Raw genomic sequence first — 72,089 nt, 5'->3', positions numbered from 1 at the left:
TCTTTCTGTAGAAAATGCAACTGGACATTTGGAGCGCTAAGAGCGTAGTAGTGGAAAAAGGAATATATTCAAATATAAACTACACAGAAGCATTCTGTGAAACTTCTTTCTGATCTGAGCATTCAGCTAACAGAGTTAAACCATACTTTTGATTGAGCAGTTTTGAAACACTCTGTCTGTAGAAAATGCAACTGGACATTCGTAGCGCTAAGTGGGTAATAGTGGAAAAAAGAATATGTTCAAATATAAACTACACAGAAGCATTGTATGAAACTTCTTTCTGTTCTGTGCATTCAACTAACAGAGTTGAACCTTACTTTTGATTGAGCCATTCTGAAACACTCTTTCTGTAGAAACTGCAATTGGACATTCTGAGCGCTAGGAGGCCTATATTGGGAAAAAGAATGTCTACAAATAAAAACTACAGAGAAGAATTGTGTGAAACTTCTTTCTGTTCTGTTTGTTCAACTAAAAGTGTTGAACCTTAGTTTTGATTGAGCCGTTCTGAAACACTCTTTCTGTAGAAAATGCAAGTGGAGATTCGGAGCACTAAGAGGGTAATAGTGGAAAAAGGAATGTCTCCAAATATAAACTACACAGAATTATTCTGTGAAACTTCTTTCTGATCTGTGCATTCAGCTAACAGAGTTAAAACATACTTTTGATTGAGCAGATCTGAACACTCTTTCTGTAGAAAATGCAACTGGACATTTGGAGCGCTAAGAGATTAGTAGTGGAAAAAGGAATATATTCAAATATAAACTACACAGAAGCATTCTGTGAAACTTCTTTCTGATGTGAGCATTCAGCTAACAGATTTAAACCATACTTTTGATTGATCAGTTTTGAAACACTCTGTCTGTAGAAAATGCAACTGGACATTCGTAGCGCTAAGTGTGTAATTTTGGAAAAAAGAATACGTTCAAATATAAACTACACAGAAGCATTGTATGAAACTTCTTTCTGTTCTGTGCATTCAACTAACAGAGTTGAACTTACTTTTGATTGAGCCTTTCTGAAACACTCTTTCTGTAGAAACTGCAATTGGACATTCTGAGCGCTAAGAGGCCTATATTGGGAAAAATAATATATTCAAATAAAAACTACACAGAAGCATTGTGTGAAACTTATTTCTGATATATTCATTAAGCTAACAGAGTTAAACCATACTTTTGATTGCAAAGTTCTGAACACTCTTTCTGTAGAAAATGCAAGTGGACATTCGGAGCGCTAAGAGGGTAATAGTGGAAAAAGGAATATATTCAAATATAAACTACACAGTAGCATTCTGTGAAAATTCTTTCTGTTCTGTGCATTCAACTAACAGAGTTGAACCTTACTTTTGATTGAGCCGTTCTGAAACTCTCTTTCTGTAGAAACTGCAATTGGACATGCTAAGCGCTAAGAGGCCTACATTGGGAAAAAGAATATCTTCAAATAAAAACTACACAGATGCATTCTGTGAAACTTATTTCTGATCTGTAAATTCAGTTAACAGAGATAAAACATATTTTTGATTGAGCAGTTATGAAACCCTCTTTTTGTAGAAAATGCAAGTGGAGATTCGGAGCGCTAAGAGGGTAATAGTGGAAAAAGGAATGTCTTAAAATATAAACTACACAGAATCATTCGGTGAAACTTCTTTCTGATCTGTGCATTCAGCTAACAGAGTTAAACCATACTTTTGATTGAGCAGATCAGAACACTCTTTCTGTAGAAAATGCAACTGGACATTTGGAGCGCTAAGAGCGTAGTAGTGGAAAAAGGAATATATTCAAATATTAACAACACAGAAGCATTCTGTGAAACTTCTTTCTGATCTGAGCATTCAGCTAACAGAGTTAAACCATAATTTTGATTGAGCAGTTTTGAAACACTCTGTCTGTAGAAAATGCAACTGGACATTCGTAGCGCTAAGTGGGTATGGTGGAAAAAAGAATATGTTCAAATATAAACTACACAGAAGCATTGTATGAAACTTCTTTCTGTTCTGTGCATTCAACTAACAGAGTTGAAACTTACTTTTGATTGAGCCGTTCTGAAACACTCTTTCTGTAGAAACTGCAATTGGACATTCTGAGCGCTAGGAGGCCTATATTGGGAAAAAGAATGTCTACAAATAAAAACTACACAGAAGAATTGTGTGAAACTACTTTCTGTTCTGTTTGTTCAACTAAAAGAGTTGAACCTTAGTTTTGATTGAGCCGTTCTGAAACACTCTTTCTGTAGAAAATGCAAGTGGAGATTCGGAGCGCTAACACGGTAATAGTGGAAAAAGGAATGTCTCCAAATATAAACTACACAGAATCATTCTGTGAAACTTCTTTCTGATCTGTGCATTCAGCTAACAGAGTTAAACCATACTTTTGATTGAGCAGATCTGAACACTCTTTCTGTAGAAAATGCAACTGGACATTTGGAGCGCTAAGAGAGTAGTAGTGGAAAAAGGAATATATTCAAATATTAACTACACAGAAGCATTCTGTGAAACTTCTTTCTGATCTGAGCATTCAGCTAACAGAGTTAAACCATACTTTTGATTGAGCAGTTTTGAAACACTCTGTCTGTAGAAAATGCAACTGGACATTCGTAGCGCTAAGTGGGTAATAGTGGAAAAAAGAATATGTTCAAATATAAACTACACAGAAGCATTGTATGAAACTTCTTTCTGTTCTGTGCATTCAACTATCAGAGTTGAACCTTACTTTTGATTGAGCCGTTCTGAAACACTCTTTCTGTAGAAACTGCAATTGGACATTTTGAGAGCTAGGAGGCCTATATTGGGAAAAAGAATGTCTACAAATAAAAACTGCACAGCAGAATTGTGTGAAACTTCTTTCTGTTCTGTTTGTTCAACTAAAAGATTTGAACCTTAGTTTTGATTGAGCCGTTCTGAAACACTCTTTCTGTAGAAAATGCAAGTGGAGATTCGGAGCGCTAAGAGGGTAATAGTGGAAAAAGGAATGTCTCCAAATATAAACTACACAGAATCATTCTGTGAAACTTCTTTCTGATCTGTGCATTCAGCTAACAGAGTTAAAACATACTTTTGATTGAGCAGATCTGAACACTCTTTCTGTAGAAAATGCAACTGGACATTTGGAGCGCTAAGAGATTAGTAGTGGAAAAAGGAATATATTCAAATATAAACTACACAGAAGCATTCTGTGAAACTTCTTTCTGATGTGAGCATTCAGCTAACAGATTTAAACCATACTTTTGATTGATCAGTTTTGAAACACTCTGTCTGTAGAAAATGCAACTGGACATTCGTAGCGCTAAGTGTGTAATTTTGGAAAAAAGAATACGTTCAAATATAAACTACACAGAAGCATTGTATGAAACTTCTTTCTGTTCTGTGCATTCAACTAACAGAGTTGAACTTACTTTTGATTGAGCCTTTCTGAAACACTCTTTCTGTAGAAACTGCAATTGGACATTCTGAGCGCTAAGAGGCCTATATTGGGAAAAATAATATATTCAAATAAAAACTACACAGAAGCATTGTGTGAAACTTATTTCTGATATATTCATTAAGCTAACAGAGTTAAACCATACTTTTGATTGCAAAGTTCTGAACACTCTTTCTGTAGAAAATGCAAGTGGACATTCGGAGCGCTAAGAGGGTAATAGTGGAAAAAGGAATATATTCAAATATAAACTACACAGTAGCATTCTGTGAAAATTCTTTCTGTTCTGTGCATTCAACTAACAGAGTTGAACCTTACTTTTGATTGAGCCGTTCTGAAACTCTCTTTCTGTAGAAACTGCAATTGGACATGCTAAGCGCTAAGAGGCCTACATTGGGAAAAAGAATATCTTCAAATAAAAACTACACAGATGCATTCTGTGAAACTTATTTCTGATCTGTAAATTCAGTTAACAGAGATAAAACATATTTTTGATTGAGCAGTTATGAAACCCTCTTTTTGTAGAAAATGCAAGTGGAGATTCGGAGCGCTAAGAGGGTAATAGTGGAAAAAGGAATGTCTTAAAATATAAACTACACAGAATCATTCGGTGAAACTTCTTTCTGATCTGTGCATTCAGCTAACAGAGTTAAACCATACTTTTGATTGAGCAGATCAGAACACTCTTTCTGTAGAAAATGCAACTGGACATTTGGAGCGCTAAGAGCGTAGTAGTGGAAAAAGGAATATATTCAAATATTAACAACACAGAAGCATTCTGTGAAACTTCTTTCTGATCTGAGCATTCAGCTAACAGAGTTAAACCATAATTTTGATTGAGCAGTTTTGAAACACTCTGTCTGTAGAAAATGCAACTGGACATTCGTAGCGCTAAGTGGGTATGGTGGAAAAAAGAATATGTTCAAATATAAACTACACAGAAGCATTGTATGAAACTTCTTTCTGTTCTGTGCATTCAACTAACAGAGTTGAAACTTACTTTTGATTGAGCCGTTCTGAAACACTCTTTCTGTAGAAACTGCAATTGGACATTCTGAGCGCTAGGAGGCCTATATTGGGAAAAAGAATGTCTACAAATAAAAACTACACAGAAGAATTGTGTGAAACTACTTTCTGTTCTGTTTGTTCAACTAAAAGAGTTGAACCTTAGTTTTGATTGAGCCGTTCTGAAACACTCTTTCTGTAGAAAATGCAAGTGGAGATTCGGAGCGCTAACACGGTAATAGTGGAAAAAGGAATGTCTCCAAATATAAACTACACAGAATCATTCTGTGAAACTTCTTTCTGATCTGTGCATTCAGCTAACAGAGTTAAACCATACTTTTGATTGAGCAGATCTGAACACTCTTTCTGTAGAAAATGCAACTGGACATTTGGAGCGCTAAGAGAGTAGTAGTGGAAAAAGGAATATATTCAAATATTAACTACACAGAAGCATTCTGTGAAACTTCTTTCTGATCTGAGCATTCAGCTAACAGAGTTAAACCATACTTTTGATTGAGCAGTTTTGAAACACTCTGTCTGTAGAAAATGCAACTGGACATTCGTAGCGCTAAGTGGGTAATAGTGGAAAAAAGAATATGTTCAAATATAAACTACACAGAAGCATTGTATGAAACTTCTTTCTGTTCTGTGCATTCAACTATCAGAGTTGAACCTTACTTTTGATTGAGCCGTTCTGAAACACTCTTTCTGTAGAAACTGCAATTGGACATTTTGAGAGCTAGGAGGCCTATATTGGGAAAAAGAATGTCTACAAATAAAAACTGCACAGCAGAATTGTGTGAAACTTCTTTCTGTTCTGTTTGTTCAACTAAAAGATTTGAACCTTAGTTTTGATTGAGCCGTTCTGAAACACTCTTTCTGTAGAAAATGCAAGTGGAGATTCGGAGCGCTAAGAGGGTAATAGTGGAAAAAGGAATGTCTCCAAATATAAACTACACAGAATCATTCTGTGAAACTTCTTTCTGATCTGTGCATTCAGCTAACAGAGTTAAAACATACTTTTGATTGAGCAGATCTGAACACTCTTTCTGTAGAAAATGCAACTGGACATTTGGAGCGCTAAGAGAGTAGTAGTGGAAAAAGGAATATATTCAAATATAAACTACACAGAAGCATTCTGTGAAACTTCATTCTGATCTGAGCATTCAGCTAACAGAGTTAAACCATACTTTTGATTGAGCAGTTTTGAAACACTCTGTCTGTAGAAAATGCAACTGGACATTCGTAGCGCTAAGTGGGTAATAGTGGAAAAAAGAATATGTTCAAATATAAACTACACAGAAGCATTGTATGAAACTTCTTTCTGTTCTGTGCATTCAACTAACAGAGTTGAACCTTACTTTTGATTGAGCCTTTATGAAACACTCTTTCTGTAGAAACTGCAATTGGACATTCTGAGCGCTAAGAGGCCTATATTGGGAAAAATAATATCTTCAAATAAAAACTACACAGAAGCATTGTGTGAAACTTATTTCTGATATGTTCATTAAGCTAACAGAGTTAAACCATACTTTTGATTGCGCAGTTCTGAACACTCTTTCTGTAGAAAATGCAAGTGGACATTCGGAGCGCTAAGAGGGTAATAGTGGAAAAAGGAATATATTCAAATATAAACTACACAGTAGCATTCTGTGAAAATTCTTTCTGTTCTGGGCATTCAACTAACAGAGTTGAACCTTACTTTTGATTCAGCCGTTCTGAAACACTCTTTCTGTAGAAACTGCAATTGGACATTCTAAGCGCTAATAGGCCTACATTGGGAAAAAGAATATCTTCAAATAAAAACTACACAGATGCATTCTGTGAAACTTATTTCTGATCTGTAAATTCAGTTAACAGAGATAAAACATATTTTTGATTGAGCAGTTATGAAACACTCTTTTTGTAGAAAATGCAAGTGGAGATTCGGAGCGCTAAGTGGGTAATAGTGGAAAAAGGTATGTCTTCAAATATAAACTACACGGAATAATTCGGTGAAACTACTTTCTGATCTGTGCATTCAGCTAACAGAGTTAAACCATACTTTTGATTGAGCAGATCTGAACACTCTTTCTGTAGAAAATGCAACTGGACATTTGGAGCGCTAAGAGCGTAGTAGTGGAAAAAGGAATATATTCAAATATAAACTACACAGAAGCATTCTGTGAAACTTCTTTCTGATCTGAGCATTCAGCTAACAGAGTTAAACCATACTTTTGATTGAGCAGTTTTGAAACACTCTGTCTGTAGAAAATGCAACTGGACATTCGTAGCGCTAAGTGGGTATGGTGGAAAAAAGAATATGTTCAAATATAAACTACACAGAAGCATTGTATGAAAATTCTTTCTGTTCTGTGCATTCAACTAACAGAGTTGAACCTTACTTTTGATTGAGCCGTTCTGAAACACTCTTTCTGTAGAAACTGCAATTGGACATTCTGAGCGCTAGGAGGCCTATATTGGGAAAAAGAATGTCTACAAATAAAAACTACACAGAAGAATTGTGTGAAACTTCTTTCTGTTCTGTTTGTTCAACTAAAAGAGTTGAACCTTAGTTTTGATTGAGCCGTTCTGAAACACTCTTTCTGTAGAAAATGCAAGTGGAGATTCGGAGCGCTAAGACGGTAATAGTGGAAAAAGGAATGTCTCCAAATATAAACTACACAGAATCATTCTGTGAAACTTCTTTCTGATCTGTGCATTCAGCTAACAGAGTTAAAACATACTTTTGATTGAGCAGATCTGAACACTCTTTCTGTAGAAAATGCAACTGGACACTTGGAGCGCTAAGAGAGTAGTAGTGGAAAAAGGAATATATTCAAACATAAACTACACAGAAGCATTCTGTGAAACATCTTTCTGATCTGAGCATTCAGCTAACAGAGTTAAACCATACTTTTGATTGAGCAGTTTTGAAACACTCTGTCTGTAGAAAATGCAACTGGACATTCGTAGCGCTAAGTGGGTAATAGTGGAAAAAAGAATATGTTCAAATATAAACTACACAGAAGCATTGTATGAAACTTCTTTCTGTTCTGTGCATTCAACTAACAGAGTTGAACCTTACTTTTGATTGAGCCTTTATGAAACACTCTTTCTGTAGAAACTGCAATTGGACATTCTGAGCGCTAAGAGGCCTATATTGGGAAAAATAATATCTTCAAATAAAAACTACACAGAAGCATTTTGTGAAACTTATTTCTGATATGTTCATTAAGCTAACAGAGTTAAACCATACTTTTGATTGCGCAGTTCTGAACACTCTTTCTGTAGAAAATGCAAGTGGACATTCGGAGCGCTAAGAGGGTAATAGTGGAAAAAGGAATATATTCAAATATAAACTACACAGTAGCATTCTGTGAAAATTCTTTCTGTTCTGTGCATTCAACTAACAGAGTTGAACCTTACTTTTGATTGAGCCGTTCTGAAACACTCTTTCTGTAGAAACTGCAATTGGACATGCTAAGCGCTAAGAGGTCTACATTGGGAAAAAGAATATCTTCAAATAAAAACTACACAGATGCATTCTGTGAAACTTATTTCTGATCTGTAAATTCAGTTAACAGAGATAAAACATATTTTTGATTGAGCAGTTATGAAACACTCTTTTTGTAGAAAATGCAAGTGGAGATTCGGAGCGCTAAGTGGGTAATAGTGGAAAAAGGTATGTCTTCAAATATAAACTACACGGAATAATTCGGTGAAACTACTTTCTGATCTGTGCATTCAGCTAACAGAGTTAAACCATACTTTTGATTGAGCAGATCTGAACACTCTTTCTGTAGAAAATGCAACTGGACATTTGGAGCGCTAAGAGCGTAGTAGTGGAAAAAGGAATATATTCAAATATAAACTACACAGAAGCATTCTGTGAAACTTCTTTCTGATCTGAGCATTCAGCTAACAGAGTTAAACCATACTTTTGACTGAGCAGTTTTGAAACACTCTGTCTGTAGGAAATGCAACTGGACATTCGTAGCGCTAAGTGGGTAATAGTGGAAAAAAGAATATGTTCAAATATAAACTACACAGAAGCATTGTATGAAACTTCTTTCTGTTCTGTGCATTCAACTAACAGAGTTGAACCTTACTTTTGATTGAGCCATTCTGAAACACTTTTTCTGTAGAAACTGCAATTGGACATTCTGAGCGCTAGGAGGCCTATATTGGGAAAAAGAATGTCTACAAATAAAATCTACAGAGAAGAATTGTGTGAAACTTCTTTCTGTTCTGTTTGTTCAACTAAAAGTTTGAACCTTAGTTTTGATTGAGCCGTTCTGACACACTCTTTCTGTAGAATATGCAAGTGGAGATTCGGAGCGCTAAGATGGTAATAGTGGAAAAAGGAATGTCTCCAAATATAAACTACACAGAATTATTCTGTGAAACTTCTTTCTGATCTGTGCATTCAGCTAACAGATTTAAACCATACTTTTGATTGAGCAGATCTGAACACTCTTTCTGTAGAAAATGCAACTGGACATATGGAGCGCTAAGAGAGTAGTAGTGGAAAAAGGAATATATTCAAATATAAACTACACAGAAGCATTCTGTGAAACTTCTTTCTGATGTGAGCATTCAGCTAACAGATTTAAACCATACTTTTGATTGAGCAGTTTTGAAACACTCTGTCTGTAGAAAATGCAACTGGACATTCGTAGCGCTAAGTGTGTAATTTTGGAAAAAAGAATACGTTCAAATATAAACTACACAGAAGCATTGTATGAAACTTCTTTCTGTTCTGTGCATTCAACTAACAGAGTTGAACTTACTTTTGATTGAGCCTTTCTGAAACACTCTTTCTGTAGAAACTGCAATTGGACATTCTGAGCGCTAAGAGGCCTATATTGGGAAAAATAATATCTTCAAATAAAAACTACACAGAAGCATTGTGTGAAACTTATTTCTGATATGTTCATTAAGCTAACAGAGTTAAACCATACTTTTGATTGCAAAGTTCTGAACACTCTTTCTGTAGGAAATGCAAGTGGACATTCGGAGCGCTAAGAGGGTAATAGTGGAAAAAGGAATATATTCAAATAGAAACTACACAGTAGCATTCTGTGAAAAAACTTTCTGTTCTGTGCATTCAACTAACAGAGTTGAACCTTACTTTTGATTGAGCCTTTCTGAAACACTCTTTCTGTAGAAACTGCAATTGGACATGCTAAGCGCTAAGAGGCCTACATTGGGAAAAAGAATATCTTCAAATAAAAACTACACAGATGCATTCTGTGAAACTTATTTCTGATCTGTAAATTCAGTTAACAGTGATAAAACATATTTTTGATTGAGCAGTTATGAAACCCTCTTTTTGTAGAAAATGCAAGTGGAGATTCGGAGCGCTAAGAGGGTAATAGTGGAAAAAGTAATGTCTTAAAATATAAACTACACAGAATCATTCGGTGAAACTTCTTTCTGATCTGTGCATTCAGCTAACAGAGTTAAACCATACTTTTGATTGAGCAGATCAGAACACTCTTTCTGTAGAAAATGCAACTGGACATTTGGAGCGCTAAGAGCGTAGTAGTGGAAAAAGGAATATATTCAAATATAAACAACACAGAAGCATTCTGTGAAACTTCTTTCTGATCTGAGCATTCAGCTAACAGAGTTAAACCATACTTTTGATTGAGCAGTTTTGAAACACTCGGTCTGTAGAAAATGCAACTAGACATTCGTAGCGCAAAGTGGGTATGGTGGAAAAAAGAATATGTTCAAATATAAACTACACAGAAGCATTGTATGAAACTTCTTTCTGTTCTGTGCATTCAACTAACAGAGTTGAACTTTACTTTTGATTGAGCCGTTCTGAGACACTCTTTCTGTAGAAACTGCAATTGGACATTCTGAGCGCTAGGAGGCCTATATTGGGAAAATGAATGTCTACAAATAAAAACTACACAGAAGAATTGTGTGAAACTTCTTTCTGTTCTGTTTGTTCAACTAAAAGATTTGAACCTTAGTTTTGATTGAGCCGTTCTGAAACACTCTTTCTGTAGAAAATGCAAGTGGAGATTCGGAGCGCTAAGACGGTAATAGTGGAAAAAGGAATGTCTCCAAATATAAACTACACAGAATCATTCTGTGAAACTTCTTTCTGATCTGTGCATTCAGCTCACAGAGTTAAACCATACTTTTGATTGAGCAGATCTGAACAATCTTTCTGTAGAAAATGCAACTGGACATTTGGAGCGCTAAGAGAGTAGTAGTGGAAAAAGGAATATATTCAGATATAAACTACATAGAAGCATTCTGTGAAACTTCTTTCTGATCTGAGCATTCAGCTAACAGAGTTAAACCATACTTTTTATTGAGCAGTTTTGAAACACTCTGTCTGTAGAAAATGCAACTGGACATTCGTAGCGCTAAGTGGGTAATAGTGGAAAAAAGAATATGTTCAAATATAAACTACACAGAAGCATTGTATGAAACATCTTTCTGTTCTGTGCATTCAACTAACAGAGTTGAACCTTACTTTTGATTGAGCCGTTCTGAAACACTCTTTCTGTAGAAACTGCAATTGGACATTTTGAGAGCTAGGAGGCCTATATTGGGAAAAAGAATGTCTACAAATAAAAACTACACAGCAGAATTGTGTGAAACTTCTTTCTGTTCTGTTTGTTCAACTAAAAGAGTTGAACCTTAGTTTTGATTGAGCCGTTCTGAAACACTCTTTCTGTAGAAAATGCAAGTGGAGATTCGGAGCGCTAAGAGGGTAATAGTGGAAAAAGGAATGTCTCCAAATATAAACTACACAGAATCATTCTGTGAAACTTCTTTCTGATCTGTGCATTCAGCTAACAGAGTTAAACCATACTTTTGATTGAGCAGATCTGAACACTCTTTCTGTAGAAAATGCAACTGGACATTTGGAGCGCTAAGAGAGTAGTAGTGGAAAAAGGAATATATTCAAATATAAACTACACAGAAGCATTCTGTGAAACTTCATTCTGATCTGAGCATTCAGCTAACAGAGTTAAACCATACTTTTGATTGAGCAGTTTTGAAACACTCTGTCTGTAGAAAATGCAACTGGACATTCGTAGCGCTAAGTGGGTAATAGTGGAAAAAAGAATATGTTCAAATATAAACTACACAGAAGCATTGTATGAAACTTCTTTCTGTTCTGTGCATTCAACTAACAGAGTTGAACCTTACTTTTGATTGAGCCTTTATGAAACACTCTTTCTGTAGAAACTGCAATTTGACATTCTGAGCGCTAAGAGGCCTATATTGGGAAAAATAATATCTTCAAATAAAAACTACACAGAAGCATTGTGTGAAACTTATTTCTGATATGTTCATTAAGCTAACAGAGTTAAACCATACTTTTGATTGCGCAGTTCTGAACACTCTTTCTGTAGAAAATGCAAGTGGACATTCGGAGCGCTAAGAGGGTAATAGTGGAAAAAGAAATATACTGAAATATAAACTACACAGTAGCATTCTGTGAAAATTCTTTCTGTTCTGTGCATTCAACTAACAGAGTTGAACCTAACTTTTGACTCAGCCGTTCTGAAACATTCTTTCTGTAGAAACTGCAATTGGACATGCTAAGCGCTAAGAGGCCTACATTGGGAAAAATAATATCTTCAAATAAAAACTACACAGATGCATTCTGTGAAACTTATTTCTGATCTGTAAATTCAGTTAACAGAGATAAAACATATTTTTGATTGAGCAGTTATGAAACACTCTTTTTGTAGAAAATGCAAGTGGAGATTCCGAGCGCTAAGAGGGTAATAGTGGAAAAAGGTATGTTTTCAAATATAAACTACACGGAATCATTCGGTGAAACTACTTTCTTATCTGTGCATTCAGCTAACAGAGTTAAACCATACTTTTGATTGAGCAGATCTGAACACTCTTTCTGTAGAAAATGCAACTGGACATTTGGAGCGCTAAGAGCGTAGTAGTGGAAAAAGGAATATATTCAAATATAAACTACACAGAAGCATTCTGTGAAACTTCTTTCTGATCTGAGCATTCAGCTAACAGAGTTAAACCATACTTTTGATTGAGCAGTTTTGAAACACTCTGTCTGTAGAAAATGCAACTGGACATTCGTAGCGCTAAGTGGGTAATAGTGGAAAAAAGAATATGTTCAAATATAAACTACACAGAAGCATTGTATGAAACTTCTTTCTGTTCTGTGCATTCAACTAACAGAGTTGAACCTTACTTTTGATTGAGCCATTCTGAAACACTCTTTCTGTAGAAACTGCAATTGGACATTCTGAGCGCTAGGAGGCCTATATTGGGAAAAAGAATGTCTACAAATAAAAACTACAGAGAAGAATTGTGTGAAACTTCTTTCTGTTCTGTTTGTTCAACTAAAAGTGTTGAACCTTAGTTTTGATTGAGCCGTTCTGAAACACTCTTTCTGTAGAAAATGCAAGTGGAGATTCGGAGCACTAAGAGGGTAATAGTGGAAAAAGGAATGTCTCCAAATATAAACTACACAGAATTATTCTGTGAAACTTCTTTCTGATCTGTGCATTCAGCTAACAGAGTTAAAACATACTTTTGATTGAGCAGATCTGAACACTCTTTCTGTAGAAAATGCAACTGGACATTTGGAGCGCTAAGAGATTAGTAGTGGAAAAAGGAATATATTCAAATATAAACTACACAGAAGCATTCTGTGAAACTTCTTTCTGATGTGAGCATTCAGCTAACAGATTTAAACCATACTTTTGATTGATCAGTTTTGAAACACTCTGTCTGTAGAAAATGCAACTGGACATTCGTAGCGCTAAGTGTGTAATTTTGGAAAAAAGAATACGTTCAAATATAAACTACACAGAAGCATTGTATGAAACTTCTTTCTGTTCTGTGCATTCAACTAACAGAGTTGAACTTACTTTTGATTGAGCCTTTCTGAAACACTCTTTCTGTAGAAACTGCAATTGGACATTCTGAGCGCTAAGAGGCCTATATTGGGAAAAATAATATATTCAAATAAAAACTACACAGAAGCATTGTGTGAAACTTATTTCTGATATATTCATTAAGCTAACAGAGTTAAACCATACTTTTGATTGCAAAGTTCTGAACACTCTTTCTGTAGAAAATGCAAGTGGACATTCGGAGCGCTAAGAGGGTAATAGTGGAAAAAGGAATATATTCAAATATAAACTACACAGTAGCATTCTGTGAAAATTCTTTCTGTTCTGTGCATTCAACTAACAGAGTTGAACCTTACTTTTGATTGAGCCGTTCTGAAACTCTCTTTCTGTAGAAACTGCAATTGGACATGCTAAGCGCTAAGAGGCCTACATTGGGAAAAAGAATATCTTCAAATAAAAACTACACAGATGCATTCTGTGAAACTTATTTCTGATCTGTAAATTCAGTTAACAGAGATAAAACATATTTTTGATTGAGCAGTTATGAAACCCTCTTTTTGTAGAAAATGCAAGTGGAGATTCGGAGCGCTAAGAGGGTAATAGTGGAAAAAGGAATGTCTTAAAATATAAACTACACAGAATCATTCGGTGAAACTTCTTTCTGATCTGTGCATTCAGCTAACAGAGTTAAACCATACTTTTGATTGAGCAGATCAGAACACTCTTTCTGTAGAAAATGCAACTGGACATTTGGAGCGCTAAGAGCGTAGTAGTGGAAAAAGGAATATATTCAAATATTAACAACACAGAAGCATTCTGTGAAACTTCTTTCTGATCTGAGCATTCAGCTAACAGAGTTAAACCATAATTTTGATTGAGCAGTTTTGAAACACTCTGTCTGTAGAAAATGCAACTGGACATTCGTAGCGCTAAGTGGGTATGGTGGAAAAAAGAATATGTTCAAATATAAACTACACAGAAGCATTGTATGAAACTTCTTTCTGTTCTGTGCATTCAACTAACAGAGTTGAAACTTACTTTTGATTGAGCCGTTCTGAAACACTCTTTCTGTAGAAACTGCAATTGGACATTCTGAGCGCTAGGAGGCCTATATTGGGAAAAAGAATGTCTACAAATAAAAACTACACAGAAGAATTGTGTGAAACTACTTTCTGTTCTGTTTGTTCAACTAAAAGAGTTGAACCTTAGTTTTGATTGAGCCGTTCTGAAACACTCTTTCTGTAGAAAATGCAAGTGGAGATTCGGAGCGCTAAGACGGTAATAGTGGAAAAAGGAATGTCTCCAAATATAAACTACACAGAATCATTCTGTGAAACTTCTTTCTGATCTGTGCATTCAGCTAACAGAGTTAAACCATACTTTTGATTGAGCAGATCTGAACACTCTTTCTGTAGAAAATGCAACTGGACATTTGGAGCGCTAAGAGAGTAGTAGTGGAAAAAGGAATATATTCAAATATTAACTACACAGAAGCATTCTGTGAAACTTCTTTCTGATCTGAGCATTCAGCTAACAGAGTTAAACCATACTTTTGATTGAGCAGTTTTGAAACACTCTGTCTGTAGAAAATGCAACTGGACATTCGTAGCGCTAAGTGGGTAATAGTGGAAAAAAGAATATGTTCAAATATAAACTACACAGAAGCATTGTATGAAACTTCTTTCTGTTCTGTGCATTCAACTATCAGAGTTGAACCTTACTTTTGATTGAGCCGTTCTGAAACACTCTTTCTGTAGAAACTGAAATTGGACATTTTGAGAGCTAGGAGGCCTATATTGGGAAAAAGAATGTCTACAAATAAAAACTGCACAGCAGAATTGTGTGAAACTTCTTTCTGTTCTGTTTGTTCAACTAAAAGATTTGAACCTTAGTTTTGATTGAGCCGTTCTGAAACACTCTTTCTGTAGAAAATGCAAGTGGAGATTCGGAGCGCTAAGAGGGTAATAGTGGAAAAAGGAATGTCTCCAAATATAAACTACACAGAATCATTCTGTGAAACTTCTTTCTGATCTGTGCATTCAGCTAACAGAGTTAAAACATACTTTTGATTGAGCAGATCTGAACACTCTTTCTGTAGAAAATGCAACTGGACATTTGGAGCGCTAAGAGAGTAGTAGTGGAAAAAGGAATATATTCAAATATAAACTACACAGAAGCATTCTGTGAAACTTCATTCTGATCTGAGCATTCAGCTAACAGAGTTAAACCATACTTTTGATTGAGCAGTTTTGAAACACTCTGTCTGTAGAAAATGCAACTGGACATTCGTAGCGCTAAGTGGGTAATAGTGGAAAAAAGAATATGTTCAAATATAAACTACACAGAAGCATTGTATGAAACTTCTTTCTGTTCTGTGCATTCAACTAACAGAGTTGAACCTTACTTTTGATTGAGCCTTTATGAAACACTCTTTCTGTAGAAACTGCAATTGGACATTCTGAGCGCTAAGAGGCCTATATTGGGAAAAATAATATCTTCAAATAAAAACTACACAGAAGCATTGTGTGAAACTTATTTCTGATATGTTCATTAAGCTAACAGAGTTAAACCATACTTTTGATTGCGCAGTTCTGAACACTCTTTCTGTAGAAAATGCAAGTGGACATTCGGAGCGCTAAGAGGGTAATAGTGGAAAAAGGAATATATTCAAATATAAACTACACAGTAGCATTCTGTGAAAATTCTTTCTGTTCTGGGCATTCAACTAACAGAGTTGAACCTTACTTTTGATTCAGCCGTTCTGAAACACTCTTTCTGTAGAAACTGCAATTGGACATGCTAAGCGCTAAGAGGCCTACATTGGGAAAAAGAATATCTTCAAATAAAAACTACACAGATGCATTCTGTGAAACTTATTTCTGATCTGTAAATTCAGTTAACAGAGATAAAACATATTTTTGATTGAGCAGTTATGAAACACTCTTTTTGTAGAAAATGCAAGTGGAGATTCGGAGCGCTAAGTGGGTAATAGTGGAAAAAGGTATGTCTTCAAATATAAACTACACGGAATAATTCGGTGAAACTACTTTCTGATCTGTGCATTCAGCTAACAGAGTTAAACCATACTTTTGATTGAGCAGATCTGAACACTCTTTCTGTAGAAAATGCAACTGGACATTTGGAGCGCTAAGAGCGTAGTAGTGGAAAAAGGAATATATTCAAATATAAACTACACAGAAGCATTCTGTGAAACTTCTTTCTGATCTGAGCATTCAGCTAACAGAGTTAAACCATACTTTTGATTGAGCAGTTTTGAAACACTCTGTCTGTAGAAAATGCAACTGGACATTCGTAGCGCTAAGTGGGTATGGTTGAAAAAAGAATATGTTCAAATATAAACTACACAGAAGCATTGTATGAAACTTCTTTCTGTTCTGTGCATTCAACTAACAGAGTTGAACCTTACTTTTGATTGAGCCGTTCTGAAACACTCTTTCTGTAGAAACTGCAATTGGACATTCTGAGCGCTAGGAGGCCTATATTGGGAAAAAGAATGTCTACAAATAAAAACTACACAGAAGAATTGTGTGAAACTTCTTTCTGTTCTGTTTGTTCAACTAAAAGAGTTGAACCTTAGTTTTGATTGAGCCGTTCTGAAACACTCTTTCTGTAGAAAATGCAAGTGGAGATTCGGAGCGCTAAGACGGTAAAAGTGGAAAAAGGAATGTCTCCAAATATAAACTACACAGAATCATTCTGTGAAACTTCTTTCTGATCTGTGCATTCAGCTAACAGAGTTAAACCATACTTTTGATTGAGCAGATCTGAACACTCTTTCTGTAGAAAATGCAACTGGACATTTTGAGCGCTAAGAGAGTAGTAGTGGAAAAAGGAAAATATTCAAATATAAACTACACAGAAGCATTCTGTGAAACATCTTTCTGATCTGAGCATTCAGCTAACAGAGTTAAACCATACTTTTGATTGAGCAGTTTTGAAACACTCTGTCTGTAGAAAATGCAACTGTACATTCGTAGCGCTAAGTGGGTAATAGTGGAAAAAAGAATATGTTCAAATATAAACTACACAGAAGCATTGAATGAAACTTCTTTCTGTTCTGTGCATTCAACTATCAGAGTTGAACCTTACTTTTGATTGAGCCGTTCGGAAACACTCTTTCTGTAGAAACTGCAATTGGACATTTAGAGAGCTAGGAGGCCTATATTGGGAAAACGAATGTCTACAAATAAAAACTACACAGCAGAATTGTGTGAAACTTCTTTCTGTTCTGTTTGTTCAACTAAAAGAGTTGCACCTTAGTTTTGATTGAGCCGTTCTGAAACACTCTTTCTGTAGAAAATGCAAGTGGAGATTCGGAGCGCTAAGAGGGTAATAGTGGAAAAAGGAATGTCTCCAAATATAAACTACACAGAATCATTCTGTGAAACTTCTTTCTGATCTGTGCATTCAGCTAACAGAGTTAAACCATACTTTTGATTGAGCAGATCTGAACACTCTTTCTGTAGAAAATGCAACTGGACATTTGGAGCGCTAAGAGAGTAGTAGTGGAAAAAGGAATATATTCAAATATAAACTACACAGAAGCATTCAGTGAAACTTCATTCTGATCTGAGCATTCAGCTAACAGAGTTAAACCATACTTTTGATTGAGCAGTTTTGAAACACTCTGTCTGTAGAAAATGCAACTGGACATTCGTAGCGCTAAGTGGGTAATAGTGGAAAAAAGAATATGTTCAAATATAAACTACACAGAAGCATTGTATGAAACTTCTTTCTGTTCTGTGCATTCAACTAACAGAGTTGAACCTTACTTTTGATTGAGCCTTTATGAAACACTCTTTCTGTAGAAACTGCAATTGGACATTCTGAGCGCTAAGAGGCCTATATTGGGAAAAATAATATCTTCAAATAAAAACTACACAGAAGCATTTTGTGAAACTTATTTCTGATATGTTCATTAAGCTAACAGAGTTAAACCATACTTTTGATTGCGCAGTTCTGAACACTCTTTCTGTAGAAAATGCCAGTGGACATTCGGAGCGCTAAGAGGGTAATAGTGGAAAAAGGAATATATTCAAATATAAACTACACAGTAGCATTCTGTGAAAATTCTTTCTGTTCTGTGCATTCAACTAACAGAGTTGAACCTTACTTTTGATTCAGCCGTTCTGAAACACTCTTTCTGTAGAAACTGCAATTGGACATGCTAAGCGCTAAGAGGCCTACATTGGGAAAAAGAATATCTTCAAATAAAAACTACACAGATGCATTCTGTGAAACTTATTTCTGATCTGTAAATTCAGTTAACAGAGATAAAACATATTTTTGATTGAGCAGTTATGAAACACTCTTTTTGTAGAAAATGCAAGTGGAGATTCGGAGCGCTAAGTGGGTAATAGTGGAAAAAGGTATGTCTTCAAATATAAACTACACAGAATAATTCGGTGAAACTAATTTCTGATCTGTGCATTCAGCTAACAGAGTTAAACCATACTTTTGATTGAGCAGATCTGAACACTCTTTCTGTAGAAAATGCAACTGGACATTTGGAGCGCTAAGAGAGTAGTAGTGGAAAAAGGAATATATTCAAATATTAACTACACAGAAGCATTCTGTGAAACTTCTTTCTGATCTGAGCATTCAGCTAACAGAGTTAAACCATACTTTTGATTGAGCAGTTTTGAAACACTCTGTCTGTAGAAAATGCAACTGGACATTCGTAGCGCTAAGTGGGTAATAGTGGAAAAAAGAATATGTTCAAATATAAACTACACAGAAGCATTGTATGAAACTTCTTTCTGTTCTGTGCATTCAACTATCAGAGTTGAACCTTACTTTTGATTGAGCCGTTCTGAAACACTCTTTCTGTAGAAACTGCAATTGGACATTTTGAGAGCTAGGAGGCCTATATTGGGAAAAAGAATGTCTACAAATAAAAACTACACAGCAGAATTGTGTGAAACTTCTTTCTGTTCTGTTTGTTCAACTAAAAGAGTTGAACCTTAGTTTTGATTGAGCCGTTCTGAAACACTCTTTCTGTAGAAAATGCAAGTGGAGATTCGGAGCGCTAAGATGGTAATAGTGGAAAAAGGAATGTCTCCAAATATAAACTACACAGAATCATTCTGTGAAACTTCTTTCTGATCTGTGCATTCAGCTAACAGAGTTAAACCATACTTTTGATTGAGCAGATCTGAACACTCTTTCTGTAGAAAATGCAACTGGACATTTGGAGCGCTAAGAGAGTAGTAGTGGAAAAAGGAATATATTCAAATATAAACTACACAGAAGCATTCTGTGAAACTTCATTCTGATCTGAGCATTCAGCTAACAGAGTTATACCATACTTTTGATTGAGCAGTTTTGAAACACTCTGTCTGTAGAAAATGCAACTGGACATTCGTAGCGCTAAGTGGGTAATAGTGGAAAAAAGAATATGTTCAAATATAAACTACACAGAAGCATTGTATGAAACTTCTTTCTGTTCTGTGCATTCAACTAACAGAGTTGAACCTTACTTTTGATTGAGCCTTTATGAAACACTCTTTCTGTAGAAACTGCAATTGGACATTCTGAGCGCTAAGAGGCCTATATTGGGAAAAATAATATCTTCAAATAAAAACTACACAGAAGCATTTTGTGAAACTTATTTCTGATATGTTCATTAAGCTAACAGAGTTAAACCATACTTTTGATTGCGCAGTTCTGAACACTCTTTCTGTAGAAAATGCAAGTGGACATTCGGAGCGCTAAGAGGGTAATAGTGGAAAAAGGAATATATTCAAATATAAACTACACAGTAGCATTCTGTGAAAATTCTTTCTGTTCTGTGCATTCAACTAACAGAGTTGAACCTTACTTTTGATTGAGCCGTTCTGAAACACTCTTTCTGTAGAAACTGCAATTGGACATGCTAAGCGCTAAGAGGTCTACATTGGGAAAAAGAATATCTTCAAATAAAAACTACACAGATGCATTCTGTGAAACTTATTTCTGATCTGTAAATTCAGTTAACAGAGATAAAACATATTTTTGATTGAGCAGTTATGAAACACTCTTTTTGTAGAAAATGCAAGTGGAGATTCGGAGCGCTAAGTGGGTAATAGTGGAAAAAGGTATGTCTTCAAATATAAACTACACGGAATAATTCGGTGAAACTACTTTCTGATCTGTGCATTCAGCTAACAGAGTTAAACCATACTTTTGATTGAGCAGATCTGAACACTCTTTCTGTAGAAAATGCAACTGGACATTTGGAGCGCTAAGAGCGTAGTAGTGGAAAAAGGAATATATTCAAATATAAACTACACAGAAGCATTCTGTGAAACTTCTTTCTGATCTGAGCATTCAGCTAACAGAGTTAAACCATACTTTTGACTGAGCAGTTTTGAAACACTCTGTCTGTAGGAAATGCAACTGGACATTCGTAGCGCTAAGTGGGTAATAGTGGAAAAAAGAATATGTTGAAATATAAACTACACAGAAGCATTGTATGAAACATCTTTCTGTTCTGTGCATTCAACTAACAGAGTTGAACCTTACTTTTGATTGAGCCGTTCTGAAACACTCTTTCTGTAGAAACTGCAATTGGACATTTTGAGAGCTAGGAGGCCTATATTGGGAAAAAGAATGTCTACAAATAAAAACTACACAGCAGAATTGTGTGAAACTTCTTTCTGTTCTGTTTGTTCAACTAAAAGAGTTGAACCTTAGTTTTGATTGAGCCGTTCTGAAACACTCTTTCTGTAGAAACTGCTATTGGACATTCTGAGCGCTAAGAGGCCTATATTGGGAAAAATAATATCTTCAAATAAAAACTACACAGAAGAATTGTGTGAAACTTATTTCTGATATGTTCATTAAGCTAACAGAGTTAAACCATACTATTGATTGCAAAGTTCTGAACACTCTTTCTGTAGAAATTGCAAGTGGACATTCGGAGCGCTAAGAGGGTAATAGTGGAAAAAGGAATATATTCAAATATAAACTACACAGTAGCATTCTGTGAAAATTCTTACTGTTCTGTGCATTCAACTAACAGAGTTGAACCTTACTTTTGATTCAGCCGTTCTGAAACACTCTTTCTGTAGAAACTGCAATTGGACATGCTAAGCGCTAAGAGGCCTACATTGGGAAAAAAATATCTTCAAATAAAAACTACACAGATGCATTCTGTGAAACTTATTTCTGATCTGTAAATTCAGTTAACAGAGATAAAACATATTTTTGATTGAGCAGTTATGAAACACTCTTTTTGTAGAAAATGCAAGTGGAGATTCGGAGCGCTAAGAGGGTAATAGTGGAAAAAGGAATGTCTTCAAATATAAACTACACAGAATCATTCGGTGAAACTTCTTTCTGATCTGTGCATTCAGCTAACAGAGTTAAACCATACTTTTGATTGAGCAGATCTGAACACTCTTTCTGTAGAAAATGCAGCTGGACATTTGGAGCGCTAAGAGCGTAGTAGTGGAAAAAGAAATATATTCAAATATAAACTACACAGAAGCATTCTGTGAAACTTCTTTCTGATCTGAGCATTCAGCTAACAGAGTTAAACCATACTTTTGATTGAGCAGTTTTGAAACACTCTGTCTGTAGAAAATGCAACTGGACATTCGTAGCGCTAAGTGGGTAATAGTGGAAAAAAGAATATGTTCAAATATAAACTACACAGAAGCATTGTATGAAACTTCTTTCTGCTCTGTGCATTCAACTAACAGAGTTGAACCTTACTTTTGATTGAGCCGTTCTGAAACACCCTTTCTGTAGAAACTGCAATTGGACATTCTGAGCGCTAGGAGGCCTATATTGGGAAAAAGAATGTCTACAAATAAAAACTACAGAGAAGAATTGTGTGAAACTTCTTTCTGTTCTGTTTGTTGAACTAAGAGAGTTGAACCTTAGTTTTGATTGAGCCGTTCTGAGAAACTCTTTCTGTAGAAAATGCAAGTGTAGATGCGGAGCGATAAGAGGGTAATAGTGGAAAAAGGAATGTCTCCAAATATAAACTACACAGAATCATTCTGTGAAACTTCTTTCTGATCTGTGCATTCAGCTAACAGAGTTAAACCATACTTTTGATTGAGCAGATCTGAACACTCTTTCTGTAGAAAATGCAACTGGACATTTGGAGCGCTAAGAGAGTAGTAGTGGAAAAAGGAATATATTCAAATATAAACTACACAGAAGCATTCTGTGAAACTTCTTTCTGATCTGAGCATTCAGCTAACAGAGTTAAACCATACTTTTGATTGAGCAGTTTTGAAACACTCTGTCTGTAGAAAATGCAGCTGGACATTCGTAGCGCTAAGTGGGTAATAGTGGAAAAAAGAATATGTTCAAATATAAACTACACAGAAGCATTGTATGAAACTTCTTTCTGTTCTGTGCATTCAACTAACAGAGTTGAACCTTACTTTTGATTGAGCCGTTCTGAAACACTCTTTCTGTAGAACCTGCAATTGGACATTTTAGAGCTAGGAGGCCTATATTGGGAAAAAGAATGTCTACAAATAAAAACTACACAGCAGAATTGTGTGAAACTTCTTTCTGTTCTGTTTGTTCAACTAAAAGAGTTGAACCTTAGTTTTGATTGAGCCGTTCTGAAACACTTTTTCTGTAGAAAATGCAAGTGGATATTCGGAGCGCTAAGAGGGTAATAGTGGAAAAAGGAATGTCTCCAAATATAAACTACACAGAATCACTCTGTGAAACTTCTTTCTGATCTGTGCATTCAGCTAACAGATTTAAACCATACTTTTGATTGAGCAGATCTGAACACTCTTTCTGTAGAAAATGCAACTGGACATTTGGAGCGCTAAGAGAGTAGTAGTGGAAAAAGGAATATATTCAAATATAAACTACACAGAAGCATTCTGTGAAACTTCATTCTGATCTGAGCATTCAGCTAACAGAGTTAAACCATACTTTTGATTGAGCAGTTTTGAAACACTCTGTCTGTAGAAAATGCAACTGGACATTCGTAGCGCTAAGTGGGTAATAGTGGAAAAAAGAATATGTTCAAATATAAACTACACAGAAGCATTGTATGAAACTTCTTTCTGTTCTGTGCATTCAACTAACAGAGTTGAACCTTACATTTGATTGAGCCTTTATGAAACACTCTTTCTGTAGAAACAGCAATTGGACATTCTGAGCGCTAAGAGGCCTATATTGGGAAAAATAATATCTTCAAATAAAAACTACACAGAAGCATTGTGTGAAACTTATTTCTGATATGTTCATTAAGCTAACAGAGTTAAACCATACTTTTGATTGCGCAGTTCTGAACACTCTTTCTGTAGAAAATGCAAGTGGACATTCGGAGCGCTAATAGGGTAATAGTGGAAAAAGGAATATATTCAAATATAAACTACACAGTAGCATTCTGTGAAAATTCTTTCTGTTCTGTGCATTCAACTAACAGAGTTGAACCTTACTTTTGATTCAGCCGTTCTGAAACACTCTTTCTGTAGAAACTGCAATTGGACATGCTAAGCGCTAAGAGGCCTACATTGGGAAAAAGAATATCTTCAAATAAAAACTACACAGATGCATTCTGTGAAACTTATTTCTGATCTGTAAATTCAGTTAACAGAGATAAAACATATTTTTGATTGAGCAGTTATGAAACACTCTTTTTGTAGAAAATGCAATTGGAGATTCGGAGCGCTAAGAGGGTAATAGTGGAAAAAGGAATGTCTTCAAATATAAACTACACAGAATCATTCGGTGAAACTTCTTTCTGATCTGTGCATTCAGCTAACAGAGTTAAACCATACTTTTGATTGAGCAGATCTGAACACTCTTTCTGTAGAAAATGCAGCTGGACATTTGGAGCGCTAAGAGCGTAGTAGTGGAAAAAGGAATATATTCAAATATAAACTACACAGAAGCATTCTGTGAAACTTCTTTCTGATCTGAGCATTCAGCTAACAGAGTTAAACCATACTTTTGATTGAGCAGTTTTGAAACACTCTGTCTGTAGAAAATGCAACTGGACATTCGTAGCGCTAAGTGGGTAATAGTGGAAAAAAGAATATGTTCAAATATAAACTACACAGAAGCATTGTATGAAACTTCTTTCTGCTCTGTGCATTCAACTAACAGAGTTGAACCTTACTTTTGATTGAGCCGTTCTGAAACACTCTTTCTGTAGAAACTGCAATTGGACATTCTGAGCGCTGGAGGCCTATATTGGGAAAAAGAATGTCTACAAATAAAAACTACAGAGAAGAATTGTGTGAAACTTCTTTCTGTTCTGTTTGTTGAACTAAGAGAGTTGAACCTTAGTTTTGATTGAGCCGTTCTGAGAAACTCTTTCTGTAGAAAATGCAAGTGTAGATGCGGAGCGATAAGAGGGTAATAGTGGAAAAAGGAATGTCTCCAAATATCAACTACACAGAATCATTCTGTGAAACTTTTTTCTGATCTGTGCATTCAGCTAACAGAGTTAAACCATACTTTTGATAGAGCAGATCGGAACACTCTTTCTGTAGAATATGCAACTGGACATTTGGAGCGCTAAGAGAGTAGTAGTGGAAAAAGGAATATATTCAAATATAAACTACACAGAAGCATTCTGTGAAACTTCTTTCTGATCTGAGCATTCAGCTAACAGAGTTAAACCATACTTTTGATTGAGCAGTTTTGAAACACTCTGTCTGTAGAAAATGCAACTGGACATTCGTAGCGCTAAGTGGGTAATAGTGGAAAAAAGAATATGTTCAAATATAAACTACACAGAAGCATTGTATGAAACTTCTTTCTGTTCTGTGCATTCAACTACAAGAGTTGAACCTTACTTTTGATTGAGCCTTTCTGAAACACTCTTTCTGTAGAAACTGCAATAGGACATTCTGAGCGCTAAGAGGCCTCTATTGGGAAAAATAATATCTTCAAACAAAAACTACACAGAAGCATTGTGTGAAACTTATTTCTGATATGTTCATTAAGCTAACAGAGTTAAACCATACTTTTGATTGCGCAGTTCTGAACACTCTTTCTGTAGAAAATGCAAGTGGACATTCGGAGCGCTAAGAGGGTAATAGTGGAAAAAGGAATATATTCAAATATAAACTACACAGTAGCATTCTGTGAAAATTCTTTCTGTTCTGTGCATTCAACTAACAGAGTTGAACCTTACTTTTGATTGAGCCGTTCTGAAACACTCTTTCTGTAGAAACTGCAATTGGACATGCTAAGCGCTAAGAGGCCTACATTGGGAAAAAGAATATCTTCCAATAAAAACTACACAGATGCATTCTGTGAAACTTATTTCTGATCTGTAAATTCAGTTAACAGAGATAAAACATATTTTTGATTGAGCAGTTATGAAACACTCTTTTTGTAGAAAATGCAAGTGGAGATTCGGAGCGCTAAGTGGGTAATAGTGGAAAAAGGAATGTCTTCAAATATAAACTACACAGAATCATTCGGTGAAACTTCTTTCTGATCTGTGCATTCAGCTAACAGAGTTAAACCATACTTTTGATTGAGCAGATCTGAACACTCTTTCTGTAGAAAATGCAACTGGAAATTTGGAGCGCTAAGAGCGTAGTAGTGGAAAAAGGAATATATTCAAATATAAACTACACAGAAGCATTCTGTGAAACTTCTTTCTGATCTGAGTATTCAGCTAACAGAGTTAAACCATACTTTTGATTGAGCAGTTTTGAAACACTCTGTCTGTAGAAAATGCAACTGGACATTCGTAGCGCTAAGTGGGTAATAGTGGAAAAAAGAATATGTTCAAATATAAACTACACAGAAGCATTGTATGAAACTTCTTTCTGTTCTGTGCATTCAACAATCAGAGTTGAACCTTACTTTTGATTGAGCCGTTCTGAAACACTCTTTCTGTAGAAACTGCAATTGGACATTCTGAGCGCTAGGAGGCCTATATTGGGAAAAAGAATGTCTACAAATAAAAACTACACAGAAGAATTGTGTGAAACTTCTTTCTGTTCTGTTTGTTCAACTAAAAGAGTTGAACCTTAGTTTTGATTGAGCCGTTCTGAAACACTCTTTCTGTAGAAAATGCAAGTGGAAATTCGGAGCGCTAAGAGGGTAATAGTGGAAAAAGGAATGTCTCCAAATATAAACTACACAGAATCATTCTGTGAAACATCTTTCTGATCTGTGCATTCAGCTAACAGAGTTAAACCATACTTTTGATTGAGCAGATCTGAACACTCTTTCTGTAGAAAATGCAACTGGACATTTGGAGCGCTAAGGGAGTACTAGTGGAAAAATGAATATATTCAAATATAAACTACACAGAAGCATTCTGTGAAACTTCTTTCTGATCTGAGCATTCAGCTAACAGAGTTAAACCATACTTTTGATTGAGCAGTTTTGAAACACTCTGTCGGTAGAAAATGCAACTGGACATTCGTAGCGCTAAGTGGGTAATAGTGGAAAAAAGAATATGTTCAAATATAAACTACACAGAAGCATTGTATGAAACTTCTTTCTGTTCTGTGCATTCAACTAACAGAGTTGAACCTTACTTTTGATTGAGCCTTTCTGAAACACTCTTTCTGTAGAAACTGCAATTGGACATTCTGAGCGCTAAGAGGACTATATTGGGAAAAATAATATCTTCAAATAAAAACTACACAGAAGCATTGTGTGAAAATTATTTCGGATATGTTCATTAAGCTAACAGAGTTAAACCATACTTTTGATTGCACAGTTCTGAACACTCTTTCTGTAGAAAATGCAAGTGGACATTCGGAGCGCTAAGAGGGTAATAGTGGAAAAAGGAATATATTCAAATATAAACTACACAGTAGCATTCTGTTAAAATTCTTTCTGTTCTGTGCATTCAACTAACAGAGTTAAACCTTACTTTTGATTGAGCCGTTCTGAAACACTCTTTCTGTAGAAACTGCAATTGGACATGCTAAGCGCTAAGAGGCCTACATTGGTAAAAAGAATATCTTCAAATAAAAACTACACAGATGCATTCTGTGAAACTTATTTCTGATGTGTAAATTCAGTTAACAGAGATAAAACATATTTTTGATTGAGCAGTTTGAAACACTCTTTTTGTAGAAAATGCAAGTGGAGATTCGGAGCGCTAAGAGGGTAATAGTGGAAAAAGGAATGTCTTCAAATATAAACTACACAGAATCATTCGGTGAAACTTCTTTCTGATCTGTGCATTCAGCTAACAGAGTTAAACCATACTTTTGATTGAGCAGATCTGAACACTCTTTCTGTAGAAAATGCAACTGGACATTTGGAGCGCTAAGAGCGTAGTAGTGGAAAAAGGAATATATTCAAATATAAACTACACAGAAGCATTCTGTGAAACTTCTTTCTGATCTGAGCATTCAGCTAACAGAGTTAAACCATACTTTTGATTGAGCAGTTTTGAAACACTCTGTCTGTACAAAATGCAACTGGACATTCGTAGCGCTAAGTGGGTAATAGTGGAAAAAAGAATATGTTCAAATATAAACTACACAGAAGCATTGTATGAAACTTCTTTCTGATCTGTGCATTCAACTAACAGAGTTGAACCTTACTTTTGATTGAGCCGTTCTGAAACACTCTTTCTGTAGAAACTGCAATTGGACATTTTGAGCGCTAGGAGGCCTATATTGGGAAAAAGAATGTCTACAAATAAAAACTACACAGAAGAATTGTGTGAAACTTCTTTCTGTTCTGTTTGTTCAACTAAAAGAGTTGAACCTTAGTTTTGATTGAGCCGTTCTGAAACACTCTTTCTGTAGAAAATGCAAGTGGAGATTCGGAGTGCTAAGAGGGTAATAGTGGAAAAAGGAATGTCTCCAAATATAAACTACACAGAATCATTCTGTGAAACATCTTTCTGATCTGTGCATTCAGCTAACAGAGTTAAACCATACTTTTGATTGAGCAGATCTGAACACTCTTTCTGTAGAAAATGCAACTGGACATTTGGAGCGCTAAGGGAGTACTAGTGGAAAAATGAATATATTCAAATATAAACTACACAGAAGCATTCTGTGAAACTTCTTTCTGATCTGAGCATTCAGCTAACAGAGTTAAACCATACTTTTGATTGAGCAGTTTTGAAACACTCTGTCGGTAGAAAATGCAACTGGACATTCGTAGCGCTAAGTGGGTAATAGTGGAAAAAAGAATATGTTCAAATATAAACTACACAGAAGCATTGTATGAAACTTCTTTCTGTTCTGTGCATTCAACTAACAGAGTTGAACCTTACTTTTGATTGAGCCTTTCTGAAACACTCTTTCTGTAGAAACTGCAATTGGACATTCTGAGCGCTAAGAGGCCTTTATTGGGAAAAATAATATCTTCAAATAAAAACTACACAGAAGCATTGTGTGAAACTTGTTTCTGATATGTTCATTAAGCTAACAGAGTTAAACCATACTTTTGATTGCGCAGTTCTGAACACTCTTTCTGTAGAAAATGCAAGTGGACATTCGGAGCGCTAAGAGGGTAATAATGGAAAAAGGAATATATTCAAATATAAACTACACAGTAGCATTCTGTGAAAATTCTTTCTGTTCTGTGCATTGAACTAACAGAGTTGAACCTTACTTTTGATTGAGCCGTTCTGAAACACTCTTTCTGTAGAAACTGCAATTGGACATGCTAAGCGCTAAGAGGCCTACATTGGGAAAAAGAATATCTTCAAATAAAAACTACACAGATGCATTCTGTGAAACTTATTTCTGATCTGTAAATTCAGTTAACAGAGATAAAACATATTTTTGATTGAGCAGTTATGAAACCCTCTTTTTGTAGAAAATGCAAGTGGAGATTCGGAGCGCTAAGAGGGTAACAGTGGAAAAAGGAATGTCTTCAAATATAAACTACACAGAATCATTCGGTGAAACTTCTTTCTGATCTGTGCATTCAGCTAACAGAGTTAAACCATACTTTTGATTGAGCAGATCAGAACACTCTTTCTGTAGAAAATGCAACTGGACATTTGGAGCGCTAAGAGCGTAGTAGTGGAAAAAGGAATATATTCAAATATAAACAACACAGAAGCATTATGTGAAAATTCTTTCTGATCTGAGCATTCAGCTAACAGAGTTAAACCATACTTTTGATTGAGCAGTTTTGAAACACTCTGTCCGTAGAAAATGCAACTGGACATTCGTAGCGCTAATTGGGTATAGTGGAAAAAAGAATATGTTCAAATATAAACTACACAGAAGCATTGTATGAAACTTCTTTCTGTTCTGTGCATTCAACTAACAGAGTTGAACCTTACTTTTGATTGAGCCGTTCTGAAACACTCTTTCTGTAGAAACTGCAATTGGACATTCTGAGCGCTAGGAGGCCTATATTGGGAAAAAGAATGTCTACAAATAAAAACTACACAGAAGAATTGTGTGAAACTTCTTTCTGTTCTGTTTGTTCAACTAAAAGAGTTGAACCTTAGTTTTGATTGAGCCGTTCTGAAACACTCTTTCTGTAGAAAATGCAAGTGGAGATTCGGAGCGCTAAGAGGGTAATAGTGGAAAAAGGAATGTCTCCAAATATAAACTACACAGAATCATTCTGTGAAACTTTTTTCTGATCTGTGCATTCAGCTAACAGAATTAAACCATACTTTTGATTTAGCAGATCTGAACACTCTTTCTGTAGAAAATGCAACTGGACATTTGGAGCGCTAAGAGAGTACTAGTGGAAAAAGGAATATATTCAAATATAAACTACACAGAAGCATTCTGTGAAACTTCTTTCTGATCTGAGCATTCAGCTAACAGAGTTAAACTATACTTTTGATTGAGCAGTTTTGAAACACTCTGTCTGTAGAAAATGCAACTGGACATTCGTAGCGCTAAGTGGGTAATAGTGGAAAAAAGAATATGTTCAAATATAAACTACACAGAAGCATTGTATGAAACTTCTTTCTGTTCTGTGCATTCAACTAACAGAGTTGAACCTTACTTTGATTGAGCCTTTCTGAAACACTCTTTCTGTAGAAACTGCAATTGGACATTCTGAGCGCTAAGAGGCCTCTATTGGGAAAAATAATATCTTCAAATAAAAACTAGACAGAAGCATTGTGTGAAACTTATTTCTGATATGTTCATTAAGCTAACAGAGTTAAACGATACTTTTGATTGCGCAGTTCTGAACACTCTTTCTGTAGAAAATGCAAGTGGACATTCGGAGCGCTAAGAGGGTAATAGTGGAAAAAGGAATATATTCAAATATAAACTACACAGTAGCATTCTGTGAAAATTCTTTCTGTTCTCTGCATTCAACTAACAGAGTTAAACCTTACTTTTGATTGAGCCGTTCTGAAACACTCTTTCTGTAGAAACTGCAATTGGACATGCTAAGCGCTAAGAGGCCTACATTGGTAAAAAGAATATCTTCAAATAAAAACTACACAGATGCATTCTGTGAAACTTATTTCTGATGTGTAAATTCAGTTAACAGAGATAAAACATATTTTTGATTGAGCAGTTTGAAACACTCTTTTTGTAGAAAATGCAAGTGGAGATTCGGAGCGCTAAGAGGGTAATAGTGGAAAAAGGAATGTCTTCAAATATAAACTACACAGAATCATTCGGTGAAACTTCTTTCTGATCTGTGCATTCAGCTAACAGAGTTAAACCATACTTTTGATTGAGCAGATCTGAACACTCTTTCTGTAGAAAATGCAACTGGACATTTGGAGCGCTAAGAGCGTAGTAGTGGAAAAAGGAATATATTCAAATATAAACTACACAGAAGCATTCTGTGAAACTTCTTTCTGATCTGAGCATTCAGCTAACAGAGTTAAACCATACTTTTGATTGAGCAGTTTTGAAACACTCTGTCTGTACAAAATGCAACTGGACATTCGTAGCGCTAAGTGGGTAATAGTGGAAAAAAGAATATGTTCAAATATAAACTACACAGAAGCATTGTATGAAACTTCTTTCTGATCTGTGCATTCAACTAACAGAGTTGAACCTTACTTTTGATTGAGCCGTTCTGAAACACTCTTTCTGTAGAAACTGCAATTGGACATTTTGAGCGCTAGGAGGCCTATATTGGGAAAAAGAATGTCTACAAATAAAAACTACACAGAAGAATTGTGTGAAACTTCTTTCTGTTCTGTTTGTTCAACTAAAAGAGTTGAACCTTAGTTTTGATTGAGCCGTTCTGAAACACTCTTTCTGTAGAAAATGCAAGTGGAGATTCGGAGTGCTAAGAGGGTAATAGTGGAAAAAGGAATGTCTCCAAATATAAACTACACAGAATCATTCTGTGAAACTTCTTTCTGATCTGTGCATTCAGCTAACAGAGTTAAACCATACTTTTGATTGAGCAGATCTGAAGCCTCTTTCTGTAGAAAATGCAACTGGACATTTGGAGCGCTAAGAGAGTAGTAGTGGAAAAAGGAATATATTCAAATATAAACTACACAGAAGCATTCTGTGAAACTTCTTTCTGATCTGAGCATTCAGCTAACAGAGTTAAACCATACTTTTGATTGAGCAGTTTTGAAACACTCTGTCTGTAGAAAATGCAACTGGACATTCGTAGCGCTAAGTGGGTAAGAGTGGAAAAAAGAATATGTTCAAATATAAACTACACAGAAGCATTGTATGAAACTTTTTTCTGTTCTGTGCATTCAACTAACAGAGTTGAACCTTACTTTTGATTGAGCCTTTCTGAAACACTCTTTCTGTAGAAACTGCAATTGGACATTCTGAGCGCTAAGAGGCCTTTATTGGGAAAAATAATATCTTCAAATAAAAACTACACAGAAGCATTGTGTGAAACTTATTTCTGATATGTTCATTAAGCTAACAGAGTTAAACCATACTTTTGATTGCGCAGTTCTGAACACTCTTTCTGTAGAAAATGCAAGTGGACATTCGGAGCGCTAAGAGGGTAATAATGGAAAAAGGAATATATTCAAATATAAACTACACAGTAGCATTCTGTGAAAATTCTTTCTGTTCTGTGCATTGAACTAACAGAGTTGAACCTTACTTTTGATTGAGCCGTTCTGAAACACTCTTTCTGTAGAAACTGCAATTGGACATGCTAAGCGCTAAGAGGCCTACATTGGGAAAAAGAATATCTTCAAATAAAAACTACACAGATGCATTCTGTGAAACTTATTTCTGATCTGTAAATTCAGTTAACAGAGATAAAACATATTTTTGATTGAGCAGTTATGAAACACTCTTTTTGTAGAAAATGCAAGTGGAGATTCGGAGCGCTAAGAGGGTAATAGTGGAAAAAGGAATGTCTTCAAATATAAACTACACAGAATCATTCGGTGAAACTTCTTTCTGATCTGTGCATTCAGCTAACAGAGTTAAACCATACTTTTGATTGAGCAGATCTGAACACTCTTTCTGTAGAAAATGCAACTGGACATTTCGAGCGCTAAGAGCGTAGTAGTGGAAAAAGGAATATATTCAAATATAAAGTACACAGAAGCATTCTGTGAAACTTCTTTCTGATCTGTGCATTCAGCTAACAGAGTTAAACCATACTTTTGATTGAGCAGTTTTGAAACACTCTGTCTGTAGAAAATGCAACTGGACATTCGTAGCGCTAAGTCGGTAATAGTGGAAAAAAGAATATGTTCAAATATAAACTACACAGAAGCATTGTATGAAACTTCTTTCTGTTCTGTGCATTCAACTAACAGAGTTGAACCTTACTTTTGATTGAGCCGTTCTGAAACACTCTTTCTGTAGAAACTGCAATTGGACATTCTGAGCGCTAAGAGGCCTATATTGGGAAAAAGAATGTCTACAAATAAAAACTACACAGAAGGATTGTGTGAAACTTCTTTCTGTTCTGTTTGTTCAACTAAAAGCGTTGAACCTTAGTTTTGATTGAGCCGTTCTGAAACACTCTTTCTGTAGAAAATGCAAGTGGAGATTCGGAGCGCTAAGAGGGTAATAGTGGAAAAAGGAATGTCTCCAAATATAAACTACACAGAATCATTCTGTGAAACTTCTTTCTGATCTGTGCATTCAGCTAACAGATTTAAACCATACTTTTGATTGAGCAGATCTGAACACTCTTTCTGTAGAAAATGCAACTGGACATTTGGAGCGCTAAGAGAGTAGTAGTGGAAAAAGGAATATATTCAAATATAAACTACACAGAAGCATTCTGTGAAACTTCTTTCTGATCTGAGCATTCAGCTAACAGAGTTAAACCATACTTTTGATTGAGCAGTTTTGAAACACTCTGTCTGTAGAAAATGCAACTGGACATTCGTAGCGCTAAGTGGGTAATAGTGGAAAAAAGAATATGTTCAAATATAAACTACACAGAAGCATTGTATGAAACTTCTTTCTGTTCTGTGCATTCAACTAACAGAGTTGAACCTTACTTTTGATTGAGCCTTTCTGAAACACTCTTTCTGTAGAAACTGCAATTGGATATTCTGAGCGCTAAGAGGCCTCTATTGGGAAAAATAATATCTTCAAATAAAAACTACACAGAAGCATTGTGTGAAACTTATTTCTGATATGTTCATTAAGCTAACAGAGTTAAACCATACTTTTGATTGCGCAGTTCTGAACACTCTTTCTGTAGAAAATGCAAGTGGACATTCGGAGCGCTAAGAGGGTAATAGTGGAAAAAGGAATATATTCAAATATAAACTACACAGTAGCATTCTGCGAAAATTCTTTCTGTTCTGTGCATTCAACTAACAGAGTTGAACATTACTTTTGATTGAGCCGTTCTGAAACACTCTTTCTGTAGAAACTGCAATTGGACATGCTAAGCGCTAAGAGGCCTACATTGGGAAAAAGAATATCTTCAAATAAAAACTACACAGATGCATTCTGTGAAACTTATTTCTGATCTGTAAATTCAGTTAACAGAGATAAAACATATTTTTGATTGAGCAGTTATGAAACACTCTTTTTGTAGAAAATGCAAGTGGAGATTCGGAGCGCTAAGAGGGTAATAGTGGAAAAAGGAATGTCTTCAAATATAAACTACACAGAATCATTCGGTGAAACTTCTTTCTGATCTGTGCATTCAGCTAACAGAGTTAAACCATACTTTTGATTGAGCAGATCTGAACACTCTTTCTGTTGAAAATGCAACTGGACATTTGGAGCGCTAAGAGCGTAGTAGTGGAAAAAGGAATATATTCAAATATAAACTACACAGAAGCATTCTGTGAAACTTCTTTCTGATCTGAGCATTCAGCTAACAGAGTTAAACCATACTTTTGATTGAGCAGTTTTGAAACACTCGGTCTGTAGAAAATGCAACTGGACATTCGTAGCGCTAAGTGGGTAATAGTGGAAAAAAGAATATGTTCAAATATAAACTACACAGAAGCATTGTATGAAACTTCTTTCTGTTCTGTGCATTCAACTAACAGAGTTGAACCTTACTTTTGATTGAGCCGTTCTGAAACACTCTTTCTGTAGAAACTGCAATTGGACATTCTGAGCGCTAAGAGGCCTATATTGGGAAAAAGAATGTCTACAAATAAAAACTACACAGAAGAATTGTGTGAAACTTCTTTCTGTTCTGTTTGTTCAACTAAAAGAGTTGAACCTTAGTTTTGATTGAGCCGTTCTGTAACAGTCTTTCTGTAGAAAATGCAAGTGGAGATTCGGAGCGCTAAGAGGGTAATAGTGGAAAAAGGAATGTCTCCAAAAATAAACTACACAGAATCATTCTGTGAAACATCTTTCTGATCTGTGCATTCAGCTAACAGTGTTAAACCATACTTTTGATTGAGCAGATCTGAACACTCTTTCTGTAGAAAATGCAACTGGACATTTGGAGCGCTAAGAGAGTAGTAGTGGAAAAAGGAATATATTCAAATATAAACTACACAGAAGCATTCTGTGAAACTTCTTTCTGATCTGAGCATTCAGCTAACAGAGTTAAACCATACTTTTGATTGAGCAGTTTTGAAACACTCTGTCTGTAGAAAATGCAACTGGACATGCGTAGCGCTAAGTGGGTAATGGTGGAAAAAAGAATATGTTCAAATATAAACTACACAGAAGCATTGTATGAAACTTCTTTCTGTTCTGTGCATTCAACTAACAGAGTTGAACCTTACTTTTGATTGAGCCTTTCTGAAACACTCTTTCTGTAGAAACTGCAATTGGACATTCTGAGCGCTAAGAGGCCTCTATTGGGGAAAATAATATCTTCAAATATAAACTACACAGAAGCATTGTGTGAAACTTATTTCTGATATGTTCATTAAGCTAACAGAATTAAACCATACTTTTGATTGCGCAGTTCTGAACACTCTTTCTGTAGAAAATGCAAGTGGACATTCGGAGCGCTAAGAGGGTAATAGTGGAAAAAGGAATATATTCAAATATAAACTACACAGTAGCATTCTGTGAAAATTCTTTCTGTTCTGTTCATTCAACTAACAGAGTTGAACCTTACTTTTGATTGAGCCGTTCTGAAACACTCTTTCTGTAGAAACTGCAATTGGACATGCTGAGCGCTAAGAGGACTACATTGGGAAAAAGATTATCTTCAAATAAAAACTACACAGATGCATTCTGTGAAACTTATTTCTGATCTGTAAATTCAGTTAACAGAGATAAAACATATTTTTGATTGAGCAGTTATGAAACACTCTTTTTGTAGAAAATGCAAGTGGAGATTCGGAGCGCTAAGAGGGTAATAGTGGAAAAAGGAATGTCTTCAAATATAAACTACACAGAATCATTCGGTGAAACTTCTTTCTGATCTGTGCATTCAGCTAACAGAGTTAAACCATACTTTTGATTGAGCAGATCTGAACACTCTTTCTGTAGAAAATGCAACTGGACATTTGGAGCGCTAAGAGCGTAGTAGTGGAAAAAGGAATATATTCAAATATAAACTACACAGAAGCATTCTGTGAAACTTCTTTCTGATCTGAGCATTCAGCTAACAGAGTTAAACCATACTTTTGATTGAGCAGTTTTGAAACACTCTGTCTGTAGAAAATGCAACTGGACATTCGTAGCGCTATGTGGGTAATAGTGGAAAAAAGAATATGTTCAAATATAAACTACACAGAAGCATTGTATGAAACTTCTTTCTGTTCTGTGCATTCAACTAACAGAGTTGAACCTTAATTTGATTGAGCCGTTCTGAAACACTCTTTCTGTAGAAACTGCAATTGGACATTCTGAGCGCTGAGAGGCCTATATTGGGAAAAAGAATGTCTACAAATAAAAACTACACAGAAGGATTTTGTGAAACTTCTTTCTGTTCTGTTTGTTCAACTAAAAGAGTTGAACCTTAGTTTTGATTGAGCCGTTCTGAAACACTCTTTCTGTAGAAAATGCAAGTGGAGATTCGGAGCGCTAAGAGGGTAATAGTGGAAAAAGGAATGTCTCCAAATATAAACTACACAGAATCATTCTGTGAAACTTCTTTCTGATCTGTGCATTCAGCTAACAGTGTTAAACCATAGTTTTGATTGAGCAGATCTGAACACTCTTTCTGTAGAAAATGCAACTGGACATTTGGAGCGCTAAGAGAGTAGTAGTGGAAAAAGGAATATTTTCAAATATAAACTACACAGAAGCATTCTGTGAAACTTCTTTCTGATCTGAGCATTCAGCTAACAGAGTTAAACCATACTTTTGATTGAGCAGTTTTCAAACACCCTGTCTGTAGAAAATGCAACTGGACATTCGTAGCGCTAAGTGGGTAATAGTGGAAAAAAGAATATGTTCAAATATAAACTACACAGAAGCATTGTATGAAACTTCTTTCTGTTCTGTGCATTCAACTAACAGAGTTGAACCTTACTTTTGATTGAGCCTTTCTGAAACACTCTTTCTGTAGAAACTGCAATTGGACATTCTGAGCGCTAAGAGGCCTATATTGGGAAAAATAATATCTTCAAATAAAAACTACACAGAAGCATTGTGTGAAACTTATTTCTGATATGTTCATTAAGCTAACAGAGTTAAACCATACTTTTGATTGCGCAGTTCTGAACACTCTTTCTGTAGAAAATGCAAGTGGACATTCGGAGCGCTAAGAGGGTAATAGTGGAAAAAGGAATATATTCAAATATAAACTACACAGTAGCATTCTGTGAAAATACTTTCTCTTCTGTGCATTCAACTAACAGAGTTGAACCTTACTTTTGATTGAGCCGTTCTGAAACACTCTTTCTGTAGAAACTGCAATTGGACATGCTAAGCGCTAAGAGGCCTACATTGGGAAAAATAATATCTTCAAATAAAAACTACACAGATGCATTCTGTGAAACTTATTTCTGATCTGTAAATTCAGTTAACAGAGATAAAACATATTTTTGATTGAGCAGTTATGAAACACTCTTTTTGTAGAAAATGCAAGTGGAGATTCGGAGCGCTAAGTGGGTAATAGTGGAAAAAGGAATGTCTTCAAATATAAACTACACAGAATCATTCGGTGAAACTTCTTTCTGATCTGTGCATTCAGCTAACAGAGTTAAACCATACTTTTGATTGAGCAGATCTGAACACTCTTTCTGTTGAAAATGCAACTGGACATTTGGAGCGCTAAGAGCGTATTAGTGGAAAAAGTAATATATTCAAATATAAACTACACAGAAGCATTCTGTGAAACTTCTTTCTGATCTGAGCATTCAGCTAACAGAGTTAAACCATACTTTTGATTGAGCAGTTTTGAAACACTCTGTCTGTAGTAAATGCAACTGGACATTCGTAGCGCTAAGTGGGTAATAGTGGAAAAAAGAATATGTTCAAATATAAACTACACAGAAGCATTGTATGAAACTTCTTTCTGTTCTGTGCATTCAACTAACAGAGTTGAACCTTACTTTTGATTGAGCCGTTCTGAAACACTCTTTCTGTAGAAACTGCAATTGGACATTCTGAGCGCTAAGAGGCCTATATTGGGAAAAAGAATGTCTACAAATAAAAACTACACAGAAGGATTGTGTGAAACTTCTTTCTGTTCTGTTTGTTCAACTAAAAGAGTTGAACCTTAGTTTTGATTGAGCCGTTCTGAAACACTCTTTCTGTAGAAAATGCAAGTGGAGATTCGGAGCGCTAAGAGGGTAATAGTGGAAAAAGGAATGTCTCCAAATATAAACTACACAGAATCATTCTGTGAAACTTCTTTCTGATCTGTGCATTCAGCTAACAGAGTTAAACCATACTTTTGATTGAGCAGATCTGAACACTCTTTCTGTAGAAAATGCAACTGGACATTTGGAGCGCTAAGAGAGTAGTAGTGGAAAAAGGAATATATTCAAATATAAACTACACAGAAGCATTCTGTGAAACTTCTTTCTGATCTGAGCATTCAGCTAACAGAGTTAAACCTTACTTTTGATTGAGCAGTTTTGAAACACCCTCTCTGTAGAAAATGCAACTGGACATTCGTAGCGCTAAGTGGGTAATAGTGGAAAAAAGAATATGTTCAAATATAAACTACACAGAAGCATTGTATGAAACTTCTTTCTGTTCTGTGCATTCAACTAACAGAGTTGAACCTTACTTTTGATTGAGCCTTTCTGAAACACTCTTTCTGTAGAAACTGCAATTGGACATTCTGAGCGCTAAGAGGCCTATATTGGGAAAAATAATATCTTCAAATAAAAACTACACAGAAGCATTGTGTGAAACTTATTTCTGATATGTTCATTAAGCTAACAGAGTTAAACCATACTTTTGATTGCGCAGTTATGAACACTCTTTCTGTAGAAAATGCAAGTGGACATTCGGAGCGCTAAGAGGGTAATAGTGGAAAAAGGAATATATTCAAATATAAACTACACAGTAGCATTCTGTGAAAATTCTTTCTGTTCTGTGCATTCAACTAACAGAATTGAACCTTACTTTTGATTGAGCCGTTCTGAAACACTCTTTCTGTAGAAACTGCAATTGGACATGCTGAGCGCTAAGAGGCCTACATTGGGAAAAAGAATATCTTCAAATAAAAACTACACAGATGCATACTGTGAAACTTATTTCTGATCTGTAAATTCAGTTAACAGAGATAAAACAAATTTTTGATTGAGCAGTTATGAAACACTCTTTTTGTAGAAAATGCAAGTGGAGATTCGGAGCGCTAAGAGGGTAATAGTGGAAAAAGGAATGTCTTCAAATATAAACTACACAGAATCATTCGGTGAAACTTCTTTCTGATCTGTGCATTCAGCTAACAGAGTTAAACCATACTTCTGATTGAGCAGATCTGAACACTCTTTCTGTAGAAAATGCAACTGGACATTTGGAGCGCTAAGAGCGTAGTAGTGGAAAAAGGAATATATTCAAATATAAACTACACAGAAGCATTCTGTGAAACTTCTTTCTGATCTGAGCATTCAGCTAACAGAGTTAAACCATACTTTTGATTGAGCAGTTTTGAAACACTCTGTCTGTAGAAAATGCAACTGGACATTCGTAGCGCTAAGTGGGTAATAGTGGAAAAAAGAATATGTTCAAATATAAACTACACAGAAGCATTGTATGAAACTTCTTTCTGTTCTGTGCATTCAACTAACAGAGTTGAACCTTACTTTTGATTGAGCCGTTCTGAAACACTCTTTCTGTAGAAACTGCAATTGGACATTCTGAGCGCTAAGAGGCCTATATTGGGAAAAAGAATGTCTACAAATAAAAACTACACAGAACAATTGTGTGAAACTTCTTTCTGTTCTGTTTGTTAAACTAATAGAGTTGAACCTTAGTTTTGATTGAGCCGTTCTGAAACACTCTTTCTGTAGAAAATGCAAGTGGAGATTCGGAGCACTAAGAGGGTAATAGTGGAAAAAGGAATGTCTTCAAATATAAACTACACAGAATCATTCGGTGAAACTTCTTTCTGATCTGTGCATTCAGCTAACAGAGTTAAACCATACTTTTGATTGAGCAGATCTGAACACTCTTTCTGTAGAAAATGCAACTGGACATTTGGAGCGCTAAGAGCGTAGTAGTGGAAAAAGGAATATATTCAAATATAAACTACACAGAAGCATTCTGTGAAACTTCTTTCTGATCTGAGCATTCAGCTAACAGAGTTAAACCATACTTTTGATTGAGCAGTTTTGAAACACTCTGTCTGTAGAAAATGCAACTGGACATTCGTAGCGCTATGTGGGTAATAGTGGAAAAAAGAATATGTTCAAATATAAACTACACAGAAGCATTGTATGAAACTTCTTTCTGTTCTGTGCATTCAACTAACAGAGTTGAACCTTAATTTGATTGAGCCGTTCTGAAACACTCTTTCTGTAGAAACTGCAATTGGACATTCTGAGCGCTGAGAGGCCTATATTGGGAAAAAGAATGTCTACAAATAAAAACTACACAGAAGGATTTTGTGAAACTTCTTTCTGTTCTGTTTGTTCAACTAAAAGAGTTGAACCTTAGTTTTGATTGAGCCGTTCTGAAACACTCTTTCTGTAGAAAATGCAAGTGGAGATTCGGAGCGCTAAGAGGGTAATAGTGGAAAAAGGAATGTCTCCAAATATAAACTACACAGAATCATTCTGTGAAACTTCTTTCTGATCTGTGCATTCAGCTAACAGAGTTAAACCATACTTTTGATTGAGCAGATCTGAACACTCTTTCTGTTGAAAATGCAACTGGACATTTGGAGCGCTAAGAGCGTATTAGTGGAAAAAGTAATATATTCAAATATAAACTACACAGAAGCATTCTGTGAAACTTCTTTCTGATCTGAGCATTCAGCTAACAGAGTTAAACCATACTTTTGATTGAGCAGTTTTGAAACACTCTGTCTGTAGAAAATGCAACTGGACATTCGTAGCGCTAAGTGGGTAATAGTGGAAAAAAGAATATGTTCAAATATAAACTACACAGAAGCATTGTATGAAACTTCTTTCTGTTCTGTGCATTCAACTAACAGAATTGAACCTTAATTTTGATTGAGCCGTTCTGAAACACTCTTTCTGTAGAAACTGCAATTGGACATTCTGAGCGCTAAGAGGCCTATATTGGGAAAAAGAATGTCTACAAATAAAAACTACACAGAAGGATTGTGTGAAACTTCTTTCTGTTCTGTTTGTTCAACTAAAAGAGTTGAACCTTAGTTTTGATTGAGCCGTTCTGAAACACTCTTTCTGTAGAAAATGCAAGTGGAGATTCGGAGCGCTAAGAGGGTAATAGTGGAAAAAGGAATGTCTCCAAATATAAACTACACAGAATCATTCTGTGAAACTTCTTTCTGATCTGTGCATTCAGCTAACAGAGTTAAACCATACTTTTGATTGAGCAGATCTGAACACTCTTTCTGTAGAAAATGCAACTGGACATTTGGAGCGCTAAGAGAGTAGTAGTGGAAAAAGGAATATATTCAAATATAAACTACACAGAAGCATTCTGTGAAACTTCTTTCTGATCTGAGCATTCAGCTAACAGAGTTAAACCATACTTTTGATTGAGCAGTTTTGAAACACCCTCTCTGTAGAAAATGCAACTGGACATTCGTAGCGCTAAGTGGGTAATAGTGGAAAAAATAATATGTTCAAATATAAACTACACAGAAGCATTGTATGAAACTTCTTTCTGTTCTGTGCATTCAACTAACAGAGTTGAACCTTACTTTTGATTGAGCCTTTCTGAAACACTCTTTCTGTAGAAACTGCAATTGGACATTCTGAGCGCTAAGAGGCCTATATTGGGAAAAATAATATCTTCAAATAAAAACTACACAGAAGCATTGTGTGAAACTTATTTCTGATATGTTCATTAAGCTAACAGAGTTAAACCATACTTTTGATTGCGCAGTTCTGAACACTCTTTCTGTAGAAAATGCAAGTGGACATTCGGAGCGCTAAGAGGGTAATAGTGGAAAAAGGAATATATTCAAATATAAACTACACAGTAGCATTCTGTGAAAATTCTTTCTGTTCTGTGCATTCAACTAACAGAATTGAACCTTACTTTTGATTGAGCCGTTCTGAAACACTCTTTCTGTAGAAACTGCAATTGGACATGCTGAGCGCTAAGAGGCCTACATTGGGAAAAAGAATATCTTCAAATAAAAACTACACAGATGCATACTGTGAAACTTATTTCTGATCTGTAAATTCAGTTAACAGAGATAAAACAAATTTTTGATTGAGCAGTTATGAAACACTCTTTTTGTAGAAAATGCAAGTGGAGATTCGGAGCGCTAAGAGGGTAATAGTGGAAAAAGGAATGTCTTCAAATATAAACTACACAGAATCATTCGGTGAAACTTCTTTCTGATCTGTGCATTCAGCTAACAGAGTTAAACCATACTTCTGATTGAGCAGATCTGAACACTCTTTCTGTAGAAAATGCAACTGGACATTTGGAGCGCTAAGAGCGTAGTAGTGGAAAAAGGAATATATTCAAATATAAACTACACAGAAGCATTCTGTGAAACTTCTTTCTGATCTGAGCATTCAGCTAACAGAGTTAAACCATACTTTTGATTGAGCAGTTTTGAAACACTCTGTCTGTAGAAAATGCAACTGGACATTCGTAGCGCTAAGTGGGTAATAGTGGAAAAAAGAATATGTTCAAATATAAACTACACAGAAGCATTGTATGAAACTTCTTTCTGTTCTGTGCATTCAACTAACAGAGTTGAACCTTACTTTTTATTGAGCCGTTCTGAAACACTCTTTCTGTAGAAACTGCAATTGGACATTCTGAGCGCTAAGAGGCCTATATTGGGAAAAAGAATGTCTACAAATAAAAACTACACAGAACAATTGTGTGAAACTTCTTTCTGTTCTGTTTGTTAAACTAATAGAGTTGAACCTTAGTTTTGATTGAGCCGTTCTGAAACACTCTTTCTGTAGAAAATGCAAGTGGAGATTCGGAGCACTAAGAGGGTAATAGTGGAAAAAGGAATGTCTTCAAATATAAACTACACAGAATCATTCGGTGAAACTTCTTTCTGATCTGTGCATTCAGCTAACAGAGTTAAACCATACTTTTGATTGAGCAGATCTGAACACTCTTTCTGTAGAAAATGCAACTGGACATTTGGAGCGCTAAGAGCGTAGTAGTGGAAAAAGGAATATATTCAAATATAAACTACACAGAAGCATTCTGTGAAACTTCTTTCTGATCTGAGCATTCAGCTAACAGAGTTAAAACATACTTTTGATTGAGCAGTTTTGAAACACTCTGTCTGTAGAAAATGCAACTGAACATTCGTAGCGCTATGTGGGTAATAGTGGAAAAAAGAATATGTTCAAATATAAACTACACAGAAGCATTGTATGAAACTTCTTTCTGTTCTGTGCATTCAACTAACAGAGTTGAACCTTAATTTGATTGAGCCGTTCTGAAACACTCTTTCTGTAGAAACTGCAATTGGACATTCTGAGCGCTGAGAGGCCTATATTGGGAAAAAGAATGTCTACAAATAAAAACTACACAGAAGGATTTTGTGAAACTTCTTTCTGTTCTGTTTGTTCAACTAAAAGAGTTGAACCTTAGTTTTGATTGAGCCGTTCTGAAACACTCTTTCTGTAGAAAATGCAAGTGGAGATTCGGAGCGCTAAGAGGGTAATAGTGGAAAAAGGAATGTCTCCAAATATAAACTACACAGAATCATTCTGTGAAACTTCTTTCTGATCTGTGCATTCAGCTAACAGAGTTAAACCATACTTTTGATTGAGCAGATCTGAACACTCTTTCTGTTGAAAATGCAACTGGACATTTGGAGCGCTAAGAGCGTATTAGTGGAAAAAGTAATATATTCAAATATAAACTACACAGAAGCATTCTGTGAAACTTCTTTCTGATCTGAGCATTCAGCTAACAAAGTTAAACCATACTTTTGATTGAGCAGTTTTGAAACACTCTGTCTGTAGAAAATGCAACTGGACATTCGTAGCGCTAAGTGGGTAATAGTGGAAAAAAGAATATGTTCAAATATAAACTACACAGAAGCATTGTATGAAACTTCTTTCTGTTCTGTGCATTCAACTAACAGAGTTGAACCTTACTTTTGATTGAGCCGTTCTGAAACACTCTTTCTGTAGAAACTGCAATTGGACATTCTGAGCGCTAAGAGGCCTATATTGGGAAAAAGAATGTCTACAAATAAAAACTACACAGAAGGATTGTGTGAAACTTCTTTCTGTTCTGTTTGTTCAACTAAAAGAGTTGAACCTTAGTTTTGATTGAGCCGTTCTGAAACACTCTTTCTGTAGAAAATGCAAGTGGAGATTCGGAGCGCTAAGAGGGTAATAGTGGAAAAAGGAATGTCTCCAAATATAAACTACACAGAATCATTCTGTGAAACTTCTTTCTGATCTGTGCATTCAGCTAACAGAGTTAAACCATACTTTTGATTGAGCAGATCTGAACACTCTTTCTGTAGAAAATGCAACTGGACATTTGGAGCGCTAAGAGAGTAGTAGTGGAAAAAGGAATATATTCAAATATAAACTACACAGAAGCATTCTGTGAAACTTCTTTCTGATCTGAGCATTCAGCTAACAGAGTTAAACCATACTTTTGATTGAGCAGTTTTGAAACACCCTCTCTGTAGAAAATGCAACTGGACATTCGTAGCGCTAAGTGGGTAATAGTGGAAAAAAGAATATGTTCAAATATAAACTACACAGAAGCATTGTATGAAACTTCTTTCTGTTCTGTGCATTCAACTAACAGAGTTGAACCTTACTTTTGATTGAGCCTTTCTGAAACACTCTTTCTGTAGAAACTGCAATTGGACATTCTGAGCGCTAAGAGGCCTATATTGGGAAAAATAATATCTTCAAATAAAAACTACACAGAAGCATTGTGTGAAACTTATTTCTGATATGTTCATTAAGCTAACAGAGTTAAACCATACTTTTGATTGCGCAGTTCTGAACACTCTTTCTGTAGAAAATGCAAGTGGACATTCGGAGCGCTAAGAGGGTAATAGTGGAAAAAGGAATATATTCAAATATAAACTACACAGTAGCATTCTGTGAAAATTCTTTCTGTTCTGTGCATTCAACTAACAGAATTGAACCTTACTTTTGATTGAGCCGTTCTGAAACACTCTTTCTGTAGAAACTGCAATTGGACATGCTGAGCGCTAAGAGGCCTACATTGGGAAAAAGAATATCTTCAAATAAAAACTACACAGATGCATACTGTGAAACTTATTTCTGATCTGTAAATTCAGTTAACAGAGATAAAACAAATTTTTGATTGAGCAGTTATGAAACACTCTTTTTGTAGAAAATGCAAGTGGAGATTCGGAGCGCTAAGAGGGTAATAGTGGAAAAAGGAATGTCTTCAAATATAAACTACACAGAATCATTCGGTGAAACTTCTTTCTGATCTGTGCATTCAGCTAACAGAGTTAAACCATACTTCTGATTGAGCAGATCTGAACACTCTTTCTGTAGAAAATGCAACTGGACATTTGGAGCGCTAAGAGCGTAGTAGTGGAAAAAGGAATATATTCAAATATAAACTACACAGAAGCATTCTGTGAAACTTCTTTCTGATCTGAGCATTCAGCTAACAGAGTTAAACCATACTTTTGATTGAGCAGTTTTGAAACACTCTGTCTGTAGAAAATGCAACTGGACATTCGTAGCGCTATGTGGGTAATAGTGGAAAAAAGAATATGTTCAAATATAAACTACACAGAAGCATTGTATGAAACTTCTTTCTGTTCTGTGCATTCAACTAACAGAGTTGAACCTTAATTTGATTGAGCCGTTCTGAAACACTCTTTCTGTAGAAACTGCAATTGGACATTCTGAGCGCTGAGAGGCCTATATTGGGAAAAAGAATGTCTACAAATAAAAACTACACAGAAGGATTTTGTGAAACTTCTTTCTGTTCTGTTTGTTCAACTAAAAGAGTTGAACCTTAGTTTTGATTGAGCCGTTCTGAAACACTCTTTCTGTAGAAAATGCAAGTGGAGATTCGGAGCACTAAGAGGGTAATAGTGGAAAAAGGAATGTCTCCAAATATAAACTACACAGAATCATTCTGTGAAACTTCTTTCTGATCTGTGCATTCAGCTAACAGAGTTAAACCATACTTTTGATTGAGCAGATCTGAACACTCTTTCTGTTGAAAATGCAACTGGACATTTGGAGCGCTAAGAGCGTATTAGTGGAAAAAGTAATATATTCAAATATAAACTACACAGAAGCATTCTGTGAAACTTCTTTCTGATCTGAGCATTCAGCTAACAGAGTTAAACCATACTTTTGATTGAGCAGTTTTGAAACACTCTGTCTGTAGAAAATGCAACTGGACATTCGTAGCGCTAAGTGGGTAATAGTGGAAAAAAGAATATGTTCAAATATAAACTACACAGAAGCATTGTATGAAACTTCTTTCTGTTCTGTGCATTCAACTAACAGAGTTGAACCTTACTTTTGATTGAGCCGTTCTGAAACACTCTTTCTGTAGAAACTGCAATTGGACATTCTGAGCGCTAAGAGGCCTATATTGGGAAAAAGAATGTCTACAAATAAAAACTACACAGAAGGATTGTGTGAAACTTCTTTCTGTTCTGTTTGTTCAACTAAAAGAGTTGAACCTTAGTTTTGATTGAGCCGTTCTGAAACACTCTTTCTGTAGAAAATGCAAGTGGAGATTCGGAGCGCTAAGAGGGTAATAGTGGAAAAAGGAATGTCTCCAAATATAAACTACACAGAATCATTCTGTGAAACTTCTTTCTGATCTGTGCATTCAGCTAACAGAGTTAAACCATACTTTTGATTGAGCAGATCTGAACACTCTTTCTGTAGAAAATGCAACTGGACATTTGGAGCGCTAAGAGAGTAGTAGTGGAAAAAGGAATATATTCAAATATAAACTACACAGAAGCATTCTGTGAAACTTCTTTCTGATCTGAGCATTCAGCTAACAGAGTTAAACCATACTTTTGATTGAGCAGTTTTGAAACACCCTCTCTGTAGAAAATGCAACTGGACATTCGTAGCGCTAAGTGGGTAATAGTGGAAAAAAGAATATGTTCAAATATAAACTACACAGAAGCATTGTATGAAACTTCTTTCTGTTCTGTGCATTCAACTAACAGAGTTGAACCTTACTTTTGATTGAGCCTTTCTGAAACACTCTTTCTGTAGAAACTGCAATTGGACATTCTGAGCGCTAAGAGGCCTATATTGGGAAAAAAAATATCTTCAAATAAAAACTACACAGAAGCATTGTGTGAAACTTATTTCTGATATGTTCATTAAGCTAACAGAGTTAAACCATACTTTTGATTGCGCAGTTCTGAACACTCTTTCTGTAGAAAATGCAAGTGGACATTCGGAGCGCTAAGAGGGTAATAGTGGAAAAAGGAATATATTCAAATATAAACTACACAGTAGCATTCTGTGAAAATTCTTTCTGTTCTGTGCATTCAACTAACAGAATTGAACCTTACTTTTGATTGAGCCGTTCTGAAACACTCTTTCTGTAGAAACTGCAATTGGACATTCTGAGCGCTAAGAGGCCTATATTGGGAAAAAGAATGTCTACAAATAAAAACTACACAGAAGGATTGTGTGAAACTTCTTTCTGTTCTGTTTGTTCAACTAAAAGAGTTGAACCTTAGTTTTGATTGAGCCGTTCTGAAACACTCTTTCTGTAGAAAATGCAAGTGGAGATTCGGAGCGCTAAGAGGGTAATAGTGGAAAAAGGAATGTCTCCAAATATAAACTACACAGAATCATTCTGTGAAACTTCTTTCTGATCTGTGCATTCAGCTAACAGAGTTAAACCATACTTTTGATTGAGCAGATCTGAACACTCTTTCTGTTGAAAATGCAACTGGACATTTGGAGCGCTAAGAGCGTATTAGTGGAAAAAGTAATATATTCAAATATAAACTACACAGAAGCATTCTGTGAAACTTCTTTCTGATCTGAGCATTCAGCTAACAGAGTTAAACCATACTTTTGATTGAGCAGTTTTGAAACACTCTGTCTGTAGAAAATGCAACTGGACATTCGTAGCGCTAAGTGGGTAATAGTGGAAAAAAGAATATGTTCAAATATAAACTACACAGAAGCATTGTATGAAACTTCTTTCTGTTCTGTGCATTCAACTAACAGAGTTGAACCTTACTTTTGATTGAGCCGTTCTGAAACACTCTTTCTGTAGAAACTGCAATTGGACATTCTGAGCGCTAAGAGGCCTATATTGGGAAAAAGAATGTCTACAAATAAAAACTACACAGAAGGATTGTGTGAAACTTCTTTCTGTTCTGTTTGTTCAACTAAAAGAGTTGAACCTTAGTTTTGATTGAGCCGTTCTGAAACACTCTTTCTGTAGAAAATGCAAGTGGAGATTCGGAGCGCTAAGAGGGTAATAGTGGAAAAAGGAATGTCTCCAAATATAAACTACACAGAATCATTCTGTGAAACTTCTTTCTGATCTGTGCATTCAGCTAACAGAGTTAAACCATACTTTTGATTGAGCAGATCTGAACACTCTTTCTGTAGAAAATGCAACTGGACATTTGGAGCGCTAAGAGAGTAGTAGTGGAAAAAGGAATATATTCAAATATAAACTACACAGAAGCATTCTGTGAAACTTCTTTCTGATCTGAGCATTCAGCTAACAGAGTTAAACCATACTTTTGATTGAGCAGTTTTGAAACACCCTCTCTGTAGAAAATGCAACTGGACATTCGTAGCGCTAAGTGGGTAATAGTGGAAAAAAGAATATGTTCAAATATAAACTACACAGAAGCATTGTATGAAACTTCTTTCTGTTCTGTGCATTCAACTAACAGAGTTGAACCTTACTTTTGATTGAGCCTTTCTGAAACACTCTTTCTGTAGAAACTGCAATTGGACATTCTGAGCGCTAAGAGGCCTATATTGGGAAAAATAATATCTTCAAATAAAAACTACACAGAAGCATTGTGTGAAACTTATTTCTGATATGTTCATTAAGCTAACAGAGTTAAACCATACTTTTGATTGCGCAGTTCTGAACACTCTTTCTGTAGAAAATGCAAGTGGACATTCGGAGCGCTAAGAGGGTAATAGTGGAAAAAGGAATATATTCAAATATAAACTACACAGTAGCATTCTGTGAAAATTCTTTCTGTTCTGTGCATTCAACTAACAGAATTGAACCTTACTTTTGATTGAGCCGTTCTGAAACACTCTTTCTGTAGAAACTGCAATTGGACATGCTGAGCGCTAAGAGGCCTACATTGGGAAAAAGAATATCTTCAAATAAAAACTACACAGATGCATACTGTGAAACTTATTTCTGATCTGTAAATTCAGTTAACAGAGATAAAACAAATTTTTGATTGAGCAGTTATGAAACACTCTTTTTGTAGAAAATGCAAGTGGAGATTCGGAGCGCTAAGAGGGTAATAGTGGAAAAAGGAATGTCTTCAAATATAAACTACACAGAATCATTCGGTGAAACTTCTTTCTGATCTGTGCATTCAGCTAACAGAGTTAAACCATACTTCTGATTGAGCAGATCTGAACACTCTTTCTGTAGAAAATGCAACTGGACATTTGGAGCGCTAAGAGCGTAGTAGTGGAAAAAGGAATATATTCAAATATAAACTACACAGAAGCATTCTGTGAAACTTCTTTCTGATCTGAGCATTCAGCTAACAGAGTTAAACCATACTTTTGATTGAGCAGTTTTGAAACACTCTGTCTGTAGAAAATGCAACTGGACATTCGTAGCGCTATGTGGGTAATAGTGGAAAAAAGAATATGTTCAAATATAAACTACACAGAAGCATTGTATGAAACTTCTTTCTGTTCTGTGCATTCAACTAACAGAGTTGAACCTTAATTTGATTGAGCCGTTCTGAAACACTCTTTCTGTAGAAACTGCAATTGGACATTCTGAGCGCTGAGAGGCCTATATTGGGAAAAAGAATGTCTACAAATAAAAACTACACAGAAGGATTTTGTGAAACTTCTTTCTGTTCTGTTTGTTCAACTAAAAGAGTTGAACCTTAGTTTTGATTGAGCCGTTCTGAAACACTCTTTCTGTAGAAAATGCAAGTGGAGATTCGGAGCGCTAAGAGGGTAATAGTGGAAAAAGGAATGTCTCCAAATATAAACTACACAGAATCATTCTGTGAAACTTCTTTCTGATCTGTGCATTCAGCTAACAGAGTTAAACCATACTTTTGATTGAGCAGATCTGAACACTCTTTCTGTTGAAAATGCAACTGGACATTTGGAGCGCTAAGAGCGTATTAGTGGAAAAAGTAATATATTCAAATATAAACTACACAGAAGCATTCTGTGAAACTTCTTTCTGATCTGAGCATTCAGCTAACAGAGTTAAACCATACTTTTGATTGAGCAGTTTTGAAACACTCTGTCTGTAGAAAATGCAACTGGACATTCGTAGCGCTAAGTGGGTAATAGTGGAAAAAAGAATATGTTCAAATATAAACTACACAGAAGCATTGTATGAAACTTCTTTCTGTTCTGTGCATTCAACTAACAGAGTTGAACCTTACTTTTGATTGAGCCGTTCTGAAACACTCTTTCTGTAGAAACTGCAATTGGACATTCTGAGCGCTAAGAGGCCTATATTGGGAAAAAGAATGTCTACAAATAAAAACTACACAGAAGGATTGTGTGAAACTTCTTTCTGTTCTGTTTGTTCAACTAAAAGAGTTGAACCTTAGTTTTGATTGAGCCGTTCTGAAACACTCTTTCTGTAGAAAATGCAAGTGGAGATTCGGAGCGCTAAGAGGGTAATAGTGGAAAAAGGAATGTCTCCAAATATAAACTACACAGAATCATTCTGTGAAACTTCTTTCTGATCTGTGCATTCAGCTAACAGAGTTAAACCATACTTTTGATTGAGCAGATCTGAACACTCTTTCTGTAGAAAATGCAACTGGACATTTGGAGCGCTAAGAGAGTAGTAGTGGAAAAAGGAATATATTCAAATATAAACTACACAGAAGCATTCTGTGAAACTTCTTTCTGATCTGAGCATTCAGCTAACAGAGTTAAACCATACTTTTGATTGAGCAGTTTTGAAACACCCTCTCTGTAGAAAATGCAACTGGACATTCGTAGCGCTAAGTGGGTAATAGTGGAAAAAAGAATATGTTCAAATATAAACTACACAGAAGCATTGTATGAAACTTCTTTCTGTTCTGTGCATTCAACTAACAGAGTTGAACCTTACTTTTGATTGAGCCTTTCTGAAACACTCTTTCTGTAGAAACTGCAATTGGACATTCTGAGCGCTAAGAGGCCTATATTGGGAAAAATAATATCTTCAAATAAAAACTACACAGAAGCATTGTGTGAAACTTATTTCTGATATGTTCATTAAGCTAACAGAGTTAAACCATACTTTTGATTGCGCAGTTCTGAACACTCTTTCTGTAGAAAATGCAAGTGGACATTCGGAGCGCTAAGAGGGTAATAGTGGAAAAAGGAATATATTCAAATATAAACTACACAGTAGCATTCTGTGAAAATTCTTTCTGTTCTGTGCATTCAACTAACAGAATTGAACCTTACTTTTGATTGAGCCGTTCTGAAACACTCTTTCTGTAGAAACTGCAATTGGACATGCTGAGCGCTAAGAGGCCTACATTGGGAAAAAGAATATCTTCAAATAAAAACTACACAGATGCATACTGTGAAACTTATTTCTGATCTGTAAATTCAGTTAACAGAGATAAAACAAATTTTTGATTGAGCAGTTATGAAACACTCTTTTTGTAGAAAATGCAAGTGGAGATTCGGAGCGCTAAGAGGGTAATAGTGGAAAAAGGAATGTCTTCAAATATAAACTACACAGAATCATTCGGTGAAACTTCTTTCTGATCTGTGCATTCAGCTAACAGAGTTAAACCTTACTTTTGATTGAGCAGATCTGAACACTCTTTCTGTAGAAAATGCAACTGGACATTTGGAGCGCTAAGAGATTAGTAGTGGAAAAAGGAATATATTCAAATATAAACTACACAGAAGCATTCTGTGAAACTTCTTTCTGATCTGAGCATTCAGCTAACAGAGTTAAACCATACTTTTCATTGAGCAGTTTTGAAACACTCTGTCTGTAGAAAATGCAACTGGACATTCGTAGCGCTAAGTGGGTAATAGTGGAAAAAAGAATATGTTCAAATATAAACTACACAGAAGCATTGTATGAAACTTCTTTCTGTTCTGTGCATTCAACTAACAGAGTTGAACCTTACTTTTGTTTGAGCCTTTCTTAAACACTCTTTCTGTAGAAACTGCAATTGGACATTCTGAGCGCTAAGAGGCCTATATTGGGAAATATAATATCTTCAAATAAAAACTTCACAGAAGCATTGTGTGAAACTTATTTCTGATATGTTCATTAAGCTAACAGAGTTAAACCATACTTTTGATTGCGCAGTTCTGAACACTCTTTCTGTAGAAAATGCAAGTGGACATTCTGAGCGCTAAGAGGGTAATAGTGGAAAAAGGAATATATTCAAATATAAACTACACAGTAGCATTCTGTGAAAACTCTTTCTGTTCTGTGCATTCAGCTAACAGAGTTGAACCTTACTTTTGATTGAGCCGTTCTGAAAAACTCTTTCTGTAGAAACTGCAATTGGACATGCTAAGCGCTAAGAGGCCTACATTGGGAAAAAGAATATCTTCAAATAAAAACTATACAGATGCATTCTGTGAAACTTATTTCTGATCTGTAAATTCAGTTAACAGAGATAAAACATATTTTTGATTGAGCAGTTATGAAACACTCTTTTTGTAGAAAATGCAAGTGGAGATTCGGAGCGCTAAGAGGGTAATAGTGGAAAAAGGAATGTCTTCAAATATAAACTACACAGAATCATTCGTTGAAACTTCTTTCTGATCTGTGCATTCAGCTAACAGAGTTAAACCATACTTTTGATTGAGCAGATCTGAACACTCTTTCTGTTGAAAATGCAACTGGACATTTGGAGCGCTAAGAGCGTAGTAGTGGAAAAAGGAATATATTCAAATATAAACTACACAGAAGCATTCTGTGAAACTTCTTTCTGATCTGAGCATTCAGCTAACAGAGTTAAACCATACTTTTGATTGAGCAGTTTTGAAACACTCTGTCCGTAGAAAATGCAACTGGACATTCGTAGCGCTAAGTGGGTAATAGTGGAAAAAAGTATATGTTCAAATATAAACTACACAGAAGCATTGTATGAAACTTCTTTCTGTTCTGTGCATTCAACTAACAGAGTTGAACCTTACTTTTGATTGACCCGTTCTGAAACACTCTTTCTGTAGAAACTGCAATTGGACATTCTGAGCGCTAAGAGGCCTATATTGGGAAAAAGAATGTCTACAAATAAAAACTACACAGAAGGATTGTGTGAAACTTCTTTCTGTTCTGTTTGTTCAACTAAAAGAGTTGAACCTTAGTTTTGATTGAGCCGTTCTGAAACACTCTTTCTGTAGAAAATGCAAGTGGATATTCGGAGCGCTAAGAGGGTAATAGTGGAAAAAGGAATGTCTCCAAATATAAACTACACAGAATCATTCTGTGAAACTTCTTTCTGATCTGTGCATTCAGCTAACAGTGTTAAACCATACTTTTGATTGAGCAGATCTGAACACTCTTTCTGTAGAAAATGCAACTGGACATTTGGAGCACTAAGTGAGTAGTAGTGGAAAAAGGAATATATTCAAATATAAACTACACAGAAGCATTCTGTGAAACTTCTTTCTGATCTGAGCATTCAGCTAACAGAGTTAAACCATACTTTTGATTGAGCAGTTTTGAAACACTCTGTCTGTAGAAAATGCAACTGGACATTCGTAGCGCTAAGTGGGTAATAGTGGAAAAAAGAATATGTTCAAATATAAACTACACAGAAGCATTGTATGAAACTTCTTTCTGTTCTGTGCATTCAACTAACAGAGTTGAACCTTACTTTTGATTGAGCCTTTCTGAAACACTCTTTCTGTAGAAACTGCAATTGGACATTCTGAGCGCTAAGAGGCCTATATTGGGAAAAATAATATCTTCAAATAAAAACTACACAGAAGCATTGTGTGAAACTTATTTCTGATATGTTCATTAAGCTAACAGAGTTAAACCATACTTTTGATTGCGGAGTTCTGAACACTCTTTCTGTAGAAAATGCAAGTGGACATTCGGAGCGCTAAGAGGGTAATAGTGGAAAAAGGAATATATTCAAATATAAACTACACAGTAGCATTCTGTGAAAATTCTTTCTCTTCTGTGCATTCAACTAACAGAGTTGAACCTTACTTTTGATTGAGCCGTTCTGAAACACTCTTTCTGTAGAAACTGCAATTGGACATGCTAAGCGCTAAGAGGCCTACATTGGGAAAAAGAATATCTTCAAATAAAAACTACACAGATGCATTCCGTGAAACTTATTTCTGATCTGTAAATTCAGTTAACAGAGATAAATCATATTTTTGATTGAGCAGTTATGAAACACTCTTTTTGTAGAAAATGCAAGTGGAGATTCGGAGCGCTAAGAGGGTAATAGTGGAAAAAGGAATGTCTTCAAATATAAACTACACAGAATCATTCGGTGAAACTTCTTTGTGATCTGTGGATTCAGCTAACAGAGTTAAAACATACTTTTGATTGAGCAGATCTGAACACTCTTTCTGTTGAAAATGCAACTGGACATTTGGAGCGCTAAGAGCGTATTAGTGGAAAAAGGAATATATTCAAATATAAAGTACACAGAAGCATTCTGTGAAACTTCTTTCTGATCTGAGCATTCAGCTAACAGAGTTAAACCATACTTTTGATTGAGCAGTTTTGAAACACTCGGTCTGTAGAAAATGCAACTGGACATTCGTAGCGCTAAGTGGGTAATAGTGGAAAAAAGAATATGTTCAAATATAAACTACACAGAAGCATTGTATGAAACTTCTTTCTGTTCTGTGCATTCAACTAACAGAGTTGAACCTTACTTTTGATTGAGCCGTTCTGAAACACTCTTTCTGTAGAAACTGCAATTGGACATTCTGAGCTCTAAGAGGCCTATATTGGGAAAAAGAATGTCTACAAATAAAAACTACACAGAAGAATTGTGTGAAACTTCTTTCTGTTCTGTTTGTTCAACTAAAAGAGTTGAACCTTAGTTTTGATTGAGCCGTTCTGTAACAGTCTTTCTGTAGAAAATGCAAGTGGAGATTCGGAGCGCTAAGAGGGTAATAGTGGAAAAAGGAATGTCTCCAAAAATAAACTACACAGAATCATTCTGTGAAACTTCTTTCTGATCTGTGCATTCAGCTAACAGAGTTAAACCATACTTTTGATTGAGCAGATCTGAACACTCTTTCTGTAGAAAATGCAACTGGACATTTGGAGCGCTAAGAGAGTAGTAGTGGAAAAAGGAATATATTCAAATATAAACTACACAGAAGCATTCTGTGAAACTTCTTTCTGATCTGAGCATTCAGCTAACAGAGTTAAACCATACTTTTGATTGAGCAGTTTTGAAACACTCTGTCTGTAAAAAATGCAACTGGACATTCGTAGCGCTAAGTGGGTAATAGTGGAAAAAAGAATATGTTCAAATATAAACTACACAGAAGCATTGTATGAAACTTCTTTCTGTTCTGTGCATTCAACTAACAGAGTTGAACCTTATTTTTGATTGAGCCTTTCTGAAACACTCTTTCTGTAGAAACTGCAATTGGATATTCTGAGCGCTAAGAGGCCTCTATTGGGAAAAATAATATCTTCAAATAAAAACTACACAGAAGCACTGTGTGAAACTTATTTCTGATATGTTCATTAAGCTAACAGGGTTAAACCATACTTTTGATTGAGCAGTTCTGAACACTCTTTCTGTAGAAAATACAAGTGGACATTCGGAACGCTAATAGGGTAATAGTGGAAAAAGGAATATATTCAAATATAAACTACACAGTAGCATTCTGTGAAAATTCTTTCTGTTCTGTGCATTCAACTAACAGAGTTGAACCTTACTTTTGAGTGAGCCGTTCTGAAACACTCTTTCTGTAGAAACTGCAATTGGACATGCTAAGCGCTAAGAGGCCTACATTGGGAAAAAGAATATCTTCAAATAAAAACTACACAGATGCATTCTGTGAAACTTATTTCTGATCTGTAAATTCAGTTAACAGAGATAAAACATATTTTTGATTGAGCAGTTATGAAACACTCTTTTTGTAGAAAATGCAAGTGGAGATTCGGAGCGCTAAGAGGGTAATAGTGGAAAAAGGAATGTCTTCAAATAAAAACTACACAGAATCATTCGGTGAAACTTCTTTCTGATCTGTGCATTCAGCTAACAGAGTTAAACCATACTTTTGATTGAGCAGATCTGAACACTCTTTCTGTAGAAAATGCAACTGGACATTTCGAGCGCTAAGAGCGTAGTAGTGGAAAAAGGAATATATTCAAATATAAAGTACACAGAAGCATTCTGTGAAACTTCTTTCTGATCTGTGCATTCAGCTAACAGAGTTAAACCATACTTTTGATTGAGCAGTTTTGAAACACTCTGTCTGTAGAAAATGCAACTGGACATTCGTAGCGCTAAGTCGGTAATAGTGGAAAAAAGAATATGTTCAAATATAAACTACACAGAAGCATTGTATGAAACTTCTTTCTGTTCTGTGCATTCAACTAACAGAGTTGAACCTTACTTTTGATTGAGCCGTTCTGAAACACTCTTTCTGTAGAAACTGCAATTGGACATTCTGAGCGCTAAGAGGCCTATATTGGGAAAAAGAATGTCTACAAATAAAAACTACACAGAAGGATTGTGTGAAACTTCTTTCTGTTCTGTTTGTTCAACTAAAAGCGTTGAACCTTAGTTTTGATTGAGCCGTTCTGAAACACTCTTTCTGTAGAAAATGCAAGTGGAGATTCGGAGCGCTAAGAGGGTAATAGTGGAAAAAGGAATGTCTCCAAATATAAACTACACAGAATCATTCTGTGAAACTTCTTTCTGATCTGTGCATTCAGCTAACAGATTTAAACCATACTTTTGATTGAGCAGATCTGAACACTCTTTCTGTAGAAAATGCAACTGGACATTTGGAGCGCTAAGAGAGTAGTAGTGGAAAAAATAATATATTCAAATATAAACTACACAGAAGCATTCTGTGAAACTTCTTTCTGATCTGAGCATTCAGCTAACAGAGTTAAACCATACTTTTGATTGAGCAGTTTTGAAACACTCTGTCTGTAGAAAATGCAACTGGACATTCGTAGCGCTAAGTGGGTAATAGTGGAAAAAAGAATATGTTCAAATATAAACTACACAGAAGCATTGTATGAAACTTCTTTCTGTTCTGTGCATTCAACTAACAGAGTTGAACCTTACTTTTGATTGAGCCTTTCTGAAACACTCTTTCTGTAGAAACTGCAATTGGATATTCTGAGCGCTAAGAGGCCTCTATTGGGAAAAATAATATCTTCAAATAAAAACTACACAGAAGCATTGTGTGAAACTTATTTCTGATATGTTCATTAAGCTAACAGAGTTAAACCATACTTTTGATTGCGCAGTTCTGAACACTCTTTCTGTAGAAAATGCAAGTGGACATTCGGAGCGCTAAGAGGGTAATAGTGGAAAAAGGAATATATTCAAATATAAACTACACAGTAGCATTCTGCGAAAATTCTTTCTGTTCTGTGCATTCAACTAACAGAGTTGAACCTTACTTTTGATTGAGCCGTTCTGAAACACTCTTTCTGTAGAAACTGCAATTGGACATGCTAAGCGCTAAGAGGCCTACATTGGGAAAAAGAATATCTTCAAATAAAAACTACACAGATGCATTCTGTGAAACTTATTTCTGATCTGTAAATTCAGTTAACAGAGATAAAACATATTTTTGATTGAGCAGTTATGAAACACTCTTTTTGTAGAAAATGCAAGTGGAGATTCGGAGCGCTAAGAGGGTAATAGTGGAAAAAGGAATGTCTTCAAATATAAACTACACAGAATCATTCGGTGAAACTTCTTTCTGATCTGTGCATTCAGCTAACAGAGTTAAACCATACTTTTGATTGAGCAGATATGAACACTCTTTCTGTAGAAAATGCAACTGGACATTTGGAGCGCTAAGAGCGTAGTAGTGGAAAAAGGAATATATTCAAATATAAACTACACAGAAGCATTCTGTGAAACTTCTTTCTGATCTGAGCATTCAGCTAACAGAGTTAAACCATACTTTTGATTGAGCAGTTTTGAAACACTCTGTCTGTAGAAAATGCAACTGGACATTCGTAGCGCTATGTGGGTAATAGTGGAAAAAAGAATATGTTCAAATATAAACTACACAGAAGCATTGTATGAAACTTCTTTCTGTTCTGTGCATTCAACTAACAGAGTTGAACCTTAATTTGATTGAGCCGTTCTGAAACACTCTTTCTGTAGAAACTGCAATTGGACATTCTGAGCGCTGAGAGGCCTATATTGGGAAAAAGAATGTCTACAAATAAAAACTACACAGAAGGATTTTGTGAAACTTCTTTCTGTTCTGTTTGTTCAACTAAAAGAGTTGAACCTTAGTTTTGATTGAGCCGTTCTGAAACACTCTTTCTGTAGAAAATGCAAGTGGAGATTCGGAGCGCTAAGAGGGTAATAGTGGAAAAAGGAATGTCTCCAAATATAAACTACACAGAATCATTCTGTGAAACTTCTTTCTGATCTGTGCATTCAGCTAACAGAGTTAAACCATACTTTTGATTGAGCAGATCTGAACACTCTTTCTGTAGAAAATGCAACTGGACATTTGGAGCGCTAAGAGAGTAGTAGTGGAAAAAGGAATATTTTCAAATATAAACTACACAGAAGCATTCTGTGAAACTTCTTTCTGATCTGAGCATTCAGCTAACAGAGTTAAACCATACTTTTGATTGAGCAGTTTTGAAACACCCTGTCTGTAGAAAATGCAACTGGACATTCGTAGCGCTAAGTGGGTAATAGTGGAAAAAAGAATATGTTCAAATATAAACTACACAGAAGCATTGTATGAAACTTCTTTCTGTTCTGTGCATTCAACTAACAGAGTTGAACCTTACTTTTGATTGAGCCTTTCTGAAACACTCTTTCTGTAGAAACTGCAATTGGACATTCTGAGCGCTAAGAGGCCTATATTGGGAAAAATAATATCTTCAAATAAAAACTACACAGAAGCATTGTGTGAAACTTATTTCTGATATGTTCATTAAGCTAACAGAGTTAAACCATACTTTTGATTGCGCAGTTCTGAACACTCTTTCTGTAGAAAATGCAAGTGGACATTCGGAGCGCTAAGAGGGTAATAGTGGAAAAAGGAATATATTCAAATATAAACTACACAGTAGCATTCTGTGAAAATACTTTCTCTTCTGTGCATTCAACTAACAGAGTTGAACCTTACTTTTGATTGAGCCGTTCTGAAACACTCTTTCTGTAGAAACTGCAATTGGACATGCTGAGCGCTAAGAGGCCTACATTGGGAAAAAGAATATCTTCAAATAAAAACTACACAGATGCATACTGTGAAACTTATTTCTGATCTGTAAATTCAGTTAACAGAGATAAAACAAATTTTTGATTGAGCAGTTATGAAACACTCTTTTTGTAGAAAATGCAAGTGGAGATTCGGAGCGCTAAGAGGGTAATAGTGGAAAAAGGAATGTCTTCAAATATAAACTACACAGAATCATTCGGTGAAACTTCTTTCTGATCTGTGCATTCAGCTAACAGAGTTAAACCATACTTCTGATTGAGCAGATCTGAACACTCTTTCTGTAGAAAATGCAACTGGACATTTGGAGCGCTAAGAGCGTAGTAGTGGAAAAAGGAATATATTCAAATATAAACTACACAGAAGCATTCTGTGAAACTTCTTTCTGATCTGAGCATTCAGCTAACAGAGTTAAACCATACTTTTGATTGAGCAGTTTTGAAACACTCTGTGTGTAGAAAATGCAACTGGACATTCGTAGCGCTAAGTGGGTAATAGTGGAAAAAAGAATATGTTCAAATATAAACTACACAGAAGCATTGTATGAAACTTCTTTCTGTTCTGTGCATTCAACTAACAGAGTTGAACCTTACTTTTGATTGAGCCGTTCTGAAACACTCTTTCTGTAGAAACTGCAATTGGACATTCTGAGCGCTAAGAGGCCTATATTGGGAAAAAGAATGTCTACAAATAAAAACTACACAGAAGGATTGTGTGAAACTTCTTTCTGTTCTGTTTGTTCAACTAAAAGAGTTGAACCTTAGTTTTGATTGAGCCGTTCTGAAACACTCTTTCTGTAGAAAATGCAAGTGGAGATTCGGAGCGCTAAGAGGGTAATAGTGGAAAAAGGAATGTCTCCAAATATAAACTACACAGAATCATTCTGTGAAACTTCTTTCTGATCTGTGCATTCAGCTAACAGAGTTAAACCATACTTTTGATTGAGCAGATCTGAACACTCTTTCTGTAGAAAATGCAACTGGACAATTGGAGCGCTAAGAGAGTAGTAGTGGAAAAAGGAATATATTCAAATATAAACTACACAGAAGCATTCTGTGAAACTTCTTTCTGATCTGAGCATTCAGCTAACAGAGTTAAACCATACTTTTGATTGAGCAGTTTTGAAACACTCTGTCTGTAGAAAATGTAAGTGGACATTCGTAGCGCTAAGTGGGTAATAGTGGAAAAAAGAATATGTTCAAATATAAACTACACAGAAGCATTGTATGAAACTACTTTCTGTTCTGTGCATTCAACTAACAGAGTTGAACCTTACTTTTGATTGAGCCTTTCTGAAACACTCTTTCTGTAGAAACTGCAATTGGACATTCTGAGCGCTAAGAGGCCTATATTGGGAAAAAGAATATCTTCAAATAAAAACTACACAGATGCATTCCGTGAAACTTATTTCTGATCTGTAAATTCAGTTAACAGAGATAAAACATATTTTTGATTGAGCAGTTATGAAACACTCTTTTTGTAGAAAATGCAAGTGGAGATTCGGAGCGCTAAGTGGGTAATAGTGGAAAAAGGAATGTCTTCAAATATAAACTACACAGAATCATTCGGTGAAACTTCTTTCTGATCTGTGCATTCAGCTAACAGAGTTAAACCATACTTTTGATTGAGCAGATCTGAACACTCTTTCTGTTGAAAATGCAACTGCACATTTGGAGCGCTAAGAGCGTATTAGTGGAAAAAGGAATATATTCAAATATAAACTACACAGAAGCATTCTGTGAAACTTCTTTCTGATCTGAGCATTCAGCTAACAGAGTTAAACCATACTTTTGATTGAGCAGTTTTGAAACACTCTGTCTGTAGAAAATGCAACTGGACATTCGTAGCGCTAAGTGGGTAATAGTGGAAAAAAGAATATGTTCAAATATAAACTACACAGAAGCATTGTATGAAACTTCTTTCTGTTCTGTGCATTCAACTAACAGAGTTGAACCTTACTTTTGATTGAGCCGTTCTGAAACACTCTTTCTGTAGAAACTGCAATTGGACATTCTGAGCGCTAAGAGGCCTATATTGGGAAAAAGAATGTCTACAAATAAAAACTACACAGAACAATTGTGTGAAACTTCTTTCTGTTCTGTTTGTTAAACTAATAGAGTTGAACCTTAGTTTTGATTGAGCCGTTCTGAAACACTCTTTCTGTAGAAAATGCAAGTGGAGATTCGGAGCACTAAGATGGTAATAGTGGAAAAAGGAATGTCTCCAAATATAAACTACACAGAATCATTCTGTGAAACTTCTTTCTGATCTGTGCATTCAGCTAACAGAGTTAAACCTTACTTTTGATTGAGCAGATCTGAAAACTCTTTCTGTAGAAAATGCAACTGGACATTTGGAGCGCTAAGAGATTAGTAGTGGAAAAAGGAATATATTCAAATATAAACTACACAGAAGCATTCTGTGAAATTTCTTTCTGATCTGAGCATTCAGCTAACAGAGTTAAACCATACTTTACATTGAGCAGTTTTGAAACACTCTGTCTGTAGAAAATGCAACTGGACATTCGTAGCGCTAAGTGGGTAATAGTGGAAAAAAGAATATGTTCAAATATAAACTACACAGAAGCATTGTATGAAACTTCTTTCTGTTCTGTGCATTCAACTAACAGAGTTGAACCTTACTTTTGATTGAGCCTTTCTGAAACACTCTTTCTGTAGAAACTGCAATTGGACATTCTGAGCGCTAAGAGGCCTATATTGGGAAAAATAATATCTTCAAATAAAAACTACACAGAAGCATTGTGTGAAACTTATTTCTGATATGTTCATTAAGCTAACAGAGTTAAACCATACTTTTGATTGCGGAGTTCTGAACACTCTTTCTGTAGAAAATGCAAGTGGACATTCGGAGCGCTAAGAGGGTAATAGTGGAAAAAGGAATATATTCAAATATAAACTACACAGTAGCATTCTGTGAAAATTCTTTCTCTTCTGTGCATTCAACTAACAGAGTTGAACCTTACTTTTGATTGAGCCGTTCTGAAACACTCTTTCTGTAGAAACTGCAATTGGACATGCTAAGCGCTAAGAGGCCTACATTGGGAAAAAGAATATCTTCAAATAAAAACTACACAGATGCATTCCGTGAAACTTATTTCTGATCTGTAAATTCAGTTAACAGAGATAAAACATATTTTTGATTGAGCAGTTATGAAACACTCTTTTTGTAGAAAATGCAAGTGGAGATTCGGAGCGCTAAGAGGGTAATAGTGGAAAAAGGAATGTCTTCAAATATAAACAACACAGAATCATTCGGTGAAACTTCTTTCTGATCTGTGCATTCAGCTAACAGAGTTAAACCATACTTTTGATTGAGCAGATCTGAACACTCTTTCTGTTGAAAATGCAACTGGACATTTGGAGCGCTAAGAGCGTATTAGTGGAAAAAGGAATATATTCAAATATAAACTACACAGAAGCATTCTGTGAAACTTCTTTCTGATCTGAGCATTCAGCTAACAGAGTTAAACCATACTTTTGATTGAGCAGTTTTGAAACACTCTGTCTGTAGAAAATGCAACTGGACATTCGTAGCGCTAAGTGGGTAATAGTGGAAAAAAGAATATGTTCAAATATAAACTACACAGAAGCATTGTATGAAACTACTTTCTGTTCTGTGCATTCAACTAACAGAGTTGAACCTTACTTTTGATTGAGCCGTTCTGAAACACTCTTTCTGTAGAATCTGCAATTGGACATTCTGAGCGCTAAGAGGCCTATATTGGGAAAAAGAATGTCTACAAATAAAAACTACACAGAAGAATTTTGTGAAACTTCTTTCTGTTCTGTTTGTTCAACTAATAGAGTTGAACCTTAGTTTTGATTGAGCCGTTCTGAAACACTCTTTCTGTAGAAAATGCAAGTGGAGATTCGGAGCGCTAAGAGGGTAATAGTGGAAAAAGGAATGTCTCCAAATATAAACTACACAGAATCATTCTGTGAAACTTCTTTCTGATCTGTGCATTCAGCTAACAGAGTTAAACCTTACTTTTGATTGAGCAGATCTGAACACTCTTTCTGTAGAAAATGCAACTGGACATTTGGAGCGCTAAGAGATTAGTAGTGGAAAAAGGAATATATTCAAATATAAACTACACAGAAGCATTCTGTGAAACTTCTTTCTGATCTGAGCATTCAGCTAACAGAGTTAAACCATACTTTTCATTGAGCAGTTTTGAAACACTCTGTCTGTAGAAAATGCAACTGGACATTCGTAGCGCTAAGTGGGTAATAGTGGAAAAAAGAATATGTTCAAATATAAACTACACAGAAGCATTGTATGAAACTTCTTTCTGTTCTGTGCATTCAACTAACAGAGTTGATCCTTACATTTGATTGAGCCTTTCTTAAACACTCTTTCTGTAGAAACTGCAATTGGACATTCTGAGCGCTAAGAGGCCTATATTGGGAAATATAATATCTTCAAATAAAAACTACACAGAAGCATTGTGTGAAACTTATTTCTGATATGTTCATTAAGCTAACAGAGTTAAACCATACTTTTGATTGCGGAGTTCTGAACACTCTTTCTGTAGAAAATGCAAGTGGACATTCGGAGCGCTAAGAGGGTAATAGTGGAAAAAGGAATATATTCAAATATAAACTACACAGTAGCATTCTGTGAAAATTCTTTCTCTTCTGTGCATTCAACTAACAGAGTTGAACCTTACTTTTGATTGAGCCTTTCTGAAACACTCTTTCTGTAGAAACTGCAATTGGACATGCTAAGCGCTAAGAGGCCTACATTGGGAAAAAGAATATCTTCAAATAAAAACTACACAGATGCATTCCGTGAAACTTATTTCTGATCTGTAAATTCAGTTAACAGAGATAAAACATATTTTTGATTGAGCAGTTATGAAACACTCTTTTTGTAGAAAATGCAAGTGGAGATTCGGAGCGCTAAGAGGGTAATAGTGGAAAAAGGAATGTCTTCAAATATAAACAACACAGAATCATTCGGTGAAACTTCTTTCTGATCTGTGCATTCAGCTAACAGAGTTAAACCATACTTTTGATTGAGCAGATCTGAACACTCTTTCTGTTGAAAATGCAACTGGACATTTGGAGCGCTAAGAGCGTATTAGTGGAAAAAGGAATATATTCAAATATAAACTACACAGAAGCATTCTGTGAAACTTCTTTCTGATCTGAGCATTCAGCTAACAGAGTTAAACCATACTTTTGATTGAGCAGTTTTGAAACACTCTGTCTGTAGAAAATGCAACTGGACATTCGTAGCGCTAAGTGGGTAATAGTGGAAAAAAGAATATGTTCAAATATAAACTACACAGAAGCATTGTATGAAACTTCTTTCTGTTCTGTGCATTCAACTAACAGAGTTGAACCTTACTTTTGATTGAGCCGTTCTGAAACACTCTTTCTGTAGAAACTGCAATTGGACATTCTGAGCGCTAAGAGGCCTATATTGGGAAAAAGAATGTCTACAAATAAAAACTACACAGAAGAATTTTGTGAAACTTCTTTCTGTTCTGTTTGTTCAACTAATAGAGTTGAACCTTAGTTTTGATTGAGCCGTTCTGAAACACTCTTTCTGTAGAAAATGCAAGTGGAGATTCGGAGCGCTAAGAGGGTAATAGTGGAAAAAGGAATGTCTCCAAATATAAACTACACAGAATCATTCTGTGAAACTTCTTTCTGATCTGTGCATTCAGCTAACAGAGTTAAACCTTACTTTTGATTGAGCAGATCTGAACACTCTTTCTGTAGAAAATGCAACTGGACATTTGGAGCGCTAAGAGATTAGTAGTGGAAAAAGGAATATATTCAAATATAAACTACACAGAAGCATTCTGTGAAACTTCTTTCTGATCTGAGCATTCAGCTAACAGAGTTAAACCATACTTTTCATTGAGCAGTTTTGAAACACTCTGTCTGTAGAAAATGCAAGTGGACATTCGTAGCGCTAAGTGGGTAATAGTGAAAAAAAGAATATGTTCAAATATAAACTACACAGAAGCATTGTATGAAACTTCTTTCTGTTCTGTGCATTCAACTAACAGAGTTGAACCTTACTTTTGATTGAGCCTTTCTTAAACACTCTTTCTGTAGAAACTGCAATTGGACATTCTGAGCGCTAAGAGGCCTATATTGGGAAATATAATATCTTCAAATAAAAACTTCACAGAAGCATTGTGTGAAACTTATTTCTGATATGTTCATTAAGCTAACAGAGTTAAACCATACTTTTGATTGCGCAGTTCTGAACACTCTTTCTGTAGAAAATGCAAGTGGACATTCTGAGCGCTAAGAGGGTAATAGTGGAAAAAGGAATATATTCAAATATAAACTACACAGTAGCATTCTGTGAAAACTCTTTCTGTTCTGTGCATTCAGCTAACAGAGTTGAACCTTACTTTTGATTGAGCCGTTCTGAAACACTCTTACTGTAGAAACTGCAATTGGACATGCTAAGCGCTAAGAGGCCTACATTGGGAAAAAGAATATCTTCAAATAAAAAATACACAGATGCATTCTGTGAAACTTATTTCTGATCTGTAAATTCAGTTAACAGAGATAAAACATATTTTTGATTGAGCAGTTATGAAACACTCTTTTTGTAGAAAATGCAAGTGGAGATTCGGAGCGCTAAGAGGGTAATAGTGGAAAAAGGAATGTCTTCAAATATAAACTACACAGAATCATTCGTTGAAACTTCTTTCTGATCTGTGCATTCAGCTAACAGAGTTAAACCATACTTTTGATTGAGCAGATCTGAACACTCTTTCTGTTGAAAATGCAACTGGACATTTGGAGCGCTAAGAGCGTAGTAGTGGAAAAAGGAATATATTCAAATATAAACTACACAGAAGCATTCTGTGAAACTTCTTTCTGATCTGAGCATTCAGCTAACAGAGTTAAACCATACTTTTGATTGAGCAGTTTTGAAACACTCTGTCCGTAGAAAATGCAACTGGACATTCGTAGCGCTAAGTGGGTAATAGTGGAAAAAAGTATATGTTCAAATATAAACTACACAGAAGCATTGTATGAAACTTCTTTCTGTTCTGTGCATTCAACTAACAGAGTTGAACCTTACTTTTGATTGACCCGTTCTGAAACACTCTTTCTGTAGAAACTGCAATTGGACATTCTGAGCGCTAAGAGGCCTATATTGGGAAAAAGAATGTCTACAAATAAAAACTACACAGAAGGATTGTGTGAAACTTCTTTCTGTTCTGTTTGTTCAACTAAAAGAGTTGAACCTTAGTTTTGATTGAGCCGTTCTGAAACACTCTTTCTGTAGAAAATGCAAGTGGATATTCGGAGCGCTAAGAGGTTAATAGTGGAAAAAGGAATGTCTCCAAATATAAACTACACAGAATCATTCTGTGAAACTTCTTTCTGATCTGTGCATTCAGCTAACAGAGTTAAACCATACTTTTGATTGAGCAGATCTGAACACTCTTTCTGTAGAAAATGCAACTGGACATTTGGAGCGCTAAGAGAGTAGTAGTGGAAAAAGGAATATATTCAAATATAAACTACACAGAAGCATTCTGTGAAACTTCTTTCTGATCTGAGCATTCAGCTAACAGAGTTAAACCATACTTTTGATTGAGCAGTTTTGAAACACTCTGTCTGTAGAAAATGCAACTGGACATTCGTAGCGCTAAGTGGGTAATAGTGGAAAAAAGAATATGTTCAAATATAAACTACACAGAAGCATTGTATGAAACTTCTTTCTGTTCTGTGCATTCAACTAACACAGTTGAACCTTACTTTTGATTGAGCCTTTCTGAAACACTCTTTCTGTAGAAACTGCAATTGGATATTCTGAGCGCTAAGAGGCCTCTATTGGGAAAAATAATATCTTCAAATAAAAACTACACAGAAGCATTGTGTGAAACTTATTTCTGATATGTTCATTAAGCTAACAGAGTTAAACCATACGTTTGATTGCGTAGTTCTGAACACTCTTTCTGTAGAAAATGCAAGTGGACATTCGGAGCGCTAAGAGGGTAATAGTGGAAAAAGGAATATATTCAAATATAAACTACACAGTAGCATTCTGTGAAAATTCTTTCTGTTCTGTGCATTCAACTAACAGAGTTGAACCTTACTTTTGATTGAGCCGTTCTGAAACACTCTTTCTGTAGAAACTGCAATTGGACATGCTAAGCGCTAAGAGGCCTGCATTGGGAAAAAGAATATCTTCAAATAAAAACTACACAGATGCATTCTGTGAAACTTATTTCTGATCTGTAAATTCAGTTAACAGAGATAAAACATATTTTTGATTGAGCAGTTATGAAACACTCTTTTTGTAGAAAATGCAAGTGGAGATTCGGAACGCTAAGGGGGTAATAGTGGAAAAAGGAATGTCTTCAAATATAAACTACACAGAATCATTCAGTGAAACTTCTTTCTGATCTGTGCATTCAGCTAACAGAGTTAAACCATACTTTTGATTGAGCAGATCTGAACACTCTTTCTGTTGAAAATGCAACTGGACATTTGGAGCGCTAAGAGCGTAGTAGTGGAAAAAGGAATATATTCAAATATAAACTACACAGAAGCATTCTGTGAAACTTCTTTCTGATCTGAGCATTCAGCTAACAGAGTTAAACCATACTTTTGATTGAGCAGTTTTGAAACACTCGGTCTGTAGAAAATGCAACTGGACATTCGTAGCGCTAAGTGGGTAATAGTGGAAAAAAGAATATGTTCAAATATAAACTACACAGAAGCATTGTATGAAACTTCTTTCTGTTCTGTGCATTCAACTAACAGAGTTGAACCTTACTTTTGATTGAGCCGTTCTGAAACACTCTTTCTGTAGAAACTGCAATTGGACATTCTGAGCGCTAAGAGGCCTATATTGGGAAAAAGAATGTCTACAAATAAAAACTACACAGAAGAATTGTGTGAAACTTCTTTCTGTTCTGTTTGTTCAACTAAAAGAGTTGAACTTTAGTTTTGATTGAGCCGTTCTGTAACAGTCTTTCTGTAGAAAATGCAAGTGGAGATTCGGAGCGCTAAGAGGGTAATAGTGGAAAAAGGAATGTCTCCAAAAATCAACTACACAGAATCATTCTGTGAAACATCTTTCTGATCTGTGCATTCAGCTAACAGTGTTAAACCATACTTTTGATTGAGCAGATCTGAACACTCTTTCTGTAGAAAATGCAACTGGACATTTGGAGCGCTAAGAGAGTAGTAGTGGAAAAAGGAATATATTCAAATATAAACTACACAGAAGCATTCTGTGAAACTTCTTTCTGATCTGAGCATTCAGCTAACAGAGTTAAACCATACTTTTGATTGAGCAGTTTTGAAACACTCTGTCTGTAGAAAATGCAACTGGACATGCGTAGCGCTAAGTGGGTAATAGTGGAAAAAAGAATATGTTCAAATATAAACTACACAGAAGCATTGTATGAAACTTCTTTCTGTTCTGTGCATTCAACTAACAGAGTTGAACCTTACTTTTGATTGAGCCTTTCTGAAACACTCTTTCTGTAGAAACTGCAATTGGACATTCTGAGCGCTAAGAGGCCTCTATTGGGGAAAATAATATCTTCAAATATAAACTACACAGAAGCATTGTGTGAAACTTATTTCTGATATGTTCATTAAGCTAACAGAATTAAACCATACTTTTGATTGCGCAGTTCTGAACACTCTTTCTGTAGAAAATGCAAGTGGACATTCGGAGCGCTAAGACGGTAATAGTGGAAAAAGGAATATATTCAAATATAAACTACACAGTAGCATTCTGTGAAAATTCTTTCTGTTCTGTTCATTCAACTAACAGAGTTGAACCTTACTTTTGATTGAGCCGTTCTGAAACACTCTTTCTGTAGAAACTGCAATTGGACATGCTGAGCGCTAAGAGGCCTACATTGGGAAAAAGATTATCTTCAAATAAAAATTACACAGATGCATTCTGTGAAACTTATTTCTGATCTGTAAATTCAGTTAACAGAGATAAAACATATTTTTGATTGAGCAGTTATGAAACACTCTTTTTGTAGAAAATGCAAGTGGAGATTCGGAGCGCTAAGAGGGTAATAGTGGAAAAAGGAATGTCTTCAAATATAAACTACACAGAATCATTCGGTGAAACTTCTTTCTGATCTGTGCATTCAGCTAACAGAGTTAAACCATACTTTTGATTGAGCAGATCTGAACACTCTTTCTGTAGAAAATGCAACTGGACATTTGGAGCGCTAAGAGCGTAGTAGTGGAAAAAGGAATATATTCAAATATAAACTACACAGAAGCATTCTGTGAAACTTCTTTCTGATCTGAGCATTCAGCTAACAGAGTTAAACCATACTTTTGATTGAGCAGTTTTGAAACACTCTGTCTGTAGAAAATGCAACTGGACATTCGTAGCGCTATGTGGGTAATAGTGGAAAAAAGAATATGTTCAAATATAAACTACACAGAAGCATTGTATGAAACTTCTTTCTGTTCTGTGCATTCAACTAACAGAGTTGAACCTTAATTTGATTGAGCCGTTCTGAAACACTCTTTCTGTAGAAACTGCAATTGGACATTCTGAGCGCTAAGAGGCCTATATTGGGAAAAAGAATGTCTACAAATAAAAACTACACAGAAGGATTTTGTGAAACTTCTTTCTGTTCTGTTTGTTCAACTAAAAGAGTTGAACCTTAGTTTTGATTGAGCCGTTCTGAAACACTCTTTCTGTAGAAAATGCAAGTGGAGATTCGGAGCGCTAAGAGGGTAATAGTGGAAAAAGGAATGTCTCCAAATATAAACTACACAGAATCATTCTGTGAAACTTCTTTCTGATCTGTGCATTCAGCTAACAGAGTTAAACCATACTTTTGATTGAGCAGATCTGAACACTCTTTCTGTAGAAAATGCAACTGGACATTTGGAGCGCTAAGAGAGTAGTAGTGGAAAAAGGAATATTTTCAAATATAAACTACACAGAAGCATTCTGTGAAACTTCTTTCTGATCTGAGCATTCAGCTAACAGAGTTAAACCATACTTTTGATTGAGCAGTTTTGAAACACCCTGTCTGTAGAAAATGCAACTGGACATTCGTAGCGCTAAGTGGGTAATAGTGGAAAAAAGAATATGTTCAAATATAAACTACACAGAAGCATTGTATGAAACTTCTTTCTGTTCTGTGCATTCAACTAACAGAGTTGAACCTTACTTTTGATTGAGCCTTTCTGAAACACTCTTTCTGTAGAAACTGCAATTGGACATTCTGAGCGCTAAGAGGCCTATATTGGGAAAAATAATATCTTCAAATAAAAACTACACAGAAGCATTGTGTGAAACTTATTTCTGATATGTTCATTAAGCTAACAGAGTTAAACCATACTTTTGATTGCGCAGTTCTGAACACTCTTTCTGTAGAAAATGCAAGTGGACATTCGGAGCGCTAAGAGGGTAATAGTGGAAAAAGGAATATATTCAAATATAAACTACACAGTAGCATTCTGTGAAAATACTTTCTCTTCTGTGCATTCAACTAACAGAGTTGAACCTTACTTTTGATTGAGCCGTTCTGAAACACTCTTTCTGTAGAAACTGCAATTGGACATGCTAAGCGCTAAGAGGCCTACATTGGGAAAAAGAATATCTTCAAATAAAAACTACACAGATGCATTCTGTGAAACTTATTTCTGATCTGTAAATTCAGTTAACAGAGATAAAACATATTTTTGATTGAGCAGTTATGAAACACTCTTTTTGTAGAAAATGCAAGTGGAGATTCGGAGCGCTAAGAGGGTAATAGTGGAAAAAGGAATGTCTTCAAATATAAACTACACAGAATCATTCGGTGAAACTTCTTTCTGATCTGTGCATTCAGCTAACAGAGTTAAACCATACTTTTGATTGAGCAGATCTGATCACTCTTTCTGTTGAAAATGCAACTGGACATTTGGAGCGCTAAGAGCGTATTAGTGGAAAAAGGAATATATTCAAATATAAACTACACAGAAGCATTCTGTGAAACTTCTTTCTGATCTGAGCATTCAGCTAACAGAGTTAAACCATACTTTTGATTGAGCAGTTTTGAAACACTCTGTCTGTAGAAAATGCAACTGGACATTCGTAGCGCTAAGTGGGTAATAGTGGAAAAAAGAATATGTTCAAATATAAACTACACAGAAGCATTGTATGAAACTTCTTTCTGTTCTGTGCATTCAACTAACAGAGTTGAACCTTACTTTTGATTGAGCCGTTCTGAAACACTCTTTCTGTAGAAACTGCAATTGGACATTCTGAGCGCTAAGAGGCCTATATTGGGAAAAAGAATGTCTACAAATAAAAACTACACAGAAGGATTGTGTGAAACTTCTTTCTGTTCTGTTTGTTCAACTAAAAGAGTTGAACCTTAGTTTTGATTGAGCCGTTCTGAAACACTCTTTCTGTAGAAAATGCAAGTGGAGATTCGGAGCGCTAAGAGGGTAATAGTGGAAAAAGGAATGTCTCCAAATA

The sequence above is a fragment of the Symphalangus syndactylus genome, chromosome 22 (genome assembly GCF_028878055.3).
Source record: "Symphalangus syndactylus isolate Jambi chromosome 22, NHGRI_mSymSyn1-v2.1_pri, whole genome shotgun sequence".
NCBI classification, from domain to species: Eukaryota; Metazoa; Chordata; class Mammalia; order Primates; family Hylobatidae; genus Symphalangus; species Symphalangus syndactylus.
This window is presented reverse-complemented; position numbering follows the sequence as displayed.